Source organism: Sturnus vulgaris, chromosome 3, assembly GCF_052056855.1.
Source record: "Sturnus vulgaris isolate bStuVul1 chromosome 3, bStuVul1.hap1, whole genome shotgun sequence".
Lineage (NCBI taxonomy): Eukaryota > Metazoa > Chordata > Aves > Passeriformes > Sturnidae > Sturnus > Sturnus vulgaris.
The window spans coordinates 51,620,721-51,692,628 of record NC_142245.1 but is presented as its reverse complement, the minus strand read 5'-3'; the positions used below and the strand labels follow the sequence as shown (position 1 = coordinate 51,692,628).

The 71,908-nt window shown below is 40.9% G+C and overlaps 2 protein-coding genes across 3 annotated transcripts; both read left to right on the top strand.

Annotated features, from left to right (window-relative positions):
- Positions 1–30,243: 30,243 nt before the first annotated feature.
- On the top strand, positions 30,244–51,582 carry IFNGR1 (interferon gamma receptor 1). The gene is made up of 7 exons (XM_014879081.2): positions 30,244–30,449; positions 40,171–40,285; positions 40,677–40,849; positions 42,257–42,405; positions 43,087–43,258; positions 44,281–44,396; positions 50,614–51,582. The coding sequence occupies exons 1-7, from the start codon at positions 30,350–30,352 to the stop codon at positions 51,106–51,108; spliced, it is 1,320 nt and encodes a 439-aa protein (XP_014734567.1). The 5' UTR covers positions 30,244–30,349; the 3' UTR covers positions 51,109–51,582.
- Positions 51,583–60,234: 8,652 nt separating this feature from the next.
- Positions 60,235–68,100, top strand: IL22RA2 (interleukin 22 receptor subunit alpha 2). 2 transcript variants are annotated; one of them, XM_014879027.2, is made up of 8 exons: positions 60,293–60,374; positions 61,417–61,517; positions 61,824–62,030; positions 63,006–63,156; positions 63,936–64,114; positions 66,002–66,171; positions 66,616–66,794; positions 67,846–68,100. In XM_014879027.2, exons 3-7 carry the CDS (start codon positions 61,916–61,918, stop codon positions 66,769–66,771), a joined length of 771 nt encoding a protein of 256 aa, XP_014734513.1. In that variant the 5' UTR covers positions 60,293–60,374; positions 61,417–61,517; positions 61,824–61,915; the 3' UTR covers positions 66,772–66,794; positions 67,846–68,100. The 2 variants fall into 2 exon arrangements, with proteins under 2 accessions (XP_088017768.1, XP_014734513.1); XM_088161642.1 differs by lacking the exon at positions 61,417–61,517 and having other exon boundaries at positions 60,235–60,374.
- Positions 68,101–71,908: the final 3,808 nt, after the last annotated feature.

Below are 71,908 nucleotides of genomic sequence, written 5' to 3'. Positions count from 1 at the left end.
ATCGTAAGAATACATAGGAAAAAGTACTGGGATTTCCATTTGTCTGCAATGGCTGTTGAGCTCTTAGGCTGTTGAGCCAAAGTTTATGCACCTTGGACGGAATTTTGTCCCTTAGTTCCATAGAAAAGCAGAGTCACAGTAAAATATTTTAAATGTTTCCAGCTGGGGCTTTTTTGGTGGGTTTAAAAAAAGAAAAAGAGTTTTACAACATTTAAGCCAATTATTTTAACGGCAGATATAAGCTAAAACAATGCACAAATTCTTTGGATACGTCCAGTCAAATCAAGTGTTTCCACAATTATTTTCTGTTAAAATGTGAGCAGAAAGTGTATGGTTCATAATTTTTTAACTGCTTGCTACAGCCCAGCCCTGTCTTTTAACAGGCTGCCATGCACTTCTCTGGTACATAGGGGCAGGTCAGGGCTGTACTAATGAAAAGATGCCATCAGTGAGTATATTACGATTTTCAGAGCACAGTTAGATGAGATAAACTGGGTAATTTTAAGGAGAGGCCTTAGAGATGAGAGTGAATACACCCTGTGAAATTCTTCTAAATTAAAGCATAATCTCTGGGGAAGACCTTTAGAGATGACTGGAAGTGCCATTATTCCCCTCAGCTTGGTGCTTCAAAGGCACTTTTTTTTCTTCTTTTCCCTTCTGTGAGGAACTTGTTCTCAGGCAGCTTGAAATGAAAGCTGGCTGAATTTTTCCTTTTTCAAAGAGTAATTCAAATGAGAACTGATTCTCAGTCATAAAGTTACTGCACAAAAAAATTTTTTCAGGGTTTTTTTTTGATGGAAGAAAATGTAAACTGTTAAATAATGTCTGTTAGATTTCTCTTTTTTTTTTTTTGTCAACTTTTTTTTTTCAATTTAGAATAAAAATGTTTACCTGAAACTGCTTTTTTGAAAAATTCGGCATTTATCGTTTTAGTTTTAGTTCTGTAATGCCAACAGAACCCTAAAACACTGTAAAATTTGACAGAAATGAGAAAAGGGGAAAAAACCACACAATGGAAAACAGCTGACATATTCCACTCAGCTCTGCTGAAAAATATCTATCTTAACACATTTAAGATATTATTGCTCAAAATTTGCACAAGTTTTTTGAAAATGCTTCTTGGTTTTCAAAGGGCAGCAGCCTGTGCAGAAACCCACTGCAGAGCTGCTTAGTACAGTTTGAGGTGGCAGCTCGGCATTAGCAGCATCCTTGACATCAAATGGCTGAAGCACAAGTGCAAAGTTAAATAAAGCCTAAATGTAATGCTAAATAGCTGCATTGACACTTCATTAATTACTAAATTAATGCCTTTAGCAAATAGCCTGTCTGCACACTCAGTGTCTGTTTCCTTCACAGATCTCTCCAGGCAATATTAACAGCTAGAGGAGTAAATACAATTACAATGGGTGCAGATTTGACTGCCCCTGGCAGTACTGATTTAGGTGATGAGGTAAAAATCTTCTAAAGGTGTCGATGAGGGCAGCATTAAGCTCCCCTTCTGTGCGGCAGTGCAATTAGCTGTCATTACATCGGGCTTATGCAGGAGTGAAAAGCTCGTGTTTAGGGTACTGTTTTATTTAAATACATGTCTCTCTGACACAGCAGCCACCAAATCCCTGGTTCCAAAGTGGAGGCTGACGTTAGGTCTTTGTCTCGGCAAGTGCATTCAAGTGCAGCAGCCATTGCGTGGGGAGCCCTGTGCCTGGACAGGAGCAGCTGCAGCACAGGACTGCCGTAGGATCACTTCTTTCTGGAAGCGAGAATTTCACTGAGAGGTTTATGATGTCCATGCTAAAAAGGAAGTTTTAGAACAGAGAAGTGAAAATGGATCAAGCTAATCTGTTTTACTCTGGTGAAGAAATTTTTGCATTCTTTGGAGCAGAGAAGAGGGAAGAAACTCCCAGGCTGTCATTAAAAAAAAAAGTCTCTTGCAGATCCAAAGCTGTGAACCCTGGCAGGAGCTGGAGGGAGAAAATGGGATTTACTGGAAAATCTGCTTATAAGCAAAGAGTGCCATCATCATTATCAAGACAGGATCACAGCCTGTTTGCAGAGGGACCCCCTATCTCAGATAATACACAACTACATGCCTAGTCTGCTCCCTTTATCTTTGAACGCTGCCCAAACCCAAAGCTGGGGCACTTTGGTTGCAGCCTTAGAATTCTTCCCATCAGTATACTACATGCTCACATCCACAGAGCCTGAGGGATGCAGACAAATCCTGGGCCATTTCTAGTCCATGTCTCAGATCCAGGAATTCTCTCCATTGTTGTGGTAGGTCATTTTACCCACATCAAGATTCCTTTTAGCCAACTTTATTCTGGGCTTCAGCTGATTTTAAGAATATATCTATGCCCATAAAGAATAGAAGTTTCACATCAAAAAAAGTCTCTGTTATGGTCCCTCCAGCTTAGCAGATGGGAACCCAAAGGAATGCAGTCACAACATCCCCACAGTAGAGAACTGCCATTTTAGGGACTTGTTCCAATTTCTACTTAATATAGATGTGCTGGCACAACCTTGTGCTGACAGGTGAATACTGGTGGAAAAGCCTGCAATTAGAGCAGCAAAGTTCTGTATCCCCTGGGAGGGCAGCAGGTGCCCCTGCAACTCCAGCAGAGATCTGGGTAGGATCCAGCACGCTTTTTTTTGGTCAGATGTCTACTACAAAATCCAAGTACAAGCCACTCTCATAGCATTTGCTTTTTTAATCTGCCAGATGGGTCACTAAATCTTTGATTCCCAAGAAGACAGACAATCCTTCATGGAGGTGACCATTTGGTTGGACGGACTCAGTTTGAGATCTAGTGATGAGAAGTACTAGACTGGATTTTTTTTTCCTGGTCATCTGGTGATTGTAACAAAGAAGCTTCCCCTTCAGCAGGCTTCTTCCAGGTTGCAGTCTGAAAACACCCCTGTGGAAAGGCAGGGTATTTTGGTGTCCACCCCCCACTGGCATTGTAGGAACCCAGGGCATTGCTGGCCTCTCCCCTGGGGCTGTGGGTGTGCTCACATGGGGGCTCTCCTGTTCTGGGAGGTGTGTGCATCTCATGTGTGCATAGCAGTTCAGGCCGTGGTGCTGTCCCAGGAGCCAGGGTTTGGGTGTCTGGCTCCTGAGGGCAAGTGGCTCAGCCCAGCTGCCCTGCCAGAGCTTGCCGGCTGCCGGCAGAGCCGGGTGCAGTGGGCACTTCCCACCATTCTGGGCTGCCAGCTGAATTCCGTGCCATGCTGTGGTGCCTGCCTGCCCGCCAGCCTGTCTCAAAGCAAGAGCAGTATAATTAAACACGAGATTTAGGGCCTCGCTGGACCGGGGCCTCAGTTATTACAAAGTGCCATATTTCTTGATTATTGACAATAGGAAGGATGTTTATACCATGTATTCATTCAGCAAGGAGCAAATGCATTAAAGACACAACAAAGATAGCAAATGGTTTCTAAGCCTTTGGTAACACTTTATGTGGAAGTAACAGGATAAAAATTATTATTTAACAACCCTAACTCCATCACATACCCTAAAACATATGCTTTAGACATACTTTTTTACATATTATTATCATGGTCAGTGCAGCATGAATAGTCTGTAAACATTTTATTTTTATAATTAGATGATACCATGACTGCTCCAGGGATGTGGAAGATGAATTGCCTACTATAGCTTATAAAAGATATTTTTCTGCATACTGCTTTAGAGGAACTAAGCAGTTAAAACATGTGAGTTGCTGTCTGCCTTTCCAAAAGTGCACAAAATCAGTTTATTGTCAACACATGTCAATATATTTACTTGCACTGAGGAAATGGCTTCTGTTGATTGTTTTCAACCAGGCTGATGCTGTATGCCAGATTTGCAAATCACATGCCACCACTACTCTATTTCTGGCAGAAGAAAATGGAGTAACTGCAATACTGAAAAGTCTGTCTTTCACAGCCACCTGACAGCATTTGCAGACAGAGTTATGAGACTGAAGCTTTTCTTCCAGGGAAGCAATGGAGAAATTCAGGCTGGTCTCTTAGATGACTGAATCTTCTAGTTATAAATTGTTTGAGATGCTTTTATGTTTAGTTTTTGGCAATAAGGAAACGAGCAGCAAGAAAGCATCAAACTCAGCAGAACTTCCAAGCTATATACAAGTAGTAGCTGGTTTAAGTGAATTGCAACTGGTTGGAAGGCATCCCTGGAGGTCATGCTGTCCAGTCCCATGCACAAAGCAGGACTATCAGTAGCCCTGGATCAGGTCAGCCATGGCCATCATGCCACTCTTCAGAAGACTAGATGTAAGTCTACATACAGCTCATCCACTTGGTCTGCAGCCCACCCATGTTTTTATGGATGTTTCCATTTGCCTTGCTTTCATGACATGAAATCCACCAGCACATGGTTTACCCATTGCAAATCCCAAAAGAATTAGCCTTCCAGAAAAACAAAATTTCTTACCTTAAGCTGGAAGGTCAATGGAAGCTCCAAAAGATTTTCCCTATGGCCACCTGATTCAAATTTTCCCATGACTGAAAAGGAGGAGTGTATTTCCTCCATTATCACTCTCATCTCAAACACTCTCTAACTTGTAATTACTTCATCCTAAGAAAAGGTCCAGCACAGATTAATTGCACATGCATCCATGCCATTGGCATATAAGAACCAGGAGCAGAGTGCGCAAAGCAGAGTGGAGCAAATACAAAAAATTTTGTGTACATTATATGAGACTCTCTACACATACTTTACTTCTTTACATCTACAGCATTGTACATGATGTTCAAAGACATTCAACATTTTATTATCCCAAACAGTTTCTATTCTTTCAAATTTAATGGGACTTTTCACTGAGAGGATGGTCCATATTCAGGACTGGAGCTTGTTACAGCAACAGAGTCTGGAAAACAGCATGTGGAATCAGTCAGTACCAGTGTCTAGAAGAAGAATAGGCTCAGCCTTGAATGTTCATGTTGGATATTGTCTGAAAAGTTGCCCGTCATGTTACTGCTTGGAGGCTCTGGCAGTCAGGGATGACACGCTCCGGCTTCCCTATTAGCCCCCCTGTGCCGCCGGGACAAAGGGAACTGCAGGCTCCCAGCCAAGCACATACATTTGCAAACTGCCGCCAGTCAGTTCCCAAGGCCAGGGGCTGGATGCCATTGACAAAGAGATGTGAACCACAGGCATAGCCTGCTCCACTCTCCCTGCCGAGCGAGCGGCGCTTCTCATGGACATCTATGGGGCTGCTCTCTCCCCCTCAGTGCCTGCAAAGGGCTGGCCAGGACCTGCTTCTGATTTTATAGGTTTTAAACCTGTCCCTTCCACCCAGCATAGGAGCCACCAGAGCATTGTACACTCCTTGCCAGGATTCGCTTCAGCCACAGATCAGTGTAGGTACATTTATCTGCCAATGCACACTGCTTTCTTGAATCCACAGCATGGGAGATCAGACCTTAAAAACCCCCGCTGGACTCTCAGTCTGATCTTGGGGGTAGACATGAAGAGAAGCAGCACAGCAATGGAGGAGTTCAGGAAAAATCATACAGCCATGCAAAAGACATACACCTGAGTAAAAGCCTGACTTACTTTTTCTTGATTTTCATTTTGCTGCTTTCCTCCGGCAAAAGCCCATAGGGCTGAAGAGCTGAAGAGGAATGAAGGGGAAATTCTCTGTGAATTGCAGCATCCAGCTGGAGGTGCCCAGTGTCCAGGCTCATGCTCCGGTCATGCTGCTATCCCAAACCATCACAAAACCAAAGAGAGATTTCTTTCGCCAGTATTATCAGCCATGAAACTGCCCTGAGCTGATCCAGACCAAATTCCAGCTCTTAATGAGTCAGCTGGGCCTCAGCACAGCCTGTGTGTTAGGGAAAGCCCTGCCTTTTTCAGGGTGATACCAGCCAATACCTCCCTCTCTGGAGAGAAGCTGCTGGGTCTGCAGAAATGGCACCAGCCCTATGAAAGGCACCCATGATCCTGCCATGCCTCCTGCTCCAGGTTAATTGCCCAATACAAGTGTGGAAAGTGACCTGAAAAATGTTGCTACTGGGACACATGACAGCAAGAGCCAGAGAAAAAAACACATCTCCAAACAGCCAAACAGATGACATTTGCAGTTCCTGCTCATCCATAGAGGGACAAGGGCACAGGAGAAGGGTGATGCCCTGCCTTTAGAGGGTGATCAAGTGTATAGAAAATCCTTTTCTCCAGCACCTTCCTTACAACACATGCTATCCCTGTCTCCTTCACCCTTTGTCCCCATCGCTTCATTTTTCCGATCTCTGTGGCTCGGCTCAACTTCTCTCTGCAATGCTCCAAAGACATGGTGGGGACATTCTTAGTCAGTCTCTCATCAGCACTAACTCCTGGGTGGCTTTTAAATAGCAACTTGCCTGTTAGCTGGGACACATATGCTTGGTCCTCTTGAACTGTGACATTGGACCTAACATTGGCTGGATCCAGAAAATATCTTCTTATTTAGAGACTGAAAATACTAGCCCAGCTTGCAAATTGTGCTATTCATAGCAGAATTTCATCTTTGCCCTGTGACCTTGTCCTGACAGGGTTTTATGTGTGGTTCTACAGATAGTTTTAGCTACACTCATCTGAAACCACATGAGAAACTTTCCCAGACCACAGCTATTTCTGAGCCAAGAACTCTAGACTGTGGTTCTAGCTATGAATGCCTCCACTGCACTAGAGCATTGTTGCCTTTCCCTATCTGGTTATGAAATGGTGGGCTGCAACATTCCTTCTTCCATAATCATCAGTCAGACCACTTCAGCCAAAGCAGCCCCATTTTCATGTGCATAGATGACATTCAGTCTATTGCAGCAGCAATGGAATTATCTCTTCTTTTTCTTGGGTTTTTTTTCCTTCCTTAATACAGAAACTGATTGTGACAATCAAAACCTTCATGCTTCCCAAGCACAAAGACTGAGGACTGGGCTGGCTTGAGGACATTACAAGTTGAAGCAATGCCAGGAATTAAACCCCACAAGGGAAAAATCTGGCAGCTTACTATTGTATGTTTACCTAAAGTAATGTTTATATAAAATACTTATAAAACAGACTGCTCTTTTTTCCAGCAGAATTTCATTCTTTCCACTATGCATCAAACTGGGCACCTGAGAATGCTTTGAAAAGTATACTTGGATATCAGGAATTCACCAGGCTGAAGGATCATTGCTGTGACATCATCATATGCGCCTGACAGATTTTGCAGAGCAGACACAGACCTCACATCATCACCACTCTCAATTTGTTCTCACATTCACATCTTTAGGCTGGGGCAGGGCATAAAGAGAGCAGCTTTCTCTTCATTTGCAAATCCCATTCCCAAGCACTCAGTAGTCAGATTATGGACACATAGCAAACACTGACTTTGTCTTACTCCTCCTTTTTCTCCCTAAGACTCTTTTCAGCAGCAATTTGAATTGTGCAGCCTCCTGGCTACAGTAAATATCACAGGATCCAAAGCATTCTTGACATTTGTCTAGGTTTTAGTCCAGGTCTTCACAACCTTTTCTCCTTGTTTAAAGCTGAAACTGAACTCAAGGCGGTGGTAACAACCATACTTTTCAGCCAGACCCACATCAAATGAGAGAAAGAAGTAAAAATCTTTATTCCATCATGCACTGCATTCAGAGTCCAGAAAAATAAATACTAGGAGAGAAATCCCACAAGGATATGTGCACACACATGTGAATGCAACAAATACGCAAATCCAGATTTTTATGAGCTGTGCTGTCAGCAGGGAGATTGTTTATAGTTGCCAGTAATTTATGGCTTTTAAATGTAATGTTGGAATGCAAATAACTTTCCCCATGCCCTACCCTCAGTTATCTGCTCATGAATAGGGCTGAAAGGAACCCAAATCAGAAACACTACCAGGGAGGACAGGGAGACAGGGAATGACTCAGCCTGTTCTCACTTTCTCCCAGCCTCTGGAGATGTCATCTCACCAACATGGGATCTACTCCCAGCTCAGTGTGAGGACTTACACGGTGCACAGCTGTGTGGGATATGATACTTAAAAACTCTTATCCCATGCAATGAAATGCTCAACTTACCCTGCAGCAAAAATATTTGAAATGGCATTATGCAGAAAAAGCCCAAGCTTCTGGAATTCTGATGGGAAGTAAAGATTTTTCCTTTTCCTGCAGGATAAACATCCATCCTAATGCACCTCTCTTCTCTTTCTGCTACCTTTTCAGATCACTAGGAAGAAGGAGGTATAGAAAACTGTCTTTCTGTGCTTTCAGTGCCATTCAACATCAGACCTGCTGACATCAATTCTATCACTGTTTAGTGGTGGCACTACAATTTGTTATCACTATCAGAAATGTGTTTTCTCTTTATGCAGTTACAGACTGATTTTAAAAACTTCACAAGGGTGCTCTCCCATGCAGATGCTTTTGCCCAGCCTGTCCAAAAGACCAGACTGAAACCAACTGCTTTGCCTGCAGGTCTCTGCCAGGTTTGATTGCAAAGACTCACAGGAGGTCAGTGAGTTACTGAACTGTCATGCTAAAAAAAAAAGGATGTCTGCAGAGCTTTTAATCTCCGTTCTCTGGTGATTTCACTGTTGGGGTTTTTTTGCTCCTCTTTTCCCCCAGAATGTCAGACATTTCTATTCCTTTATATCAATGACAAGTTACAGTTTAGATTCCATAAAACATTTTTGGGACCTACAGGTAAAAAGGCAGGAGCTAGCCTGTAAGATACTTTGCATAAACACAGACCTGAAAAGATCTGCCTCATCTCTCGCACTGGTGAAAAACAGAAAGCAACGAAAAGTTCATGGAATCAGGCAGATATGAACAAAACTGTCAGACTGATCTCAAGCAAAAGCAGAATAGCTCATTAGCAAACATCTGAGTTGTCAGAATATTAGATAAAAAATGAAGAAGAACCCTGGGCCACAAACTGTTTAAAAACAAAAAACCAAGCCACAAAACAAACCATTATGAGTGTTCTTAAATGCTTCAAAACCAAACAGCATTTTGATCTTAATTTAACACCTATGAAAAATCTGGTAAAGGTGTTTTGGTGGGCATCTTTTCCAGCTTCTCCTCACCACTTTGTGGACAAGAAAATCCTGTCTTATTTTGAAGCCGAGGCTTTGCCGCGCTCACATGGTGTCAGAGTGAGGGATTGGAAGGGAGGCAATAACATCCCAAAGGCTGGCAGTGCTGGGAAGGAGGGCTGCAGGGTGAGGGAGCAGTAGTTGGCTGGGGAAGGCCAAGGGGAAAGGCTTCCAGAGACCAAAGAGGGACACACACTCTAAGGTGACCTTGTGAGTTTGTGACTCTGGATGGCAGCCTAGTATTTGTAATGCATGCCAATATACACATGCATAAGGTCGGAGCAACACTCTCGTGCTAGAGCTAGCACGAGTGGCCTTGGTCTGATGAGTTTTGGTTTTGTTGCATGGCAAAAGATATAACACCATTGACTCTTCAATTATTTTTATGTCTAGATAACAAGCCTGGGGTTTTAAGCACTTTAAACAACTTGAGCTGCCACAAGTAAACTATCTATATTGTTGCTTCAATTGCTTCAGATAGATGAGTAGAAAATTAATTTTGCTGGCTTTGTTTAATTGAAAATCTCTGCAGGAGTCATCTTTTCACATAAGACTATCAAGATCATTATTATAATTTAAAAAAAAAAACAAACCTGAAAAGCAAATAAAGCAGATGCTAAAAATTCCAATGTCCAGCAAGTTAGTTTTCATCTGGAAATTGTAAATACTTTCCTACTACTTCAAAATTCCAATTTGTCTGTTAGAGGTAATTTTAATTTTTGTCCATTCTTTCATTTTCCTTAATTTTTTCCCCCACAAGGGCCCCCAGTCTATGAGAAAATACTTCTTTTAAAGTTAAGAATTTCAAAGCTAAATACATGTCTTTTGGGAGAAAGTGCAACATCAGGGAGATGGTGGAAGTGCCAGGGCACTCACCACTGCCAGGGCACACACAGGTTATGGTGGTGACTTAGTCCCTGGGAGATCAACCTCCAAGTCTTCACTCGGTGAGCTTAGCCTTATTGAGATGAATGAGATTTTTGTCCCTGGCCCCATTTAATGCAAGATCACACCCTTAGATTGAATCTTTACCTTACAGTAGTTTGACAGGACAACTTGCTTTCTGAAGGGCTTTTGGCATAGTGCAAAAGTGAACTCTTGGTCCAAAGCAAGTGAAATAATGCTGATATTGAAGCCCTAAGGCACAAGGGCACATTCCCTAGCAAAATGTGGATGCCCTGCACATTAATGGGCTCAGGTGGCTTTCATTCCATCATCCTAAAGCCCAACCTGTTCTTTCTGAGTGGTTCAACACTGAGAAGCACCATGAGATTTCACAAAGAAATTAGTTTTATCCACAACATTTTACAAACTGGCATCCATGTATTGTACAGTGCCGTGTCTCCAAGGGCATCCACAGGTCTGCCCTTTCCCAGAGCACCCTGAGCTGTGTTTCAGTCTCCTCCATTCTCACATGACCATGAGAAGCTAAAAACAGGGTCCTTACCCTTTGAAGACACTTCCTAATTCTTAATTAACTGATGCTCCTTCTGCTTCCAGGAAGGATTCACCTGAAGTGGTTTTCTCCTTGCAAAGAGGAGGGAGCAGCCCATTACTACAGAGCAGCTCAGGAATCCCCCCAGAGGTGCCCCAGGGCAATGTTCTAGGCAGGTGTTGCATATTTAGTTTTAACAGCTCCAGAAAGTTTCTGTGGGGGGAGGACTTAAGAATGCAAATGGCAATTGGTTTCCCTTTATATAAATCTCAAATGCCCCTTAAAATCCTGTAGCAATTTTCAGGTCAGATTAATATCAGCAGTTTAACCAGAAAGTATCACAGAAACACGAGTTAAATACATTTACCAGGAATTTGAAGCAGTTTCACTGCCAACTACTAAAACTCCAGGCTGTACACTGAAAAATCCTTCATGCCACAATAGATATCAGCAGCATACACTAAAATGTACCTGCCCTCTCTCTTCACTTTCCATGTCAGAAAGAGCATATGATCTAATAAAGTTAAAGGGAAGTTTTTATGTACTTAAAGTATCCAACAATTCATTAAATTGTGTTTTATTGAACACTAAGTACTTTCTATCTAGCGAATAAAAAATTAGTGCAACAATTACCTTGAAAAATGCTGTGATGCAGTGCATTTGGAAAATTTTAAGCTGTCACCACTTGCTAAAAAGAGCCAAATGACCACGTTTATAGTATATACAATCCTAAATCGCAGCTAATATAGTTTCTGTAACAGCACTTCTTAGAAAAGAGACTGCACATTTATGGAAGTTTATTGAAGAGTTTATCTTCATTTTGAAAATGTTCACATTGAAAATGTCTGCATTTGTTTGAACCTGTATTTCTTAGGAATATTTCAGATTCTTCAACTCCTCTGCTTCCAGGTTCTTTATGGAATTCTTAAAGTCACAAGTACTGTATAATCCCTCCATGTATGTAATATATAGAAAGAGGGTTTGCTGTAGAAAATGGATTGCATGAAAACTGGGGCTGGATTGAGCATACAGAATGAAAGTAAAGAAACCAAATTAAACATGTCATTTGCCATAGTGGAAACTCTATAGTGTGCATTTGTTCATTTTTAATTATACAGATAGTGGAAATTATGCCATGCAGCAGAGACAATTTAGGCTTCAGATGGAAAGCATAATTCAGGTCAAGTAAGTAGCTGAAGGAAAAAAAAACATATAAATATATATTGCCATTTGCATTCTTAAGACTCAGATCTACAGGAGATAGATTGATTGATATCCTATCCAGCCAGGAGCAAAATATAGCATTTTTCCCAAACAGTAATATGGAAGAGGTATTCAGATTCCTCCAGACACAAAATGAAAGTCTCCATTTTGATGTCCTCCTATACAACACTGCAGGCTGTCCTGTCTTTGGAACACTGCAAAATACCAATGTTCTATTCTGTGAGTAAGTAAGCAAATTTATAGAAATATTCATGGTAGGATCCTCTGGTTTCTTTGAGCATATTCTGCTGGCAAGATCAGTGTCATGACAATCATTAAAACTTTAATGTTGAAAAAAAATTAATGTTGAATCTTTAATGTTGAAAAATAAACGAATCACTCCTAAACATACTGTAATGTTCATCCAAAAAAAGTAAATACATGTGAGGATATAATTATGTGATGATTATTGTTAAACAACCTTTTGGTTTTTGGTGAGTGAAATGACTTTTTAACTATTATTATTTCATAATTCAAGCAGAAATAGAATATATTCTTTATTCAGAATAACAAGGGTTGATGAGAATTTTTTAAGTTAGATTCAAAATAAGTCTTGCAATTAATAGGCTAAAGGCAGTAGCTTCCTTCCTATTCAGCTTTTTACACCACATTTACCCTTCTGACAAATGCTGTTAAGTACCAATTGCCACAGCCTCTCTGGGACTGCCCAGAGAATTGCAGCCTGTGACTGCAGTCTGCTCAGCATCAGTTCTGTATTCTGTTTTGATCCTTTGCTAAACTAACTCAATATGTATTTGTTTGGTGGCTTATGATATTGTTCAGAAGATACCTTTGAAATTATAATGCTAGACACAAAATCAGACATAGCAACTATGGCAGCAGAGCTACTGTAAATGTCTCATTCAATACTTTGGCATGGTCTAAATATCTGGATTGCAAATGGTAGTGTGGAGAAGGGACAGAGGATAGCAGAATATTTCACAAGAAACATGACTATGCTGTTCTTGCCAGGGAAAATCATCCCATCTCTGAAATACACCCAAGATTTCTATATAAAACTGAAATGGATTCATGTCGATTCAAGTAATTTTTAGTGACTGAAACTGTAAGGTAATAATATAATAGACTTCTAATATTGTTCCTTACAGCTATTATGCTTTTTTTTTCCTCTCTGCCAACCAAACAATTGAAAATAATTTATTTTAATGTTCATTTGTTATATTGCATGTTTTCTTGTCAAAGGGCACGCTAAAAACGCATTGTATCAATTTAGACTGTTGTACAGTGTACACTTCTTTGTGTTGGAATCCCTTGTAACCTTTGCCGCATTTGTGAGATTTACTGTATAACAGCAGCAGAAAAAAGAAAGATGGAAGTTTTAAATTAAAGTTCTAAGGTAAAATACACTGTTCACTGCGTACAGCTCACAGTCCGAAGACAATGCTCTTCTCAGTAGTTGCGCTCTGTCAATCTCTGTCCATTTTTGCAATCTTCATTTGAGAAGAGAGCTCGGTTCTTCTCCACTCACATCTCCTTCTCTCCCAAAACTTCCAGCTCCGCGGAAGCGCATGTCTACAGAAACAGGCTAGTATGATCAACCCCATCCCCTCCATGGGACTGTGCACCTCATACGAGCACACACCTCAGCAGCAATGAAATAATTGCCTTGTTTTTCTAACAAATTAATGCTTTTCTTTCACCCTACTTTGCGAAGCATGAAGATATTCCTCGGACATCCAGGAAAACGCACTTTGCCAGTATCCTCTTTCATAAGCCGAGCGCACCAGGCGATGCGGATGCGCGGGGTTGGGATGCTGGCCAGCAGCTCGGAGCCGGGCGGTCAGTGCCGCCGCCGCCGCCGCCGCCGCCGCCGCAGCGCCTCCGGGGGATGCGGGCATGGAGCCCGGCTCTGCCGCCGGCCCCGGCCCGGCCGCTGTCTTACAGTGACTCCAAGTGGATCTGGGGAGATACTGCCGTGCCCGAGAAAGGAAAGGATGCTTTGGGGCAGTTTGATTGCGGCCAAACGACACCGGTGTTATCGGTCTCGCCGTTCTGAAGTTTATATTTATGTGCACGCCTGTGTCCGAGTCCTTACATTCAGGTTATATGTAGAGAGAGATACAGACACAAAGAGGTTCTGAAATCTGATTTTGTAAACTCTTCAGCACATCTCTGTTTGTTGAGATTGTACACCAGGACTGGCTGTGGGAGGTGGCAGGCACAGGTATGCACAGCTGTGGGCTGCCTCATATCCCCTAAATATTCTGTGGCCTCGACAGCAACCAACAGCTGACAATTGTCATGAATTTTCCCCTGTAATTCATCTAGATACTTACTTCCTGAGATTTTCTGAAAGGAATGGCCCATGCACCATCCTGATAAGATGTCAAGGTGGTATCTAAGCCATTTTCTCTTGGATAATTTTTACACCAAGATCTTACAGGAGTGACATCTTTCTAGAAAATGCCCACATTTTAAAGCAGTAAGGAATACCTTTCACAGTCAACTCTGAAGGTAAACGTAGGTACTTCTCCATATAATTTATGAATAAGTTTGTCATAATAAACAAGCAGTGACCAACCTACAGAACTTCAAAAGATTTGCTGTGTTTTAAAAGGTTTCTTTTGGCACTTCCAACCAAGTATTTATATACAGAATGAATTTTTGGAAGCACTCATTACTGTTCACGTAGCATGGTGGGATTTTTCTGTCCTCCTAGCCCCAGGTGAAAAGTATTATTCACCTAGCAAGCACTGTCTCTGTTTACATTTGTAATTGAAGCTGCAGGTATTTGTGTTAGGCAACTGTCTGCTACCCTTTCATAGACCTCCATCCAAATCCAGATCTGCAGACCAGAGTTTTCCAAGGGGAACATACATCTGGCAGCAGGACATCACAGCCAGCTGTGAGCTACCCCTGCCCAGCTGGGGAACCTCTGGAGGCAGAGGCAGTATGCGCCTGGGTGGCAGTGCCACCAAAAGTCTCTCTGAGGGGTGCTCAGGTCATGGGTTACAAAACACTAAGTGGTGCATCTGCTTTCTCTGTCTTTTGCCCTTGTGTAAAATAGGTATGAATAATTTCAAAGGCCTGGAAAACTCTGGTTTGAGAGAGCTTTAGGTGCCCTCTGCACAGGTTTAAAATACACTCCATACAACTTCTCTGTCAGCTGTGCTATTCAGTTCCAGGTTTCTTCAGGTTTTAGCTTATAAACAAGTTTCAGGAAGACTTTTAAGCACAGTTAATATCCACCTCCTGATCTTCCAAGGTACGAGCAAGAGTGTGCCTCCAGGAAATTGCTGGCACCTAATAAAAAGCTTAAATCATTCCGTGGAACCCAGCTTGGCTCATTTCAAACAGAAAACAACTCACAGAGCTGCTACTGCTCCATAGTGAGCAGCCATTATTAAAGGAATTCTCAGGGGCAAACTTGGTTGCGGTTGGTCAGTCATTTAAATATTCCTGTTCGGCTGCCTTCATGCTGTCCAGGACATGAAGCAAATGAAGCCTGGCTGTTACCCAGATGATCCACGATGTTGTGACCAGATGGAACTTCACTTACAACATGTGTAGGTGCCTGCTGGACAATAAACAGGCTTTCGCTGTCTTTTGCTCTGATGAACTCAAGGGGGTTACTGGCAGATTAAAGCAATCACAGGCCCCAAAAGATTTATTATTTTTTTTTAATTTATGCCAGATGAACAGAACAGCAACAACAAAAACAAAAGGTTAAATGGATGTTTATTTTTTGTATTAGTGCTGATTTCTAGTTTTCCCACTTAAGCTGGAATCAGCAGAAAAAGCCAAACTGCTGTATCTTTGCCCATATGTTTGTGTTTGGTTTGTTGGGTTTTTTTAATCTTAAAAATGTTATGATAGCTGCAAACACAGTTTATAGATAAAACAAAAAGTGTTTATAGTCTCATTTCCATTTGAGGAAATGGGTATGTGCACACAATAGTGACAGCCTCCTCCCTGCCATGTGTACTTCTGCACAAGTGGTCATCCTCTCTTCCAAAAGCTTGCAAATTAATTGGACAACTTTCATTAAATACCACGTGAATTCTTACAAATACAATGAAAATTAAAAAAAAAAAAAAGAGATGGAAGAAATAGATTCTAACTGCTGTTGGAAAGAAAGCTGCAATGCAAGCTCTCCTCTTGCTACTCAGCAGAAATTTGAGAAAAGAGAGAGATGTGCACATACACACATACACACATTGGGACTCCTCCAGCTGCAGGAGAGGACTTATTAGACACCAGAGGAGGTGCAGATCCATGGCTAAACACGCTACAATGGCCCTACTGTGCTGTTTCTCAGTCCTTGTGCAAGTCAGAGAATCACAGCATCATTTAGGTTGGAAAAGACCTCTAAGATCAAGTCTAACCTTTGACAGATCACCACCTTGTCAAATAGACCACGACATCCAGTCATTTCTTGAACATCTCCAGAGATGGTGACTCTACCACCTAGCTCCACCTTCCAATGCTTAACAACCCTTTCCAGAGTTGTTCCATCACAAATGCTTCTGATGTCTAACCTGAACCTCCTCTGGTGCAGCTTGAGGCTGTGTTCTCTTGTCCTGTCTGGTTGCCTGAAAGAAGAGGTCAAACCCCAGCTGGTTACACCCTCCTTTCAGGGAGTTGTAGAGAGTGATCATGTTCCCCCTGAGCCTCCTTTTCTCCAGGCCAAACATCCCCAGCTCCCTCAGCTGCTCCTCAGGACTTGTATTCCAGACACTTCACCAGCTCCATTGCCCTTCTCTGGGCTTGCTCCAGCCCCTCAATGTCTTTACTACAGTGAGGGGCACAAAAGCGGGCACAGAACACAAGGTGTGGCCTCACCAATGGCCAGTACAGGGGGACAATCACTGCCCTGGCCCTGCTGGCCACATTATTCCTGATACAGGCCAGTATGCCATTGGCCTTCTTGGCCACCTGGGCACACACCAGATCATGTTCAGACACTTTGAACCAGCACCCCCAGGTCCTATTCTGCTGGGCATCTGCTCTGCCCCCAGCCTGCAGCACTGCCTGGGGTTGTTGTGACCCAAGGGCAGGACCTGGCACTGGGTCTTGTTGAGTCTCATACAGTTGTCCTTGGCCCGCTGATCCAGCCTGTCCAGATCCCTCTGCAGAGCCTTCCTGCCCTCCAGTAGATCAACACTTCCAAACACCTTGGTGTCATCTGTGAACTTACTGGAAGTATACTTTATCCCCTCACCCAGATCATCAATAAAGATATTAAAAATATTAAACAGGACTGGGTATAGAATAGAAGAAGGACTGGGCAGAGATCAAAGCTTATGCAGAAACACCAGTTTCTCTCTGCACCCTCAGCTTTTTTTTGTTGCTTAATTAAGTCTCTGGCTGTCTTCAACCACAGAAAAGTCAGAACCAAAGAGCTTTTAAACTTAATTTCTCCACTCATGACAAAGGATGCAAAGGCTAATCCCACACCCACACTTCAAATGAAACTTTAAAGGTCAGTTGTTTCACTGCCCCTCACTCATCTATAACACCCAGTTCTAGAAGCTGAGCACTAATGGGTTGTATGAGCACACTCAATCTGCTCCTGCAAAAATTAGTCTTACTTAGCTGAAACCACTGTTGAAACTTGCACTAGTATGTCCAATTCTTAATGTAGAGAACACCCATGAGATCTGTTTCAGCAGCTCAGCTGTGTGAGGAGCAATATCCAGATGAGAAGTTGTAATGAACAGTTGGCAATTTTTTCAAATGCTTCTGCTGGCTCTCAAACAATTACGTAACAAGGTCTCTGCAAGAATAGAAATATCTGCTTATTTCAAGAAAGAAGGTGGAAAACAGGCACTGCTCAACATAAATCATGTTATTACCCTGTAGATCTTCACAAAGGATATGTTGATTTCTGGAAATGCCTCATTTGTAATGCAATGATTAAAAACAAATCACAGTTGCCAGAGCAGATGAACTTGGCAGCCCATGCCTTTAGTAATGCCATCCTGATGTTAAATATGTTGGCAGCCTGTATCAATTTAATTTCCATATTTTCCTACTGTTGAACTTTATTCTGCTAATATTAACCCTGACGTTCTTCCTCAAAAAATAAAAAAAATATTCTAAAGAGCTATCACATGTTTGTGAGGTTGAGAAGAGCAATTTTCAAACGTGAATGGTGCATTTGTATTTTTGTTTCCTTAAGCCAGAATGAGAAGCATAAGATGACAGGAAAAGTTTAAGCAATAGGTGTATCTAAAACACCAAGACCTATACAGGCAGACTAAGTTTCTTGCTGCCATGGATAGCTGGTGCCAGAATGGAAATTATGCCATAGAAAGCAAGGTGTGCTGTTGTCAGGGGCTGTGCCAGGGTGTCCTAAGGAAAGCATCTGTGATGGATGCCTGATCATTGAGGAGGAAAAGATTAGTATTTTATACTAGTAAATGCAAACACTTCTAATAAGAAATTATGGAATACAAACTAGTTTCTAAAACCAGATAAATCTTGGCTTAAAAGTGTTTACACATTGAATGTTTAATTCAGAGGGATAAACTACTTCAAACAAGTGGATATCCAGGAATAATGCTCATTTGAAATGCTCTTGCCATTTGGAAGTAGAGAAGATCTTCAAGACAGCATCATCAGCCTTGGAGACGAAAAAGACAGAGGTTAAAGATACATGGGAAAGAGGTATGCAGAGATGAAATTACTTGTCTCGTGTGTGTGTGAGATGCTGCTCCCTTTCTGCAGCACCAGACACTTGAGTCCATTAGAGATGTGCAGGCAGGGCAGTGAGCAGTGAAACCCCTGTGTGTGGCTGTGGTGAGCACATTACACACAACCCATTCATGCCAAACCTGCTTTCTGAAGCTATTTCTGACCAGACTCCAGCACCAGCTCTCGTCTGTCTAATCCTGAGTGAGCAAACCCCCCCTTTCAGTTTTGTGGGATAGAAGCCAATGGTAAGGAAAGTGATGGAGGATGTCAGTCAGGCTTTGAGAAGCTTCTGAACTTTGGAGGACTGAACTTGTAGGCCAACACAAGATATAGAGATTTTAGTGATCTGTGGGTAAAGGTATGTCTGCTGTTTCTGCAAAGCTAGCATGAGGACTAGGTCTCCCAAGCTACAGTCCCACAGTCCTGGGCAGCTCCCAGCAGAAAAAAAGTACAAAGCTACACTTTGTACTATATGAAAGCAAGTTGCTTCATCCAGGACTGTATAAACAGCATCATCAAGTATTTTGCCATTACCACAGCACCCCTCTTGTCTCAAGAGGCAACTGAAATGGTTTTAAGAACTGGGGAAACCCCCACCCCCCCCACACGCAAGACCCCAAGAACAAACAGCAAGATTTTCTCCAGCTCTTTATTTATATACAACTGTAGCAGGATTGTTTGGCCTAGAATGTGGTCAAAGGACAATGCCCTATTTGCAAGGATTGAGATGGGGAATCATGTGCTGCTTTTAGTGTTGAATTATGCTAAAACCAGTCTGGGCCCCCAACCCCAAATAAACATACTGGTAGTGAGGCAACTGGAGACCTGCAACTGGCAAGCAATCACTTTATACTATCAAAGTCCAGTCTACTCTCATATGGTTGGGTTCTTCTAACACATTTCTCCTTGTAGTAGGTGGGGTTTCCTCCCTTGGGTAGGGGACACCCCCCAAGGAGACCCCTCAAGGCTGAATGAAAGAGATTAAGCCCTTGGTTGTTGGTATGGGTGAGTTACATCAATCTCTCCTTTAATGACTATTTCTTTTTGCTAGCTTTAATATAATTGTTTCGATATAGTGCACTATCCTATCCTATCTTATCCTATCCTATCCAGTATGAGTAATTTTAACTTTTAGTAGCAAATAATTCTGATTAAGATATATTTTTTAATCATTTATTATAAGAAATAATTAATTTTCATAGAAATACATCTGATTTGCCATCATTAAGCCTGCAGGACAAAGCTGTACAAAGATCACACCTCTACAATTCCTTAAACTTAAGCCATTGACAAAGTCTGGGGCTAAGATTGGATGTAGTTGCACCTAGACTTTTCTCTAAGAAAGTGTTTAAAAAGCAAAGGGGTTTCTGCACATCGTGACTCAACAGGAAGGCTTCTGTAATAAACTTCATTTAAGGTCTAGCACTCTCCCCACAACAAGTTAAAACCAAAGCAAACCAAAATAAAGAAGTTATGAGGCATTATTGCAAATAAACATGTTTTTGTCAGGAAAATAACGTGCTCTGTCATCAGTTCTCCTTTCTACAAGAAGCCTAGAAATCTCTAAGGGTTTTTGTGTCTTCTGCATGTCCTGTGGTATGTAATCTCAGTTTATTTAGGAACTGGGGTTCTCTTCTATATTTGCAGTTCTGCAGACAACACAGAAAAAGGATTTCAAAACTCCTTGAGGGAAGTGGTAGTTGAAATCTTCCCTATCATGTAACACTCTTGCATAACCTGAGCCTTCAGCATTCTTTACCAACCACAGTTGGTAATTTTTGCAGACTCTTATATACTCTTGTATAATTGAATTGAAGAGACAATCATGATCACCTACTCCACCTTTGTACAGTGTGACCACTTCTTAATTCCAGCATTACATTTCTTAGTTTCTGGATTCATCCTAGAACTTCTGTTAGGCTATGGTATATTTTCAAGAAAGTTTCTTGATCTTGATTTAATATTAAGTGCTAAAGATCCTGTCTGTTTTCTGCATCATTTGTTCTGACAGGATGTACTGTTAATAAATATGTATTCTATGCTTGTCTGTTGTTCTTCCATTTATGCATTCCAGAGTTAGGTTAGCTCTCTGATATTCAGCTTCCCATTGGGAGCTCATAAGTAGAAGCACCCTAAGTAAAAGTCCAGCAAAAGTCCATCAAGACTATCCTCATGGTGACTATCAAGACTATCCTCATGGTGGCACTTAGGATAGGTTATGTAGAAGCTCAGATTAGGGAGTGCACTCATTTAGATACAAGGCACATACAGATAGACCGTCTTCTTGATAACACAACCTACATCTGGCCATGTACCTCCCCAGTAAATTCAAAAGTTAAGTTTCCCCCACTGATCCATTTACTGATACCGTGTGATGTTAAACAGGTAAAATGTGTGATAACAATGCTTTTTTTTCCCCACCACAAGCAACTTGATATTTACCTTGCCAACTGTACTTGATTTGAAGGAAAAGCAAAAACAATTTGATATTGTTGCTTTAAACAGCATTCTGGACATATTCCTCACAAGCACACTGTACTTCTGAAGTCAAGGTTGGACACAGAGGTATTGGGTTTATGGATTTTTCTTTTTTTCCTATAAAATAAAAGTATAAGGACATCAGGAATTTTTATGGAAGTAGCACAAGGTCCACTTGAGTGAGTGAACATATGCCCCAAACAATTAGTTCAATGACAAAACTTCTCGATTTTCCTAAATGCAAACTGCATCCAGCTGAGGCCTCAGCCTCCTCTTGCTTTTACTCTGAATGGAACCAGTGGTAACTAAATATAAGGAGAAGCTAGCAAGTCAAAAGATCAGACCTGCAAAGCTCATTTTGATCTGTGAGTGCTTATTGGTGGGATGGATCCAAACATACATTTGCCACCAGAAGACCATATAGATGGGATCTTATCAGTCCTTCAGTCCCTGTTTTGAGAATAGAAACTATTTCTTGAGAATGTTTGACTTCATTAAAAAAATTACACTGCAGACTGCAGGCAGTCAACTTAATGTAAAGCCTTTGTGTTAGATTTAACAGTTCTTCAGTGCTTAACTTGCAGATTCTACAGTGTTAAAAAATGCACATTTAGTGAAGTAGCAACATACATTTCTCTATGTGTGTTTTAATTCGAAATTCAAGGATACCCAGCTGTAGGCAGAAATGTAATTTAGTCTGTGGATTTTTTCACTGCCTCTCAAACACAGATTTGATTTCTTCCATATTTACTGTATGGCATACGTGTTAACAATAGCACCCCTTAATTCCTCTCATTAGAAGAGAAAACTGAGGAAGTTCTGGAAGATGTCACCTGTAAAAGTCATTTGACAAGGCCAGCAGCAGGACCAGAAATAGAACTCTGGCTCCTAAATCATGGCTTCCATATTTCCCTTCTTCGTGCTACCTCCTTTACTCCCTAAATCAGACTATTCCTTTTCTATTTAGATGCATTATAAATGCTACAACACTGGAACTCCAGCTTTTAGTACTTCCTCAATCCACATGAAGTATTGTATCACATACAAATAGTTCTCCAGTTTGATCTGACATGTCCTTCTGCAATGATAACATTGCAAAGCGATGAATATGAGCATTTTGGCTGCAAACCAGGTCACTCAGTCACGTGTTCAGACAGGAAAAGAAGATTAGTAACTATGTCTATATTAATTTTCCTCTGTGTTAGTCTGTATAGTAGGTTCAATCACTAAATTTTACCTGCTTGCCTTCCTTTTCCAACAAAAAACGTCAAGACCACAGCTCTTTGGGCATCAATAGCAACTACTCATTTAAATACAGAAGCCACTGAATCATCTACTTTACGATAGGGGATTAAATGTAATAATCTACTTTTTATGCTTTGAAACCTCAATAGCTAACGTTTGCTTTTGAGCAGAAAGCTTAGTACCTCTAAGTTCCAGCACAAAGAACAGCATTCAGTTTCTTGACTCAATTTTGCCAGCCAAGTCACTGATTTTTCAGAATTGCAGGAACAGGATGAGCAAGTGCCTGTTTATAATTCCAGACTCTTGAGGGAAAAATAGCCATTTCCTCTGGAGTGAAAATAATACAGAGTTGGCAATGAACACAATCCTCTGGTGCTTCTGGCTCCCTTTTAGACCCACCACACATTTCTGTAACCTGCAGCTTTATTTATGTGTTACCAACCTAAGACAATCTCCTTCCAGCCACAGCAGGCACAGCACAAAAACCTCAGGATCCCCCCTGCAGAACTCTGAGGCATGCAGTGCATTGCCAATATATCAAGGTTCAGATTGCAGCACAAGATGTGGTGAAATATCTCAGCACATGGTAGGCAGCCATAGAAAGAAAAATCAAAAATGACAGAAGCATTTTTTTTGGCTTCCACCCAGACACCAAAAAAGGTAATGGAAAGTACAGGGACTCTTTTGTAGCCTAAAATTGCTGACAAACTTCAACCTTAGCCCAACATCACTGGCAAAGACAATCCTGTGAAAAGCAATACTTTTATGTCATGGCTTAACAGCTGAGTACAGTTTCATTACATGTCTCAATATTTATTAAATTTTGCTCAAAATGCATAGCATTAGGAGAAAAATTATGAACATTTAAAAAAACCCCATGTTTTTTCATACCCTATTATTGATGTTTTGAGACCAATATGAAAATGAAGATTTTATCCTCGATCTATAAAGTAAAAGTAAAGTTCATATTTACTTTATATTATCAAGACTCATGGTGTATTGAAAAGCTATCTTGGATCTTCATTGTTTATCGCATATCTGCTATTATTTATCGAGCACACTGTTTCTGCTTTTGATTCTAACTTAGAGAAACATTCAGGGATTTTGGTTTCCTTTATAAGCAAAAAATTGAGCCATGGTTTATTTTCTAACAGAACGTGAACAAAGTAAGAAGCAAACAAGAAGAAGAAATATATTTTCTGATACAGTCAAGCTTTCTCCAAAGCACTGCTCTTCCTAAAATGTTCCTGTTCTTTGTTTTATTGCCTATTGATTATTTTCTCTGTTCATTGTTTTGCAGTTTTCTACTTTTCCTTCCTGTTCTGCACCTGCTTCTGAGTATTGTTTTCTGCCACATGTCCCTCACTATCATGTTCACAAAGTTCATCTGATTCACACAGTGGCCTCTGTTCGAGCAGTAGCTCTGGCTGTTTCTGTTGTAAAAGGTGTGCATGCCCTTTGTGCACAACTGCAGTCCTGTCTGCCAGCTGCAGTGAAGTTTTGCAGTCTCAGCAATTAAAATACCTTCTCTCTCAGTTCTGCCCAGCTTCCCAGTGAAGTTCAGAGGCATGACATTCTGCACGAACCAAAAAAAGTGAAGGAAAAAAACCTCAACAGATTGCAAATAGCAAAAATGCAACTTTCATCCTTTTTCTCCTAATGCTTTGCATTTTGAGCAAAATTCAATGAATGTTGAGACATGTAATGAAACTCTTCTCATCTGGTCAGCCATGACATAAAAGTACTGCTTTTCACAGGATTGTCTTTGTCAGTGATGTTGGGCTAAGGCTGAAGTTTGTCAGCAATTTTAGGCTGCAAAAGAGTCCCTGTACTTTCCATTACCTTTTTTGGTGTCTGGGTGGAAGCCAAAAAATGCTTCCGTAATTTTCGATCTTTTGTTTTCTATGGCAGCCTACTATGCATTTCTTATTTAAGATATCAGAAAAGTATTTTTTCTCCTGGTTGACCTCCATAAAAACAAACACCTTCGATGAGAACAAAGATTGGCGTATGATTTTCTGATGGGATTGTGGGCAGTTTTGTCTTACTCCTTCACTGTATAGGTTCAAATATTTGCCAAAATGTTGGTGTCCTGTTTTCGTTTGGGAAGAGGGTGGTCAGGAAACCAAATTGTGAAATGGTCCATGTGTGCAGTCAGCAGCTCTCCAACATGGTTTTCAAGGCTCTTATTTGATTTATAGAAAGTTTTTCCCCAAATAAAATGCACTGGAATGCAAAAGTTGCAGTTTCACCTATCACACCCTGGTGGTGTTATATCTACAGTATGCATACACCCCTCTGTTATGTCTGGTTTCTGTTCTCTCTCCTGGAAAACTGATTATTGGCCCTGTGACTGAACAGCAATAGTTTTGAGAAAAAGCAATAAAAAACTGTACCTGTGTAGCCTGGACAAAACATACCTGCATGGCCCTGGCAGCTTTACACATTTTAGAAGAGTGATTTTATCTTTGCACATCATTTCAGAGATCCTCTTGCTGTCACAAATGGGTTCTCCTGGTATGCAAGACGCTGATCCCCACACAGAGCTGAGGTGTTCGATGTATTCACAGCTCTGTGCAGAAAGTGGTGCTGGGTGGCAAATCCACAAAATCAGCACACTGACTTTCAAAAACTTTCACTATTTATTAAATTTTAGCAAACAAAGGCATTAATATTAATTTGCCACGAGTTACCTAGTTCTCTTATTAATTAATATTCTATCTTTATTGGTTGAATGGATTTCTTTGCTTCTTATGGTGATTAGTGAGCATGCTCAGGCTTTCTCTTCTCTTGAGTCAGTGGGTTTTTTGGGTCGGTGGTTCGTGAGTCGGTGGTCGTGATCTCTCCCTGCCAGGATTGCCTTTTACACACTTAGAGAAGATTCAGCACAGTTGCTGAGTTGGCTCTGTTAATTTCTTCCTTGTTTTGTGAGTTTGTAACGACCCACCCTTAGGAAAAGGAGTTCTGCCAAATGTCCCTGTGGCCTGTAAATTCTGTATTCTTTGTGTCCGCTATCAGTTGTACATCCTTCTTCTCAAGCTTTGTTAACCTCCACCTAGGACTGAGATCACTGAAGCATGTCAAGCCCTAAACTTTAATGAAACAATTCTACCAACAAGTAATTTAACTTTCTAAAACCCAGACACCGCTCCATTTCCCGACATGTGTATGATGTTTAACTCCTTGTCTTTATATGGCTCTCCTCCCAATAACAGAAAAAAAAAACAGGTAAAAAAATCAGGAAAGCAAAATCACACAAACTACTAACTGCTTGGTTAGCTGACTGTTCAGTAGCAATATGTTTTATTTATGTTCTGCAGTATGCTAAATAACTTTGTTACAGATCAGTCTCAGGTACAATTCCATAATCTAAACCATTCTTGACATTTTTCTTTTTAACAACTAGTTTCTTAGTTGATATTATGAGATATTATTTATTCATCTTATGATGTCAGAATTATGCCAGTCTGCATGCAGCTCTGCAGGACATTTTGTTTCAGTACGCTTACAAAGGAAACACATGTCCAGGAGAAATAAGAAAGACTTCTTATTAAATCAAGTGCTTTTTCTCGTCTTTTAACAGATTTTATTTCTCTTTTGGCACTATTTCAAAGTATTATCAGAATAATTTTTTTCTCTTATGCGGATGTAGTTTGTTTTTTGTCCTACAACTTTTAAAATTAAAGGTTTGGAGGCTATCAATAATGCACTTGACAAGAAAAACAAACTCTAAAGTACAATACTCTTAGGAGCTCATATTTATATACATTCTTCAGTTCACTAGTAATCCACACAGATTAGCAGAACCCTTTTCACTGCTATAGCAGGTAGTCTTCTTTAATAATTATTTATAATATAAACAAACTTTATTACACCTAACGAGATTTTTATTCCCATTAATCCTAGTCTGAAACTGTTTCAAGGCCTAATGTCATTAAAATTGGAAATTTTCTTGTAATTTTCAGCCTTAATTCAGGCAGGAACAATTTATATTTCATTATTTTGTTTAAACTTTATCTCTTGGTTTAAAAAGATGAACAAATTTGCAGAGGAGACATTTCCATTTCAGCCTTTTCTTTTACCAGACTAGACAAGACAAGCACTTTTAGCCTCTCCTCAGAACACCCACTTTCAACTGTTGATCAGAATAGCTCCTTTCAGCCCCTGTTCCTGACTGCAACATCCTCTTGGGACAGACATGGGCAGTCCAGTGCAGTGCTGCACAAAGTATCTATCTGCTTCCTCAAGTGCTGGAGTTGCTATTTCCCTCTCTGTACTGGATTCAATATATTTTAATTTATTAGCCTGCTGGCTGATAAACAGCATCTGATAACGTTTCTCATAGTCTATTAATTATCACAGAGTTCAATTGTGGCAAGTTTCCCAACACAATAAATCATCGGATAGAATAAAGACAAGTATTTGCTCTGGCTTCAGCTGAAGTGATGGTTTCCTGGCCCACCACTAATTTATCAAATATCCTTTTAATGTTTTCAAACAACAGAAGCATGATTCAAACAAATTATATCTAATAAATGGCCACGGTAACAAGAAAATGTTGATAAATTTGGAAAGGTGGGTGTCTCTGTAAGTCTATGCCATCTGAGTTTTCTCCGAGACTATCTCTTATCTTCCTGCAAAAGCCCAGCAGTGTCCTGCTCAGGAATAACCCCTTTCCCTGTGGGATCCTGAACTGAGCCCTTCTCCATCTCAACTCCACCCAAGGGTAACGGCTTAACATTGTGCTCAAATCAGTAACCGAAGATCCTTATTTTCCTGTTCCTATTCAAATGCAGGACACCTATCACAATGGCTGCTTAATTCTCTTCGGATGTTTGTGAAAAAGAATGAAAGCTTGGCCGGTATCAGTACACACACTGGCACTCTAATATATTGTTCTCTCTATATGATTTCACCTTCTTCTGCTACTCATTCCAGTTACTGTTTATTTGGCCTCCTCCCTTTGCAGATACTTGCTTCAGCAAATATTCACATAACAAAACTTTCCATGAACAGCAGAATTAATGAAGCCTGGTTTCCTAGGGATTTATGTTGTTGATTCCCAAGTTCCATACTCACACTGTGTCCCCCACGATACCTTCACTATGCAAAACCAGCACTTTAAATGGCCAGTGTAAGTCATATACCTGCTGCTTGGCTCAGCACTCTACATCCATTGCAAACTCAATCAGATATCAAGATCTTATAGTTGCCAAGGAGAATACATTACATTCCCTTGTCTGACTGGAAAATATTTCTTAAAATACTTTAAAATTAAAATAGAAGAGGCTCCAATGGACTTCTGTTTCTTGGAACTATGAATTTAGAAAGAATGGGTAGCCAAGGAAAATAAAAATGGGCATGCATTTGAAATGACTGCTGGAGAGTTAGGAATGATGGTCCTGGAAGGCCAAATGTATATTTTTACTGTAAGAGAATATTGAGAACATGTAGTAATATTCTCTATATGAGAATATTTAAACTTCCTGACAGATTAATGGCATGTATAGAAGTTAAATTATCACAAATGAGCACTTTTAAATTTTATTTATTTTGGAGCTGTGTATGTGTTTGATTACTTTCACCTTTGGAAGGTGAGCACAGATAGTACTTTTAATCACTGGGGGAACTTCTGGTTAGACATAACTTCTCTGTGTCCGTGATTTCTCTTTATGACAACATTTAAAGAAAATGTGGTGCAATGACTGTGGTATTGAATCAAAGGAGCAGGCATTTCAGTCTAAGTGAGGTGAAAATCCTGTATCTACTTCTTCAAGGACAGCAAAATTACAAGGAAAGCTACTGCACATGCACATGCACATGAAGAAGGCACAGTAACCCTGTGACACAACTAAGTGACAGCTAAGAAAACAAACAAGCAAACAAACAACCAAGCAAAAGGATGTGGAAATTTGTCCCACGATGTGTGAAGTTGTTTATCTTGTAAGGACCTTTTCTGACAAAAAGGCACATGACCAGCACTTGGGCTGAGTGTGAAGAGCAAAGGAGGAAGTTACATGACAGTTGACATATTAGCCAATTTATTTTTTTTCTAGTGTGTAACACTTCAAGACAGTGATGAATTTGAGCAAGTTGGCAATGTTTTGGTGGTGATAGACTACATTGACTGCACAGTGAGAACATCCCCTGCCAGGACCTGTGTACAGGGTTTTGGTGGTACAGGTATGCCAGGAACAGCTCTCATAAGTGCTACTATATTTACTTTCTCCATACAGAGCTGGCTTGAATTTTATTCACTGATTTCCCTTCTCATGTTTTTTCAAGTCTCTCAAGTATTGTTATAAAGCACCCACAATCTTATCTTATCTGTTTATGTGGCAGCCACATTAGGTACACTGTCAGCCTTTGAAACAACTGTCAGAACACCTAAATTCTATCCAGGGCTAGTGATGCCTTGTTCTTACTTAATTTTGCATAAAATAATAATTTCAATCACAGAATCATGTAGGTTGAAAAAAACCATCACCTTATATCTATCACCAAATCCACTGTTATTGAAACATTGCTAAGTCCACCACTAAACCCTGCCTCTAAGTGTAACATATGCACTTCTTTAATCCAGGGATAGTGGCTCAACCGCTTCCCTGGGAAGCTGTGTTGTAATGTTTGGCAACCACACTGATGCAGAAATTTTTCCTAATATCTGATCTAAACTTCCTCTGTCACAGTGTGAGGCCTTTCTTCTCGTCCTCTCATTATGTACCAGAAAAATGTGCTAGAAAATAACATGCAGTAGCATTCAGGAAGTTAAAATCCAAGAGCCAGTGAGTGCTCAGTACTTCAGTCAAGGCAGTTAAGTGCTTGTTGATTGTGAAGAGCTTGCTACTACACTGCATTAAGCACAAAGGTAAGTCTGTGAGGGTCATTTGGTAGCAAAGTCAATATAGTTTCACAATCCATTTTCTTCAACCTCAGCACAGCTGGGAGGAGATGTTAGCTCTCTACTCCACACTGATCCTACACCCCACAGTACCACCTTATTACCTCTGCGAACACCACGATTTCTGGGGCTGTAACAGTGGAGTGGTTTCTTCAGCATCTATTGCTAGCTTGTGACCTCCTCTCTTCTCCCCTTGCTAATCATTCCTTCCCCCACAGCGAATTGTGCTGTCTCCTGAGTTTTGCCACTGTAGATAGCAGATACCAAGAGAATCAATTTTTCCACACCTTTCCCTAGGGAGTGAACTAATGCTTGGGACAGGAAATAAAGGAGAGGGAGCAGCTGAACTTTTTCAAAGAGAGGTATGGGAAAGGGGAAGCATAACGGCTCTGGCCAGTAGCTCTGTTTCCTCTTTCCTGTCTCCTTGAAAGCCTGAGAAGACGTGTGGATGTCAACGATCCTACAAGGTGCTTCCATTTTACATCTGGAAAAAGCATTATTTGCAAAATTACTTACAAGAGCTTAAATAGCTGCAACATCCTCATCACAGCTGCAGAGGCATGCAGCAGAAAGAGGGTTGTTCTGCGTCCTCCTTCTCATCTGGCCCAGGGTGGCCTTGACTTTGAAGGGTTAAGGTGCAGAATTACCTGGCATTGGGACACTGGATGGGAGACACAGGAACCGTAAGGTGGCAAAAACTGCAGTCTCCATCCTGCTCAGCAGACTTCAATTTTTTGAAATGCATATACATTTAGGTTATTTCCAAGAAAGAATAAAGCCTCCCAGCATAAGTTATGACTCCTCTACGTGTATGAGTTCCGTGTGCTGTTTCTGAAACACTCCAAAGAGTGAACATTTCGTGGTTTTTTAAGAAATTGGGAGAGAGCGCAAGTCGCAACAAGACGAGCTGGACGGCGCTTTCCAAGCGGCTGGGGCTGACAGGCATGGCCCAGCACCAGCACTTCAAATACAGCATTAACAAAGCCGGAGCGGGCACGGCGGAGCACAACATCCTCCCCATAGCCGGGGCCGGGGCCGGGGCCGGGGCCGGGGCCGGGGCCGGGGCCGGGGCCGGGGCCAACCCGCAGCTCCGCCCTCCACCCCTTCCCCCGGCGCCCCCGGGAAGCTGCCCGGCTGTGACCTCGCCGCCGCCGCCCGCCCCCGCACTACCATTGCCGGGCATCCCGCCCCTTCCCGGCCGGCGCAGGCGCCGCAGCGGAGCAGGGCGGGCTGCAGGCGCCTGTGCGGGGTGCGGCGGGGCTGTGTGCGGGGCGTCCTGTTCGCTCCCCGCTCGGGTGCCCGCCGGGCGCCATGTGGCCGCCGCTGTCCCTGTCCCTGTCCCTGCTGGCTCTCGCGGCGCTGCTGGCGCCCCGCTGGGGCGCGGCTTCCCAGGGGGAGCAGCCGCCCGCAGGTAACGGGCGGGGCGAGGCGGGGGGATGGGGCAGCCCGGGCAGGCCGACTGACCGACCGGCCGATGGGCAGCACGGGTCGCCTGAGGGGCGGCGGCACCGGCCGGAACCCTCCGTGACCGAGCGCCGCCGGTGGGGCCGCGGGCCCCGCGTGGGTGCCGCCGGCCGCTGCGGGCGCAGGGAGCCGTCGGGGCCGTGCGAGCGGCCGGGCAGGGCGGAGAGGAGCCCCTGCTCTCCGCTGCTGTGCTGTGCCCGGCTGCGGTGTGCTGTGCCGCCGAGGCCCCGGCCGGGCTCTCTGGGGAGCGCGGTGCAGCCCGGCCCGGCGGCCGTGTCGTGGCGCAGCGCGGTGACATCAGCCTTCGTTTCGGATGTTCGCGCATTTTGGCACCCAAAGCGAGAGCGGCGTGCGCGTCGGACAGGCCTGCTCCTCTCTGCTTTGTGGCTTCCTATGTCCAAAGAAGTAGAGAAACTGGGAATTGCGGTGCGAAAATGGGGAGCGCAGGAATGGGGAGTGTAAAGAAGGTATTGGGATCGCGGCCTGGAACTCGCACGTTTTGGCCAAGCGCTCCTGGGAAGGAGGAGTGGCTTGCCAGCGGAGAACAGCATAGTGGCTGTTTGCACGGAGTTTTGACATGTAAATTAGAAAATAAATAGTGAGGCTTACTAGTTTCATTTTAAACTGGAAAAGTTAATTAAAAACAGAGATTGCTATCTAATATTCAAAAGGGAACATGCATTTAATTTTTATTGATACTGCTGAGAGCGGGCCCACGCTCCTTGGGTTCTGCAGATGGATATTTTCTGTAATTCAGATCCAAGCCCAGGTGAAATGACTGAGCGTGATTGCCCCTGAGCATGGGCCACACCATGCTTTGGAAGTCTGCTTAGCTTTGTCTGATTTGGAGTAGCAGTGGCAATCTGCTTGCATTCTTGTCCCTTAATAGTTTGCGTTTTGATTATCCAGTTTGTTTGACTTGGTGTCTGATTGTAACTGGCAAACTTTGCAGGGAAACTTACCTTTTCTCCACATTGGATCAGTAAGGTATCTTGATATGTTAAATATCGTCCAACAATTGTTTAACACAATAATTGTTTAACAATCTCTTGATTGTTAAATATTTCTCCAACCTAATGTCTTTCAAGTGCGTGCTTTAACTGCTAGTAAAAGATACCACTTCTACATTGTATTAAACATTTTTAGGGTAAAAAACACAATGCCAGTAAGTCGTGTCAAACAAACCTGCTATAATGCAGCCTAGTCCACCACAACAGTTATTTCTGTAAACATAGAGAGCTGTGGTGTAGATGATGTAGCAAGCTGCCTAGAAGCAGAAAGCTCACTTTCCTGCATGTGAGTGCAGCAAACTCTCAGCTGAAAGGAGCAGAATGTATTTTTGTATAGGTTTTGAAAACTCAAGCAGAATTTTCTTGGTGACTTGCACTCAGCTTGCTCACATAGTTTTTACTATAAGTAAAAACTTTCTTTTTCATGAGCAAAAGCATCATGAAGGGAATTCTAACTGACAATTCTGTGTATTAGTTGAATAAAAATGCTGGTTTTATACGTAATGACTAATAGCATGTCCTCACTTATTATGATATTGATGTAAGTGGGTTATCTGGTCCAACCTTCCTGCTCAGTCACGGTCATCCTAGAGTACATGGCACAGGATTGCATCCAGATGATGATTCTTGATTATTTCCAGTGAGGGAGATTCCACAGCCTCTCTGGACAATCTATTCCAGTGCTTGGTTACGCACATAGTAAAGAAGTTCTTCCTCATATTCAGGTGGAACTTTCTGTGTGTTAGTTTCTCCCCATTGCCTCTTGTTCTATTGCTTGGCGCCAGTGAGAAATGATCTTCTTGGCTCTTATCAGATACTTGTAGATATTGATGAGGTGCCCTCTTGGTCATCTCCTTTTGAGACTGAACAGGCCTAGCTCCCTCACCCTTTCCACATAATGGAGATGCCCCAATTTCTTGATCAGTTTTGTAGATCTCTGTTGGACCTGCTCCATGAACTCCATGTCTCTCTTGTATTGAGGAGCCTAGAATTTCCATGGCGACAGTTATATGATTTTTTTTTCCTTGAGTCTTACAGGACTTTCAGTGTGCCGGTAGTATAATACATATGTCAAGTCTGAGTGTGTAATGAGGAAATGTTCAGTCATCTTCATCTTTCATTGTAGGACACTGTTTTTCTTAGAAAAGGAATGAAGCCAGACAGCCCAGCAGCTGGAACACCACCTGCATTTCTTTAAGCTGGGTGCCTAACCTGCCTGCATTGATAGGCCTCTGACTCCACAGTGGAGCTGGGCACGTGTTGATGGGAACTCTCAGTCTGTATTTTGGTATTGTGGAAGACAAGGTCTGTGGTCAAGGTAAAGAAGATTTAGAGGCTGTGGTGGCGGTTCAGGTGCTTACTGCACATTGTAAGCCACATTTCCAAGGACATGTGTAGTTCACTTAGGCAGATGACTTCCTGTTTTGTTTATGGTTCAGATTATTGACATTCATAGCAATTGACTGTCAAGCTGCAAACAAAAACAAATTAGATAGCAGAAAGTGCTGAATTTAGGTATCATCTATTACAACACTTCCCATCTATACCAAAAGGGATGGACATTCATAAAATAGATAAAACAATATCTAGCTTGTATTATTACATCCGCTTTTTAAAGTGTCCATCTTGTGCAACTTGCAGTGGTTTTTCTCAAGATGGTAATCTCAATCTACTACTCCTCATAGTACAGTTTACAACCTTGTGGAGCTTTTTATCATAAACAATGATTTTAAAAACTCCATAGAGCAATGTTAAACCTCTGAGCCCTTAGAAGATAAAATTCTGTTGTAGATAGAAGCTGTAAAAATGCTCTATCTACTATGTATAATGTTTATTCATGATACTTGGGAAATCATTTAAGTTAATTTGAGTAAATATTTAAAAAATTAATAGCTTTAAATTTTATGCCAGTCATAGTACTCATTTAATTTGTGAACTAATTCCTTTGTGAATTTGAGGTCTTTTGAGAACTTCTGGTAGAACCTTTTGCATAAATTGCTGTTACATGCGTTAATTTAAGCTTGCTTGCAGTAAATCTTTTAAGGAAGTGTAACATCCAGGTTTGGGAGTGGCATTACCAGAGAAGTGCACATCCTGGCTTTCTTTTGGAGGGATAAATGAAAGTGGGCGAAGGCAAGCACATGCAAGCATTTTCACGTACACCACATGGCTGCTGCCACTTAAAAGAAAGCCAATCAGGTAGCAGGTACAAAATTTCTTCATCACCTTGTTCCTTGGTGCTTGCCAGTCTCCCAAGCTCCTAACCAAGCACAGCCAACAGGCAGTTCCCCTCCTGCCAGCAGTCTGATAGGAGCAGGAGCTGTTTGGTGCCTGGCCTGCCAGAAGTGCACAGAGAGGGGTCTGTGTTAACCCAGGTGTGCTGCCTTGAAGGGGAACATGGCAGAAGGCAGAACCACTGCTCTGGCAGACTTCCCATTCCTCCCTAAGGTACATGCTTGGTGCTCCTGCAGCTTGTGGTGAGCAGTGACCACTTGCTGTTCAGTTTTGATCCTGTGGTGCTGGGCAGTCCTCCTAACTCTCGTCTAGCCCCCAGGTGTCTGAACTCTGCTTTTAGTGCAGGCCAATTTTGTTTTATATAGAACAGATTGAAGTGATTAGGAGGACCCTTTTGACACCAGACAGCTGTGATTAGGAGGACCCTTTTGACACCAGACAGCTGCTTGTTCACTCCATTCCAGCAGGACTGAGGAGAGAATCAGAAGGGTAAAAGCTGGAGAACTCATGGATTGAGATAAAGATAGTTTAGGTGGGAAAGCAAAAGCCACACACACAAGCAAAGCAAAACAATAATTCACTGCTTGCCATGGGCAGACAGGTGTTCAACCATTTCCAGGAGAGCAGGGCCCTGTCATGGGGAAGGGTTACTTGGAAAGACAAACACCATCAGTCCAAATGTCCCACACTTCCTCCTTCTCCCTCTCACTTTATGTCCTGAATGTGGTACAGTACAGAAAGCAGCAATACCCTGGCCACCTGCCAGCCCGTGTGTTTTGCCATGGCTGTTAACAGAATGTTCCTAGGCACACTGCTGTGAGGTGATAAGCAGTACAGCAAGCAGTGAAAGCAATGAGCCCTGGGCTCAGATACACAGTCAGGAAAGTGAGCCCCAGAGCAAGCACAGGAGCCTGCTCATTACTAGCTAAACAGTACTAACAATTGTAAATTCAGTCTAGTGCATACCAGTCAAGTCTGTTCTTATCTCAAACCCTTTGAATCCCAAGTTGGGCAAAAAAAAAAAAAATTAAGGAAATTCGGCTTTCAGAGATAGACTAAACTCTTTATGTGCTATTTTTTATCCTTAGCATTGACTTGCTGCCTTCTGAATCCGTCTTTGAGAGTATTGATTTCCTTTTTGCCACCTTTTTTTCTGTTTTTTTTTTTTCAATGCATATAGCTGCAGAATACTGGAGAAGCATTCAAAGATAGTGCAAGTTTATCTAATCTTTTTCCCCTTTTCTTAATTTTCATGGGTGATGAAAGCTATGGAGTGTGACATTTTTGCATTTGTGAAGTCATCAGAACTGCTACCTTTTCTGGGTGCAGTTAAAGTGGGTTATGTGAGCTCAGGTTCCCCATGGGCCATTTATGGGTTAGATTCAATGATCCTTGTGGGTCCCTTCCAACTCAGAATATTCTGGGAATCTATGAGCTGAAGCAACTATAAGTAGAACACAGGGCTGGTACAAAAAAGGCACACTTCTCCCAGTCAGGGGGCCAGAAGGCACCAACTGGTTACTATTGCAGCTGTCTTTAAATGATGAGTCAACCATGATTCTACAGCGAAGTTCAAACTATTGTCCCTCTTGGCCTGTTGAAGTGGCTTGTAAGTATTCTCCTATGATGTGTCACTTGGGGATTATAAGAATTTGGTTTTTTTTAAAGGAAATACAAAAAAGGAACAAACTTTCAAAATACGTTATGTTATTTTTTTCACAATTTGCATTTTCAAGCTTTCTGGTTGTGCTTTCAGTCTGTATTTTGGTGCCTACATGATGATTAAAAGTCACATAGGACTTGAATGAACTTTTATGGCTTCTAGGGCTGCTGTAGTCTCAGGTAGCTGTAGCATAAACTCTGCATTGTGGATTCATCAGGACCAGTTCTGTTTCGTGCAGTATTGCACTTCAGCTGAACTCCACTTGCATAAGCAGTGCTGACGAATCCCTCTGTGTATACGGTAATGCAAGAATGAGGGGAAGAATTTCAGTCTTGCACAAGATACAAGTATCAGCTTGAAAGCTGTCTCATTTTTACATCTCGGAAATGTCCAGTTCATTGAATTAATTTTTGCTCTAGGCAATGCATTGCCAAGGCTCAGTGAACAGGTAGGACATCTACATATGTACAAAACATTAAGTCCCTCTGTATATGCTTTAAAAATAGATTTTATTTACTATATGGCTGCTTCAAACTTGTGTTTCATTAGTACTTTCCATAGGTAGTATTGCTCCGGAACACTTATATAGTCAACAAGAATGTCAGGTTTAAACCTGGTAAAGAAATCTTTCTTTATGTCTATATGGTTTACATATGTCTGACCCTGCTGAGATTCGTGAGAAATGTGCAGTGGTTGTTTTTGACTCAGGGAAGTGAATGTATAAAACAAGCTGGACTTGTTCTTCACGGATTACATTTGTCTTGTAGGTTAAAACAAGAATTTTCTGCCTTGCTGATGTACACTTTTGAAGCAGAACTGCATCATATATTGTGTGCAAGCAGTGGATTAGTTCTAATCTTTATCTGTCTTAGTCTAAGAAGACACAGCTAGGCATACTTGTGTATGTTACTCTGAAAAAACCCCGCCAAACCAGCCCAACCCAACATCCCCCTTACTTCTTAGCAACCTGAAATCAAACAGCAGCAGATACTTGCAGTAAAACAAGTCTTTCAGTGGAGTTTGGCTTTTAATTTTCTCCTACGTGTATTTCCTTCCTGTCTGCCATGCAAGTTTGCTGAAGATGTAAATGTCTACTACATCTTAAATACATTGGCTAAGATGATTGCATGTTGAGAGGGTGTTTGATTATGTATATTCACATTCATGTTCCACAGTAGTCACACCTGATGACATCTTTGCCATCAGTATGGCAGCAATAATTTGGGTTGTTTACATGTGGACAAATAAGTAGATTTCTGTCCAATTTATAAACTGATGCAGGTGTGAATTTGCTGAGATAAACTCTGTGGCTGTATTCCCACGTCTGTTCTCTGTTTAATGCTAAACTTCCTGTGGTCATGCTTATCTTTACTTTTATCCTTGTCTTAGTACTACCTTTGCTTTCCAAAATTTCAGTTCTTTATCCTCAAAATACAGGCATGTTTGATTTCTTCTGGCACGCTTAAAAAAGGTGTATCTGATTGGCCTACCTTTGCCTCCCTGGTTTAGGGCAAATTTGGGAGGAAACTTCCAAAGGAGTTCTTCCTTGTACTGGTTTGGAAAAATATTTCCGTGGAGAAAAGTGGAAAAAACTGTTTATTTAACAAGCAAAGTATTCACAAGCGTAAAAAAATGAATAATATTAAACAATAAAACGTCTTGCTGTTCTGAAGAGACAGCAACTTCAGAGAGAGTCCTTGTCATGGAGTGTAGCTCGGCTCGCTCAGTCCCTCCTGCGCTGGGAAATGCCGTGTCCCGGCCGGTGGGCCACAGGTGTGAGCTGCTGGTGTTCTTGCGAGTTTTTGGTCTAGAGCAGGGCTGATCAGTTCCAATAAAAAGAAAAGCCACAGTCTGGGGAACTTCTTTGCCTCAGCTAGCTAAAAGAAACTAACCAAAAAGCAAAGGAGAGCTCTCTCCTGCTGTCCCTGCTGCAGAGAACACAATCTGTGAGAAGGAAAGCTGAAGCTCTTATCTTTATGTTTTTGAATACAACCACCTCAGATATTCAACTGCTTCTCCTTCTCCCCCTCTTCACTCTCAGATCTAGTTTTAAAGTGCAAAACTTATTTCTGGGCTAAATAAAAAAATGGGGATACAATTCATCATCATAAAGTCACCCCAGGACAATTCCTTTATTCTGTGGGTGTAGAGCTGTTTCCTGAAGTTCCTTTTATGCTGTTATACAGTGCACGTACACATTTAAATTTCTGTGAAAAAATTGTTCTTGCTGTTCTCTGTTAGCTTCTCAGCAGCCAGTATTACTGTCTTATAAGGCAAGGTGAACTGCAGATAGGAATCACTTTGAACTGGATGCAAACTAGAACTTGATGAGTTTTCCCTGTCGTGCATTACGACATGAATTGCTGATCAGTTTTCTTCTCTCTTTCCATTCTTGCTGTCTCCCTGTTTGAATTTGCACTTTGAGTGTTGCTGCATTTATGTTTATTATAAATTAAAAGAAGTTTTATGTTTAACGATTACCTTCGTGGCACTAACTGCTATTGTCATCTTCCACTTGTGCCTGCAGGACAACATGGAACGTGGTGAAACATGTTTAGAAAAATGAAAGCTTCATTATGGGTTAAGTTAAACAGTGTTCACATAAAGTAGTGTGGCCTTTTAACTGGCAGTATGCAGAAATGGCATCTATAAAGATTAGACATTAGCACTTTGAAAATCTGCAGTGTCCTCTGTGGTCTGCACTCTTGATACTGAAGTGAAACGGGACTGTGGTGTCCCCAGACACTGTCTCTGGACTGTCTGGAGAAGAAATGATTAGAAATCAGATGGCCAGCCTGAGTAAAGAAGGAAGACCATTTGTTTAGCTCCCTCTGCAAGGCCTTGCATGCCTTGAGAGGGTAGATAGCACCTCCCAGTTCAGTATCATTGGGAGATTTGCCCGAGGTGCATTCAGCTCCTGCATCCAGCTCATTGGTAAAAATACTGAACAGGACAGGCCCTAGAACAGAGACCTAGGGAACACTGCTGGTCCCCAGCAGGTGCAGCCCCATTCACAGCAACCCTTCGAGCTCTGCCCTTCAGCCAGTTCTTCACTCAGTGTGCTGTGAGCCTGCGTGTGCCAGCTTGTTTAGATTAACACAGTGAGAGTATCAAAAGCTGTGCTAAAATCCAGAAAAAGTACATCCACTGCCTTCCCTTTACCTACTAGGCATGTAATAAATCAGTTAAACAGAGCTTTTACTTTGTGGACGAACCCGTGTTGATTGTTCCTGGTGATTGTATTGTTTTTTTCAATGTCTTTCGAGAACACCTGACATGATCTTCTCCATCATTTTTCCAGGTGCTGAGGTTAGGCTAACAGGGCTGGTTTCCTGGGTCTTTCCTCATGCCCTTATTGGAATAGTGGCTGGCTTCTAGTCAGCAGGGATCTCCCCAAACCTTAGGCAGATGATGGAGAGGTCATACTGTAACATTTGCTACCTCCTTCAGTGCTCTGGATTCAACCCCTTTTGTTAAGCAGTTTCTTTTGCGTAATAGTACACTAAAGTTAAAATTTTGTAAGGCTAGCTACACTGTGGCTTAAAACTGCATATTTGAAGTAATGTTTGTGTGCTTTGGCCCATCAGTGTGCTTGACACCTCTTCTGTCAACCTACCTTTTTTTTTGTCTTGTGGTTGTGAATTTGATGATGCTTTTTTTCCAATAGCTGAAATGCCACTCTTGTATGTATTAAAACATAAACCACAGAAATTTGCAGAGTTATCTATATTGCATCTTGTCAAACCTCTGTGGTCAGTAGCATATCTCAGCCTCTGTGTATTACTTTCAGTAATGTGTTATATTTGTGGTCTTGGTCTCAGGATGTGAAAATGGTTTACTTTCCCATCAGAGCAGGTCAAATATGAGTTCCCTCAACATTTTGTAAAAGCCACATTGAGAGTACTAAGGATGCCAAACCAGACACTGAGAAGCTGAATTCTAATAGTTAAATTTGGTTGAGTGACCTTCGTTCCTCTTCTCTTTCTGAGTATCATGTGGCAGCCTTCAACAGTTACGGGATCCTGTAATTTTCCTTCCCCTGCAGCTGCTCCATTGATTATCCCTGTTGTGGTTGCTGCTTGAAATAGATACTTACTGCATGTGGCAGACTGTCAGTGTTGCTTCTTATTTTTGGATTGCTTTACTACAATACCTCTGATATTGTTTGTTAAGTGTACTTCAAATGCGTTCCTTCAAATGGAACATTATAGCTGCAATGTTCAAATTCCTCACAAATGTTTGTAGTTTATTTTGGTCATCACATCTTACTGAAAATACTGCTGGAGTGATACAAGTATCACTGTTAGAAATTCATAGGGAATCCCTAGGCTTTCCCTAGGAGGCCTGTTGTATTTTGGCCTTGATACTCCAGCTCTAGTACCATCTCCCAGCCCATCCACTCCAATTCAATTTCTGAACAGCAAGAGAAATCTACAGGAACTGGGCTAATCTCCTCTAACTTGAGTAAAGTCTTACAACCTGTCTTGCTGTTATATCTGTAAAAGACCAACACAGGGCTATAATCATCAGTGCATATGGACCTGATACAGACAAAAGCTGTCTCTGCAGAAGTGAATAATACATCAGCTTACAGGGCTCATAGGTGTTTGTACTGGTGACAGACTAGCTCATTTGGGGGAAGCATTTGCGATTTTTATGTCTAGCATGTTGTCTTTTCCAAATAATTTAGAAGTATATTTGGCTGTTCTTGTGTTTGTGAAGGTCTGTTTATCAAAGTGCAAGTGTTCTCTTCATTCTAGTGCCTTCACCAACAGAGATTGTAGTAACATCTGAAAATTTCAGAACAGTTTTGCATTGGCAATACCCACCTGTGCCTGAAACTCCTCGTTTTATCGTGGAAATCAAGCCTTACAAGTAAGTTCTTATTATTTTGTTATTTCCTGTATCTGATATTCTCTAGAAGCATATAAAAGCAGTTAGTCCATGGTAAATTCTTTTGTATCTATGTGGTGAAGTCACATAGGGTGGAGGTTGCCCAAGGCAAAATTTGTCAAGTAATAGGATGGTTGAGATTGGCAGGGATCTCTGAAGGTCATCTGGTCCAAACCTCTTGTTTGAGCAGGTCATCCATGATTATGTCCAGTTGGCTTTTGAATATCCCTGGGCGAGGAGACTCCACAGCTTCCCTGGGCAATCTGTGCCCTCACAGGTCCTGGCCACCCTTACAGTTTGTTGTTACAGGCAGTGTGTTGTACAGAACTGTGTAGTTGAAATTTTATTAACTATTACTTGATCTGTTTTACAGTCCAGGTGAATATAAGAACGTCTCAACCTGTGTGAACACTTCAGCTCATTTTTGTGATGTCTCAGAGGAAATATGTGACCCTTATATATCTTACTGGTTTCAAGTTAAAGCTGTTGTTGGGTCACAACAGTCTGAATATGTTGAGGCAAATGAGTTTATTTTGCAAAGGCATGGTAAGTTGTATCTAAACTAAACCTTGTAATTTTTTCAAAAATTTAGAGAGTTAGTAATTATTCCTTTTGCTCTGATATTACATTGGATTTGGGAATATCTTAAAGCCGGGAGTCCAGGATGAAATGAAGTGTGATGATTGCTTAGTAGAAACTTCATGGTGCTTGTTAGCTCTGACTCTGTGGTGTCTTGAGTATTTGTTATAAAATGTCTAAAGGCACGAAGGTGATGCTGATGGTGCAGTCTGAATCCTTCCCATATTCCAGACTGCACATTAGGGTAGGAAGCTGTCACCAGACAACATGGACCTTTAGGCATCACTGAAGTTGCAATGTCTTGCTTGACACTAGAATGCCATATACTGATAGCTTCAGGTGTCTAGGTATTACCTAGAAGCTGTAACTGGATAACTAAGTTACTAGTTCTTCATGGAAATCTTTCGCACTGCTTTGGAAAAGATCAGTCTTTAACATCAGTACTGTAAAAGTATGTTTTGTGTCTGCAATCCAGTGTGGAAGGCCCTGGCATTGCATGGGCAGTGCATGGAAATGCAACAGAGTCAGGAAAGACTGCGACACTCCTTACCGTGCTTGCTTCATTCCCAACATACAGCTTTCAGGGAGCACCTGGCCCATGAGATTCTGTCTGACTTGGGCTACGCTTTAGCTAGGACTGGATTTCTGCGTTGCTGGAGCTGATGGATTCCCTCTTTGCTTTCTGCTATGATTCCATTCCCACTCAGTCCAATGACTTGAAATAGTGGCTGGTTTCTAGAGTTTGACAAAAGGACACAAGTCATGTTAGTAACGCTCAGTGTGACAGTTCCCAGAAAATTGGTAGCCATGTATGGAGAAGAGAGACAAAATACTTTTCCCATTGAACAAGAAACTTGTGTTTAGTCAGACCATTAGACATGAAAAGTTTACGTAGGCCATTGCCATGGGAAATCCGAAGTTTCCAAATGGTACTCGTGGTGAGATTTGTTTAGCTTTTCATATAGCCTTTGTTTCAGTGCAGTATTGTTTTTAACTTAGGTGATTTATGGCGGGATCTAGTCAGCAGGATCTTATGTTTGGTTGTTGTTCATGTATCTGTTTAATTGCTGTTAGTTTTATCTGTTCTCAGCTGAATTTTTATGGCCTTATGTATGTAGGAAAGTTAAATTGCTTAACATTGAAATTCTTCATTGGCAATCTGTTTCCATTTTAGAAACTGATTAGTTAATGTATCCAAATCCCTGCATTACTTCTAAGCAACAGAGAGGTCTTACCGCAGCAATGAATATTAACAGCATGGAAATAAATATGTAATTATCCTCAAAACTCTGATGAATTTTGGAAAGCTAACTATAAATACCATATTGTATGTTAAAAACTTTGGCCTAATACCAGTGGTGTAATGTGTTGCAGGAAAAATAGGACCACCAAAACTGAATCTCTCAAGACATGGTGATAAAATCCTGGTAGATATTTACCATCCTCTATTCCCTCTTTCTTGTATTGAAGACATTTATTCAAAGCTTCAGTACTTGGTGAATGTTCGAGATAGTAAAAATGAGGTAGGTTCCAAAAATAATATCTAAAATTAAAAACACTTATTTGCTTTAAATGCCTTTATAAGGGTTTTATGCTGATGACATATGGAGCTAACAGGTACCAAGGAAACAGTTGAACACCTAAAATGTGGAGCACATTACAATGAGATATGTGAATGAAAGATCTGTATTTTAGTTGTCCAAATGACTGCTTACAAAAAATTAGATTATTGTATTAGCTGTACACAAGATAAGTGTTACTTGATCACATGCTGCTGTTTCTGCATACGTGCCAAAACATTGATAACTTGTGCCCCTCTCACTTGAGTAAAGAGTCACTTCATTTAAGAGAATTACCTTTCAGAGTACTTACACCAGTTTATTTAGCAATTGTGGAGAGTGAAGGTGAGGAAAATTACAACAGGTGTGTTTACTTAGTAAGCTTTTCATATGCATCCAGGTACAAGTTTTATAAATGTGAATCTCTACTATGCACAGCAGAAATTTTAGCTGCAAAATACCATGCACTGATCAAATACAGCATCTTAAGGTAGCCACTAAGCTGATGGTCACACAGCTTTTGCAATGTGTATGGGTGAGGTAGGAAACACATCTAATAGTATTTTAACATTTTTGGAGGTGGTGGAAAGTAGACTGTAACATTGCTCTAGTGAGTCAAATGATATATCTTCCATTTTTTTTCAGACTGAAGAACTCTATGAGGACAACTGTACAATGCATAAGTGTAGCCTCAAAATCCCAGTTCCTACTGAGAGTTCCACTTACTGTGTTTCAGCAAAAGGAATTTTTGAAGATCTGATGGTTGGCACTCCATCAGACGAAAGTTGCACTTCTGTTCTTTTCAACCAGGCATTGAGTAAGAGGATTCTAATGCTATATTAAGAACATACTGAATCTGGAGACAGATATGATCTAACAAGTATTTGATGCTTGGGATGCCTTTGGGAGACTAGAGAAAGTAGGAAAAGCTTAGTCATTCTTTTCCAAATGCACTTTGACAGTTCTGATCTTTACAAATCATATATTATTACAAGTGACCCTGAATTTTTTGGGGTGTTTTCCCTGTGTTGCTGGTATCACAAAACCTATTTTTATTGCACATGAACACTGGTGTAATTTCAAAAAATCACAAATGGATCGTTCTCTGAGCTATGTGGTTTTCGTAGGCATTGTCTCTTTTAGCAACTGGATTCTTGCTCAGCCTCATCACTGAGGATGATGTGTACAGACTTTTAACTGGAAGGAAGTATAAACTTATGGTCATTAAAATAAGATATTAATGTCTTTTTCCTAATTAAAGAGAATAAGAGGCAGATAGTGACCCAGATTTATATCTCTGAACTTCTTCCAAACATTGTGGTTGTACTTCATCATGGCCGGTAATTTCAGCAGAAGCAGTTTTCTTGAATGCACAGGAGCAGCTGGATGAGGGAGGGCATTAAGGAGAGTCAAACTAGTGGAGTCTTACTAGTAATTGTTAACTATTCTGTGTTTTGGAAGATTTCATTTTTTACTTTTATTGTACATAAACTCTGTATAGTTATGTCAGTTAATATGCTATCACACAGAAAGTGTATAAATCTCATCATCCCCATCTGTAATCTCTAAAAACATAAAAATTGTTGCAAAATTCATTTGTTTCTGTAAAAATGTGAATATGTTTATATAAATTAAAAAGCTTCTGTTATTCTGATTTTTATTTGCTCCATAAAAGTGTTATGGATTAAGTTGTCCTGAGTGAAAAAAGGCCGTAGATTGACAAAATCACACATTACAGCTAAGCATTCTGAGCTATTACGATTTCTGAAATTATTCTAAATGATACAGCAGTGGTTTGTTTTTCCAAAATTCCTAGTAGATTTTGCTTTAACTTCTTAGGTACACATCTTATCATCATTCTGTGTGTTGTTATTGGGATCTTGACTGTAATACCGACAGTATATTGTGGCTGCAAGAAACTAAGGAAAAATAACATACAGCTGCCTAAGTCTTTGGTAAGTTCTATATCTACTGTATCTGTATGCCAGTCTCTTGGGTTTGTTTGGTTGGGGTTTTTTTGGCTTTTTTATCATGGTCTCATAGCTATCTAGAATTTATGCCAGTCTAATATTGTGATAGCCTTTGCAACCAGATGCCTCTTATTTTTTTAGAGCTAGACTTCAGTCTCTCTAACTGAAGTAGCAGTAGTTGGTCTAGTTTGAGAACTTGGTTGTTAGAAACTCTCTGTGTGCTTACCAAGGCAGGTTTGTGTTCACTCTAGTAGCAGAGACACAAAACCACAGAATCACTGGCGTGAGAAGACACTTTTCTACCCAAAGCCTTTTGTTCAAGCGCAAGAGCAGGTTAGTTGTGAGCGTGTCCAGATGGCTTTTGAATACTTGAAAGAAAATATACTCCATAGCTACTGTGGGCAATCTATTCCAATGTTAAACCACCCTCACAGTATTTCTTACATTCAGAAAAAATTACTTGTGTTTCAGTTTGTGCCCATTTCCTTTTTCTCACAGCACAGGAGCTGTGAGATTCCTTCATTAAACAGTAGTATTGGAATTCTGCTAATTTCTACCATTTTCTTAGTAATGTCTAGCGTTAGGGTAGAGAGCAATAGTTCTGTAGGAAGAGGAGGTGGAAGTCTGTTCTCACCCTGAGCAGTTACACGGAAGAGAGGTCAACAGCTGTTCATTCTTAAAAACTTCCTGTAGCCATCCCTAGGAAACAGAGTGGATATTCCTTAAAGAGCAGCAGCACTTGTTGGTTTCGTGTCAGGGAAAAGTGGAGTATCTAAGAGCTACTGCTGTAATGTTCTGGTGTCAGTCGCAAGGTTGAACTACCACAACTTCAAAGAGCTGCCACCTGAGGCAGTAGTAAATAGAAATCACAGCAAGATTATCTTCTCAGTGAATTGAGGAAGTCTCATTTATAAAGAGTGGACAACGATCTTCAATTTCATGTTCTTCAGTTCCAAAATCCTTGAAAATGACCTCTCCATGGTCAAAGCCCAAGATACCTCTGGAATCTGCATTCTTTAAAATAGAATAGCAGGAGATGAGGTTCGTCTGACTAAATGGAAATATCCAAGCCAGAGGTGGTCCTTTTGTAGTAAAGCAGTGATCTAGTCCAACAACTTGTGTAGTACAAGATGATTAATTTTGTTCTGAAATTATATGCATTTCTGGTCAGACAAAATGCTTTCTGAAATTCTTGGTTTTTTTCCATGGACTCTGATGGAGCCAGGGGACTAGTTTAGAAGTAGCCATTCACACTGCAGGCTTTAAAAAATCGGATGAGAGAAATCTCTCTGACGTCTGCAGCTAGGCCCCGATATCAAAACACAGAGGCCTTTAGGGACGCTGGAGACCTTTTCATCTTCACACCAGAGAGTGCTTGTCTAATTATGTAACTTCGTGTCCTTTGTACACACAACAGTAATTTCTGTGAGCAAAAGATGGCTCATGCAGGATTAGAGTGCTGTGCTCAATGGATCCATAGTTACTTTGACTTTCTGGTACCACTGTGATATCCCATCTAAAGGATGAAGAAGCAGAATATCACAAATTGAATGTGTGCTCCTTAACACTTGTGAGCTTCCTGATTCATATTCCAACTTCACGCTTGAGCTTGCCTTGTAGAAACTCATGTGTGTGCCCATACTCTCATTTTACTGGGCTAGATGTTACTTTGTGGTTCCTAGGTTCCAATATGGTTTACATGCTACATCATATTGTATTGCTAAGGAGCTGAATGAAGCCTATAACTATTTATAAATATTGTTAGCTAGGTGGTCAGGCACTGAGACAAGCTCCCCTGAGAAGTGGTCACTGCCCAAATCCTGTTCAAGATGCTCTGAGATGTGTGGTTTAACTCCCAGGTTGCCGTGAGTGGTGTCGGGAGGTGGACTGATTCTTGTGGGTCCCTTCCAAATCAGGATATTCTCTATTTCTGTCCATTTCCAGTGAAGTCTCTAATGACAAATATAAGTTGTAGAGCTCATAGGGGTACTTTCAATACAGGTAATAGGAATACTATGGGAATGTAAAATAAGTTATCAATAACTTAAGCATATTTTTTTTATGGCTGATCATTTAAAGTAATGAACAAACAATTTAAATAATTACTATGAACGATAAGTTTAATCATGTGACATCTCTATATACTTAATGGCACTTGGAGCCTGTCACTGACCTTTCAGTATATACTAGGCATTTCTTTCTGTACAGGTTATGATCATTGTGCTTTACCTGAGCTTGTCTGAAAATAAAGCATCTAGGGAGTTTTTCCATCTGTTAAAAGGCTGGACAAGATTTCCTACCTTAGGACTTCTGTTTTTCAGTGATCTCCTTCCTGGCAGCTTTAAGTAGATGCTAAAACAACATTTGAGTGACTTCCAGCAACTTGGGATTTCGCAAGAGAAGGAAAAATAAGAAAGAGTAATCATCAAACAGCTACTTTTTCAAGTCTTATATACTCAGAGAAAAGAAAAAAAATTCATTGCCAAGTAGAGCTCCAGAGCTTTTATACTGTCTTTTCTACGGTGTTTGTGACTCCCAGGAATTGCATATCAGTCATGTCTTGGTCCTGCTTCCACAGTGCAGCTGTCATTCGGTATAGGCAATGAGTGATTGTCTTCATCAGAAAACATGTCTGTTTAAATGTTTAAATATCATTATAAACAGTAGGAACTGTTCCTACCAGGAACATGCATATGTGAAATGGGATAGATTCCTTTACAAGACTTCGTGTTAGTCATCAAGGAATCAAGGGAATCTGATGTTTCAGCAGTTCAGCTGTAGTTAAAACTTCCTTTTATTTATCTCACAAAAAGTATTACAGAAGGCTGTCTCTTTCCACCCATCTTCAGTCTTCAGTCATTGCAATTTGTCCTGTGGTTATTCCTATACTAGATTTTTGTTCTAAGATTTGTCATAAGGGCTTACCCACTTTTAAAGGAACCTGACCATAATTTTCTGATATGCTGTGGGCATCTCTCTCTGCTTTAACGTCCCTGTCATTTTCTTCAGTGTCTCTTATCTTTGAATGGTGGCAAGTATTTTTGTGAGTAGAAAGCATCTGCTCTATAATAGAAAAGTAAAAGTTGAGTCTTACTTAAGCCTAGATTTCTTTTATTTGCTGATGATTTTTCTGATTCTGACAGGAATGACGAGGCTGTATTCTGTCTTTGTAGAACACTTAAGGATATTCACAAAACATTTGGGAATTTTCTTTGCAGCTCTGTTTTGGTTCATTTTTTTAGTTATACAACATATATTTTTGATGTGGCGAAAGTAATTGTTCCTATAAATATTAACTGACACTTGCAACACATAATTGTCATCTTACAAGAGAGAAGCTTCTTCATTACTTTCGTGAAAACTTTTTATTCCCCTGTGAGCATCTATAGAGGGCAGTAACATAGTCTTCTCTTTATAAATTTACATAGCATTAATATTTTGTGGAACCATGCAAAGACCACAAAGATTTGATTTAAAATGGAATTCTCAAACACTCCTTCATGAAATGTGTACCTGAAAATAATTTGGAATTCCTAGGTGGACACCTCATTAGAAAAGGAAGTTAGGCAGGAATTTGTTAATTACCTTAACTGTTGTGGATTCCTTGTGATATGTTATTTATCTGTGTCCTTGAGCCTTTCAGCAAAGTGTTTCCCAAGTCTGCTGAGACCTGAAAGCTCAAGGGCTGTTACTGGAGACAGGCGGTTAATGTGAATACTTACACATGCCACGAAATACTGCCAGTACCCATCTTAAGATCACTGGCTGTCAGTTTGCTAGTATTAGGTAACGTGAATAAAAGAAAAATATTAACTTACCTATAGTAAATACTTTTCTTCATATAGCAACCATATCTTAATTACACTTGTTGCTTAATATCTTTTGAAAGTTACTGTAATAAGCATTCAGTTACTGTAATAAGATGTGATTCTTATCTTTGAAGCTAGAAACAATTGCATGAGTTGCTAAGTTGTCTTGTAGTCATGACTCAGTGACTCTTAAAAAACCTTTGGTACCAGGAAACACACGGGAGTTTTTTCTTCTGATCGCTTCCTTCTTTCATGAATGGGAATAGGAGTGTCTTGGTCAGAAACTTGTCAAGAGAAAAATGACTTTCCTTTTTTGAGGAGTCTTGGATGTAGTTGTACAGAGAATATGTACTTTATTTTTAAGTATTGCCAGCACTCGCTGTGAAATGCTGGAGCTGTGTAGAATGCAAGGTGATCCCTTAACACATTTTAGGACTGTGATTTTTTTAGAGCTGTGTGAAAATCCTAAAAGGACAGAAACAAGAACTCACTGGGTTTTGTTTTTAACTTCAGTTTAGCGTGTACTGACTGGTATGAGGAGAGATGGAAAGCTAAAAATGCAGCTTTTGACCATGGTTTCTGTAATCGTTTGTTGTAATTCACATTCCTCAAGTATTCTACCTTACACAGAGAATTACCTTCTCTTGTCACTTGCTGTGTGATTATTGTCAGATTTAACTGAGTCAGATTTTTGGTAAACCCCCCACCCAAAAAAACTACACGTGCTGGTCCCTTCGAGATCACTCTTGTATAGCCTAAGTACCCAGTATTTTGGATATATAGCCAATATACCTATATAAAGAGATTCTCAAAAAATACTTTAAGGTGTTCTTAACATTTTCAGTATCTACCCATTATTGATTATAATCTATTACTTGGAACTAACTTTTAAGCATCTGCTTCTTATGAATGAGTGGTTTCCATGAATTCTCATGGAAATTACTCTGAATGTTCTTTATGTACTGTTTTGTTTTCATAATAGAAAATAAAGATCCAGAGACGCTGATGGTTGAGTGGCATTCAGGTTGTCAGGAGCCACCTGAATGTACTTCTCAATGGCAACCCTTGATTCCCCAGGGAATTGCCTCACTTAGGTGATATTCACACAGCTGTTTGTAAAACTGCTTTTCAGGGAGTGTTTGCTTGACTTGTGGTGGTGTTTGTTGTTTGGCTGGTTGGTTTTCCTAAATTGTAATGCTTTTATTGATCCAGCCTTAACCACAGAGTAGCATCAATAGGTATCAGGGCTACTGAGGGATAAGATAATGGGGTGAAGTGAGAGATGAAGGCAATTTCTAATTAAGTCAGCACACTCTGAAGGTATGAATATAAAGCTGCAGTCCTACAACCATTAAATCAGGGAAGACTCTTGAAAAGCACAGTCAGACTGAATCATCTGGTTTTGATGGCCCACTCAGTTTTAGACTAGTACAGACTAATGTAAGACTTCGTGCCTATTTGTAATTTTTCTTGATGTTATTTTACTTTGTATTTTCTCCTCCTGTATCCATCTCTTTCTTGCAGATTTGCCTCCATGTGAATTTTCAGGCAAATTTTTTTTTTGCAAAGTATCTGAATTAACAGTGATTGTGTATTTTATTCAGAAATTCATGGATCTATACTACTTGATATTGTGTGATACCATACACAGTGAATTATGAAATTTGTGAAAGGTCACTATTAACTCTTTCTCCCTAGGCGTTCTGTTATCTTTAGGGAACGCCATCAAATAGCTGTAAATCTACTCTACTTTGTTTTTCATGTGTGTGTACTCTTGAAAGATATTAAAAAACCAAAACACCTAAAGAATCTAAGCAGCCTGAAGGCATATTATAATTGTTTAAAACAAGCTGTGGTCTGGCTATTGAAAGAATTCAACCCATGAAGGGATTTCAAAGTGAAACATTAAAGTTTGTTGCAGCATTGAGGAACTGCTCAGCAGCTCTGTGAAATAAGTTGGGAGACTTCAGCATAGATGTGGTTACTGGCTATGTTGTTCGTTTCCCTCCTACTTGAGGCAGGTGCCAGAAATTATCACAGCCACTGTAAGTTGTACACATTAGCTATAGAGTATGAAGTTTTTCCCCAGCTGAAGAGTATTACGTCTTCTTTTGCCCTTTTCCTCTGTCTTGGAAACTTCAAAATATAGCGCGTGACATGGAACGGATAGATCGTTGCAAATATGCTTGCCTAAAGAAAGCATTTTTGAGATCTTGCATACAAGTGTTACTGGAACAGTTAAACTCATGGACATAGGCAAATGACTGTGCCAGATTTTAATTTTGCAGTTATTGGTTATAATGATGTTAAATTTGTTATTATCAATTTACATATTTTTCCAACTTTTTAACTCAAAGTTGTTGTCTTTTTTTTTTTTTTTTTCTCCATTTAAGGTCAATGTGATGAGAAACCTGAACACAGGTGCCTTACTGGTACCAAAATCAGAGGGGAAGTATTTTTGCGTACCCTCAGGCCACTCGGAGTTGCCAGTGAATGGTGAAGTAACCTTGCTGGAGATAGAGCCAGAAGAACAAACTGTTAGTCCTGTGAATTCCTGTGATGGCGAATCTTCTGTCCCTTCCCCAGAGGTGGCACCAGCCAAAGCAGAGGAGGTGCCTGTGCAGGAAAGCACAGAGGAGGTCTCTGTTGATGCTGATGAACAAAATTGCAAAGTAAAAGAGAGTTATTTCATTTCTGAAGGTAGCCAAATGGATATATGCAGTACATCTTCAGGGTCAGAGATTTCTACCGTAGAAACACAGCGAACAGTCATTCCAAGCACCTGCTTCAAGTTTTCTGGCTATGACAAGCCTCATGTTCCATTAGATGTGTTGATGATAGATGTTGGTGAAGAACAGCCTGTGAATGCTTACAGGCCAACTGAGTAGCCAGGATAACTGAAGTGCTTAACCACAACTCAGAGCAGCATTACTAAAGTCCAGGTTAAATTGTGAACATCTACAAGTTGTACTTGTTCTGATCAGTACACAATTGAAAATAGTACCTGAAAATGGCATAAAAAGTGTGGGGAAACTTCATAATAACCACTTTTTGAAATAATGAGTTATATCATATATAAAATTATTTCCTGTTTGAAATAGTGCCATGTTTTTTAACAATACTCTATAGAAAACATACCATCCACTATAAAGCAGCAGCTGTACCATTATTCACTTCTGCTTCAAATCCTGTTCTAAATTAGTTTTATGTACATAGTGCTTAAGAAATCCTTCAGTTGATTATGATTGATGTGCAAGAAATGTTTGAGAGTTTTTGCCGTTATTGGAAGTATCCTCTTACTTACCTTTTCTTTTGAAAACTGTTTTTATATTAAATTAAATGTTGCCATTTCTTTTAAGTAAGACTGCCTATAAGCTCTTCCTGTATATCTGAGGAATTTCATTCCATGTCTAAGAAGTAAGAAGTAATGGCCATAAACTAAGAACACAAGAAGTTCACCTCAGCATGAGGAAGAACTTCTTTGCCTTGAGGGTGGATGGCAGAGCACTGGAAGAGGCTGCCTAAGGAGATCATGGAGTCTCCCTCTCTGGAGACATTCAAAACCCACCTGAACTCATTCCTGTGTCACCTGCTCTAGGTGACCCTACCTTGCCAGGGAGTTGGACTAGATGATTTCCAGAGGTTCCTTGCAACCCTAACAATTCTGTGAAAGTATCAGTTATTTGTAGTCTTTGCTGTTAACTTCAGTACAGCTGCACCCATTTGGATCACTTCACCTAGTGGCGTGAGTAACCTTGTCACATTCTGGCAGAATATATTAGCAAGATGACTGATCATCACTGAAAAAAAAAAGTCCAATGGGTGGTTTCACAAATGCCTTAGGAAATGTCCTCAAAATTCAAAAGCCTGGCTTCTTCTGGGACATTTTTATCCTAATTTTTAGAAAAATATGTTATTTAAATAGAAATTATTAGAACTTCTTCCAAGCATGTTTTCTAGAAGGATGAAAATCACTGCTGTTTCTCCCCTTTTAATAACATGACTCAGGAACAACACAAAATCACCCTCTAAAAATACATCTCAAGACAATAGAAAAATCGTGTGATTAAGTTGTACTTCATAAGTTTTATTGTCTTCTGACAGCCTTCTGAATTTTATATCATAGAGATGGTAGTTTTGAAAACTGAGGAATGAGAATTTTATATTTTTATATTTAATTTTTTTCATATTAAAATTATGGAATCCATTTATTTTCCTCAAATCAAGGTTTGATAGGTATTTTCTGTTTGTAGGAGATGTTTAAAGCAATTATTAATGAAGTTTAGTTCAGGGAAAAAAGAACCCTTTATGGGTAGAAGTTGGTCCACTTAGACAAAATTGTGGGTTTATTTTAAAAGAAATTTTTATATGATTATCAGAACTGTTAGCATGTTAAAGAGGTAGTTTTAAAGTAAAACCAGTGTCATAGTACTTCTGTCCTTAAATTTCTCAGTGACATGAGTCACTTAAGGTGAAGTTAGTTTATACAGAAGTTTCAGGAGTGCTTCTGTTTGTATCGATCAGATGTTGACCACAATGGTACAAAAGATTTAAAGACAACAGCTATTTTTCCCATCTCTACTCCCAGGAAGGTAGCAGATTGGTTAGCAGGGTTTTGATAATTTTAGGAAACGTCAAATGAAGCAGATGAATTTTGTAGTTATGATGTCATGGAAAGCCCAATTAGCAAATTTTAACTGGTTGTGATTTGTTTCTGCATTATATTCAAACATGGTGAGACTCCCTAGCAGCTTTTTCGATGTTGTGTTCTGGGTTGAATTCCCAGAAGGCAGTGCTTAGTGACTTACTGCGTAGAATGCAGTACGTCTCCCCGTGGCAGAGGTGCAGAAAATTACACTCTTGGTGTTAGGAGAAGACTTTTTGAAAATCAGCATTAATTGCACTTGAAACTTCAACTAAACTGACTTTCCAGGTCACTGCAGCTCCTAGCAGGCTGTCTACTAAGTAGATAAGCAGCTGAGTCTTGTGCAGAGATTGGAGCTGATGTAATTTCTTTCTGAGTTTAGAGGTTTTTTGATTAATATAAATTGCAATAAATACCTCAGGAATTTATAAATGTCATAGAAGTGTTTAAGTTAAACTTGGCTCTGAAGGGATAAAGGGAGCATTAGAAACTGAAGTTAGTCTTGCTTTGTGGGAACAAGTTTCTGACCAGGCAGTTTGCTGAGTATTTTCTTTGCAACTGCTCAGAGTATTTAACCTTACATTTGGTAGTTTGTTTTCCTTCTGTCAGTTTTTTGTCAGAAAAAATAGATAAAATGTTGACGTTGTCCGAGAACATCAGGAATTACTCTGGCAATTGTTGGATTTGATGTATCTGCCTCAAAACCAAGATTCTGTTAGAAGCATGTAATTTTTTTTTTCATTATTGCGTTCTTAACAGTGCATCAGGAAACCCTGCTGCTGTTAGAACTAAGACTCAGCATCTTAGATTTGTGTGATCTAAGTGTTTTATTGTTCTGGAAGATTTTTCTTTCCTGACACACTGGAAGGGGAATGCAGGTGGACACATTTAAAACCAAGTGACTATCTCAGGTTCTTTTCTCTTACCCCTGCAATACAATTATATTGTGCATTCTTCTGAATCTTTCAAATCACATGGAGTCAAATGTGAGTAAAGGGACCCAATCAAGAGCTAAGATATCATTAAGAGTGATGATCAATAGGATATGTTAAGATCAATAAGAAATGACGCAAAAATATATCATAACACCTGGGGAAAATCTGGCATGGCAGATGTACAGGAAAGGCAGTGTTATTTTAGAAGCTGAAAATCAAGAACAGCAGTATGAGTGCTTTGTGATGTATCACATATGTATACAACAGGCCTGCTCTTGAAGTGAAACAAGGTTAAATGTACTTCTTAATCAGAATTTCTGAACTATTAATACAAAAGCCCCTGAACTACCACCATCCCTGCAGTTTGTCTTCTGTGTGCTGCGTACTTAAATAGTGGCACAGGGATAGTTTAGATATTTAAATTGCTCAGGCCACTTTACAGCTTTTGTAATTATGAAATAAAGAAGCTTAGGGGTGCACAGAGCACAGGATTCTTTACTAGCTGTGACTAGCTGAAAATGTGAGGCCACAGTAAGAGAAGGATCTGTTCCTGAGTCAGTAAGCTCTGTTACCACCAGTCCTGTTTTTAGCAGTTGCCCATAGTGGTGTTGAGAGCCTAAGAATCGGGCAGTTCATGGTGGTGATCTCTGTTTGGATGCAGTCCACCATCTTGCAGTCTGATGATTTATTGGGTTGGGAATGGAAATGGCTTTCCAGCTGCAGCTAGTTAGCCTTGCTTTTGCAGTTCTGTATTATCAAATATCTGAGCAATGTTGCCGGGAACCTGTCAGGTAGTATTTATCTATATACTTTTGTCCAGTTGAGTTAGTTTAATTGATTAATATTCTTGTGATGAAGTAGTTTGCTTGAGCTTCTGAATATTCATACATAGCACCTAGATCCAGAATATGAAAGTGCCTAACATTTATACATTGAAAATAATTTAATATTCATGCCTTTTATAGGCCTATCAGCTATGCAGTATGACACACTTATAAGGTTTTGCCACTTCAAACCTTTTCAGCTGATTATTACTCTTGTCCTGGCTCCTTAGCACTGCTCCCTTCCTCTCGCTCAAAGATGATTTGGATGATAATGTAAGACTCCCAAAACATTATATCCTGTGAAAAAGAACTTCACAAAACTTTGGCCTCATACCTGCCAACATTTCTAAGAACTTCTTTAGTTCTTGTTCTTGAGTGGGCATTATAATCTTTATTATTAGATCTGCAATTAACTATGAAGTATTGTGACAGTACTGTGTGCTGGCAGAGGAACATCAAATCAATCAAATTTTGTGTTGTTTTCTGCAGAAGTGAATTATGTAGTTTAAAAAAAAATAAATTGTCAAACCAACTGATATCTGTGGAAACAAGACAGCATGTAGCATCCCAGTTGCCTGGAACAGACTTGCATATTTTTATGTAATCCTTCACTAGAAGATTGCAGAAAAAGAAACTTGCACGAGAACCTGTTTTTCTCAGGGTTAGGAATAACCAGTTGCTCTGAAGTAGTTCCATGTAATCAGCTGAGTATTAATAAGTAAGAGATGTTGTGCTTGGCTCAAATTAATAATTTCAGCACGTCTTAAAAAAACCAAAAACACAAAAGCAAAAACACCCAACCAAAATGACAAATCAAGTACAAAGCACCTTTTATCTCAGGAAAAGGTGATCCGTGTAGATTCGTTTAGTGTGATTATTTTATAGTTCAGTCCTTTAACTATGAAGTTCTTGTTTATTAATGCTCTTTCTATATTATCTAAACAGATGCAGGGCTGAAATCTATAATGAAATTCCTGTAAATAGTGTACATACTAAACGTTTAAATATGTAAATAAAAAAAAATCTAAGAAGAAAAACGTGTGTCCTTGCCTCTTTTATGACTTAGCTTTTGAAGCTCTCGGTTCATGTTATTTCTGTGGTGTATGCCTGGTCATTATTGAGAATCCAAACACTGTTTGGGGGAGATGTGTGTGGCCCATCTGTGTGTGTGGCTGTGTGCAGCCAGTTCCTGGATCCTGCTGACCATCTTCATCCTCAGCATTGCAACTTCTCTTCTGCCCTTTGGTGTTGATGCAGCCTGCAGTAACTTAGCAGTCCTATTGCTTCAGCCTGGGGATGTTTCCTTATGTTCTATTGAAAAATTATAGACAAGGATCAAATAGTCAAACTATTTGAATGGAATAATTGCTACAGAGCGAGGAAAGCTGGCCTTCCTTGAAACTTGTTGCTGATCATTAGATGTTTAAATGCTCACAGAAGTCTATTTGTGTGATGTTTTATTTTTTGCCGTCCAGACACAGCTTGAAAGAGGAAAAGCATTACAAGCAGAGCAAACGGTGAGCAAGCAAGCCAAGAGGTTCTGCCCGCCAGCTTGCTATGTGTCCTGAAAAATTAATCCTGCAGTTGTCAAATCCTTGTAATGTGCACAGTACAGCACTAAGATTATTGACTCTGATACAGCTTTTTTTCTGTGTGCCAACATCGCTTGAATAATCTCAAAAACTTGTATCCCTTCAAAAATACCCTTTCAAAGAGAGTAAATAGAGTCCTTTCAGACTGAAAATAGAGAACGAAAAGAACAAAAATAAATACACTTTGTTTTCTTTCTGGGCATGACTTTTTTGTGTTATGTTTTGTGGCATATTTTGCAAGTTTATAGCAGCTCAGTTAATTGTAGGAAGGGTGGAGGGCTTGTGCAGTTCTAGTCTAGAAGCCAGGAACTGTATGTGGTGTAGTGTGCTTTCTGCTGCCAGGTTTGGTAGAGTTAAGGCCTGTGGTATGTGATGAAGTGTGAGTTAAGTTATAACAAGGAAGGAGGGCTTGCAAAAGCTTGCCTGAATGGCTAGGGGGCAGTGCTAGCAAGGAGGTAGAGAGCATCTTTGCCATTTCTTAGTCCCTTCTTCGGTATGGCATAATCTCAGGTATCACTCTGGCCTTATATCGGCTTTGTTTAATACAGTACCAGTTCGTACTCGCCCCCCAAATATGAATAGAAATTGCAATAAAGTACTTTGAATTTGGATGGTGAATTACGAAGAATTGCTGGTGAATATTGAACAATTGTCAATTACTTCAGGGTGTGCAGCAAAGCTAGCAATTTTATTTGAGATACACCAAACTTCCTTTAAGACAAAGAATATGGAACAAAGCGCTTTTTGTCTTTAGGAATCACCAGGTGATCTTAGTGGTTAAACAGTCATGTTGCAGTAGGCTCGAAACTAACACCTCTCAGGTGTGAAAACCAGTTAAGTGTGAAGGGTCCTGTCCTGAAAAGCTTAGCACACCAATTACAGAATGCTCAGAGACTATCTACGCAAGATCTTCAACACTGTATTTATTAAGGAAAACAAAAAAGGCTTGTGAAACAACAGTGACTATACTATACATCAGGTATTTGAAGATGATGGTGGTAAATGGTTGTTTTAAGAATGGACTTTCTGCTCTAGAGTTTGCACTCCTTGAATGATGGAGAATGATACTGAGAATTCAAAACACAATCACAGAACTCCACCACAGGTTAGAAAGTGTGATGCTTGTAAATTTCTCCTTGCAGAAGAAATGAGTGAAAGGCAGTTTCTCTTTTTTTCTTCCTTGTATTTATTTTTTCCCTTGGCCAGGGAAACCCCTTGAGCTTGCATCTTTCCAGGTTTTATTGCCCAAAGTAGCTACCAAAAGTGTTTTCTCCTGCAGCTCAATTTTTTATGACAAATGTGGAGGCAGGCATCCCAGTTCTCTGTGTCTTTTCCCAAGTGCAGGCCTGCCAGCCCGTTGCCCTTCTTGTGTGATGTGCTGAGTCAGCCCCATGTGGTCTGGACAGGACTTTGTGATCAGATGCAGAGGCTTTGAACCACTCTGTACAACAGGAAAGTCAGTGTGTGGGTCATATCCTACCCACACTACCAGTATTTCAGGAGTTACCTCAGCTGCCTCTGGTGGCAGGGTGTCAGAGAGCATTGGCACTATCAAAATTGAGCCTTTCTTTACTTTAGTAGGTGGACCAAGGAAGCATGAGCAATGTTTGTGATGTACCTCTCCAGTTTTATCTGTGAGTTCTGTTGGCTGAGGGAGCACTTGGCACCTTTACTCTGCTATGAAGATTACCTAAGAAAAATCGACAAATTCTGGAATGTTGATTTCACATATCTCCAAGTTGGTAGTTTTTTGTCTGCAGATGATTTGGTGAGGGATCCACAACCTGAAAAGTGTGTCTTAGTGGGCTTAAACAAGCTACAGCACTCCTTAGTGGTAGGAAAAAAATATAATTCTATGGCTTTGCAAGTAAGAAAAATTGACAATTTTAAGGGAACTTGTTATCTAAGTAAAAGACTTGGAGCTATTTTGGGGTTTGATGTTAATTTCAGTTCCTAATGAATGTTACTGTTGGTTACTAGCTTCCTGGTCAATTCAGTGTGTTGCACATTTTAAAATAAATACTGCATGTGCAAATGATGACTTGCTTTTTTTGAGCCTACAGCAGATCTTCATCTTTGATATGGTCAAAAGTCTCACTATGTAGATGGAGCTACAGCACTGGAATTTCTAAATGCAATCTTTAAAATGTTGACCCAAGCTCTTTAATGGTGAGATAAGAAGTTTGTACCTGTGGGCAGGGAAGGCACACACTGTGCAGTGAAAGTCTGTGTTGCTTCCTCAGAAACTTCTGTGTAACAACTCATGTGATGCAATGTCTCTTCTCTACAGAGCAGGGAAGAAAAATCCAAAAAGCCCCTCCTGCCTGACTGTAGGGGTTTTCCTTCCTTTAATTTTAGGTTTTGTTTGTAGTGTAGTGATTCACTTTCCCAGTCCCCACTGAGCCAATGTAGCATTTGCAGAAATGGCAGACTTTTTTCTGAAGCTCCCAGTAAAATCACAAAAAACGTCTGTCATAAATTGCAGCAGAGGAATCCCACTAGGATATGCAGGAGGAAACTCACATTAAAAGTGGTTAACTGTGGGATAAAATTGTCACTAGCCCTGTGCTGAAGCTGGACTGGATGACCTCCTGAGCCCTCTCCCAAGACAGGTTTTCCTCTGAGTCCACACTGGCTGTTTAGAAAAGACTGAAAACTGTGGCTCCAATTGCAAATAGTCTTTAGGTCCTAGAGTAGCATGAACCACTCGCTTTTTCTATTTTTATGTGCAATGCCACGCATTGAGAGAGAATTGCCTTGCCTCTGCCGGTTACTAGAAGTATTCTCTGTATGCTTGGGGTATGCTTTCTTCTTCCTCCCACATCCTCATCCAGGCATGTAAGCAAAACCCACTCTCACATCCGCTGCAAATACCAGGCTCGCATCTGAAAAGCTAAAGGTCGTGCTACAGTAGCAGTTTCAGGGTTATATTTTCACCTCTTAGGTATGGGAAACAACTCATTCAAGGGCAAAAGAAAAAAAAAAGAGAAACAAGGAGGTGGTCCTTTCAAATTAAATGAGTCAAGCAGCTTTCAACAAAATGTACTTGACTTTTACCTCTGTGTAGCAATAATCTGTCCTCAAGAGAAAGAAAGCTGTTTACCCAGCATTCAGATAGGTTTCTGTTCCAGCAATGGAAAAAAATCTCATACTGATGGTTTTCTACGTTGGTTCACAAAAAGATCAGTTCTACTGTTTCACAATGGTTGGTATCAGAAAGATGCTGCAGTGTAAGCTAGGATGAGCTAGTAGCATAACTACTTATGTGGATTCTGCTGGGCTCAGTAATAAATTTTAGCTTTCAATTTCTTCATAAAGTACTGTTCAGAATACCCTTAATATTGTTTATAAATGTTCTCATATTTTAAATAGCATTGCAGTGTGCATCATCCTGTGTTCCTCAATAGTTTACATTCTGAAATGCACTATATTCACTAAATACATGTTCTGTGAGACTCCAGACATACATGTATGTACATGCCTGCATGTGTGTGTGTGTGTAGCTGGTCCTTCTTAGACTGCAGTCGTTTTTATCACACAAAGCACTGAAGCAGCGTGACTGAGGCTGATGAGTAGCACAGTATTACAGGTGCTAATAACCTCCTATTGGAACAGCGGCTATTTCAAGGACAACAGAAATTATGTGAAGAGTTACCAATTACTGCAGAATGCTGAGCCCAGCTGCAGATAAAACACGGGGAGTGCAGTGCACAGGAAACACTGGGTTTCCCCATGTGACAGACATTTCTTGCCCTGTTTCACCACATTGTACAGCAGCCTTTTCCGAGCAAAACGCACTGGCAGGCTGGCTCTCAGCTCTGCTTTCTTGGGAGGAACCACCATCAAAAAGAACTTTGACAAAGGTTCACGCTTCAGCTCCAGGCAATGGGCTGCTTCCCAGGATATGAGAAGGTGTGTACAATTCAAGTAAACAAATACATGACCTGTGACGAAACACTGATGACTTCCCAGTCTAGTGATTAGTTTGTAAAAGTTCCCTATTCCCGTACTTGAGCTCATATAACGTGATGAAATATTAATTGAATTTGGTGTGGGGAACTATTTAAAGGTCACTGGATTTTGAAGGTGTGTTTGGGAAATGGATAGATAAAAAATCTGCAGCCGGAGATAGACTTTCTGACTTCTGCCTTCATTTTGGTGGGTTTTTTTCTTCATTTTTTCTCAGTTCTTTAATTCCCTTAATCGGTTTGACTAATTCATTATTTAAAGCTATACAGTTAGCATTTCACTATATATGATGTAGGTTTGGTGCTAGAATAATGAGGTATAGGTGCTCAGCTGAACTGAGACCCTTTGCCCATCTATCTGACCAAGGTCAGCTTCTTGACTAGATGTTGTTCAGTTTGTTCAGTATAACTGGTGGCCTTTAAATAAGTTCATCTGAACCAGAACTTGAACTTTTTTTTGACCTGACAAGTCTTCTGTTTCCACGTCCCAAAGTAAAGAAGATTTCATGACAATTTTTTGTTTGCAGACAGATAGCCTTCACAGCCATTACTCCTTTTGTGGAAATCGTTACACAGGGCTGCGCTAATCTTATAAAATTACCATTTTCCTCCTCTTGCTTATCATCATGAGTTTGCAAAAAGAGATTGCGTCCTGACTTTTGCTTAGTTGCACTAGTGCACAAGCAGTGAAGTACCAGTGGGTGTCAGCATCGGGGAGCTTTTGGTAAGGGAAGAGTGAGGGGCAAGGCCAGGCAGTAACACCACGTTCACCTCCAGCAACCGAATTGTCTAAGCTTTCCATACATCCAGGAGCACAAAACTCATCTCCCACCAGGCAGACGTGCATGTGGCACTAAAGCACTTGCAAGCACAAAGTGAAATTTTTCCGCCGGGGAGCCTCAGCATCCCTAGCCCTGGGGTCAAGCTTGTAGGGATGGACATTTTGGGCAGGCAGGATCCAGGGGATAACACCGACAAATGCCAATATTTGTGCAGGCAGTGTTGCAGCACACCTGCACCAGTTGGGGCATATGATTCCAGGCAGTCTGAAAGTCCAGCTCAGAGTGGCACTTTGGCCCCATGGGCTGGGCTTACCTTCCTAATCCCTGTCTGGAGGCTGTCAGTCCTGCAACTTCCCCAGCCTCCCAGCATCGCATCTCCCGTGCAGCCAGCATGGGGTGAACGTGCGACCCAACAGCCAGAAGTGATTTCACAGCCCCTCATTCTTCCAGTGACAGCCCCCTAGATGATGTCCTGCCACCAGCACACCTGCAAACTCCATCTCTTGCTTTTGGCCCTGAGGCAGTCCATCAAGCCAGAGCACATCTCATGGGTAGGTCTTTTATATTTTTTGGAACAAAATTTCTTGTATTCTTCAGCTCTGAGCGGCTAGTGAGCTGAAAGTAAATAAATAAATAAATATTAAAAGTCTTAGCATGGCAAGCAAGAAAGCTTCTGTGACAAATTTATGGGATAAAGCAATATTGGCAGACATCAACTGGGAATTAGCATCTTGAAAAAAAAAGGACTTTTTTCATAATGGCTTGGTTCATAATTAGTTCCAAACTCTGCATGACCACAGCTGCCAAGAAAGTACAATTGCTCAGGTTTAATTTAGAGCTACTCATATGTTTTCCAGCTAAATTAAAGCAAAGCCAAACCGGGGAATTTAGGAAACCACTGAAAATAAGGGGAACTCTGGAGTGCTTAACAATTACTTCCGCATAAGACATGCCCAAGAGGAAGAGAGGTGCTTTTCGGTCATGGAGCTCTCTCCTCAGAATGAGGAGGATCATGCTTTCCTTCCTCTGCTTACTGATGCACCTGCTTCAGGATGAGACCACTTGTAAGTAAGGGCTTTTTGCTCTTTTCCTGTACGGGAGGGGGATGGGGGGGTGGGAGGACAGGGCTCATTATTGAGTTTTTGGATGAGCCAAGAAATCTCTGGATCCTTTTGTGGGTTTCAAAAGCCAGTCACTTTCAAATTAGTTTGGTTTTTTGTCTTTCCTACTTCTGAAGTGCAGATAGAATGAACATGTTGCCCATTAGACTTTTTTCATGGATGAATTACCAGTTTCAGTTCAGGCAGTACAATCTGATCTGATTCTGTGCTATGCCAGGGTAAAAGCTGCTGTCATCTGGGTTGCAAAACCCACAAAAAGATTGGAATTTGAATGATTCGTAGGGGTTGTTAACTGAATCAGTTAAAAGTAGTATTGCAGTTTGAAAATAGATGGTCTTGAAAATTGTCAGACAGCTTTTCCAGTGCTACAGACAGGAAAAGCAGTGAATTTCAGGTGGTTCTTTATTAGGCAGGAGCTGGTAAATATGACTGTGGCAACAGTTAAAAGAGCCATAATCTGTTCAGGTTAAAGCTGAGTTGTGGAGTAAAGAGGGAAAGAGCACTTGACTTTTAAGTATTGATGGGGCTGCTTAATGCAGACTCTGGATAGACATTTGGATAGATCCGAAGATGTGCATGAGGCATCTTTCACAGCAGCAAACTCACTAAAGAAAACAACAAAAAAGAAAAAATTAAAGAGAAAAACAAAATAACAGCAAACAAACAAACAGCAAAAAACCCCACCTCCAAACACTCAGACCACATAAAAGTATTCCTTTCATAATTTGAAATACGTTTCTTCTGTAACCACTTGATTTCGTGACTTGGAAAGTTTTGAATATGAGATCCAGGAGATTTAATTTCCCTGTGGTCTGCTAGTCATGAAACTCAAGAGTCTGTAGCAATACCCTCTGATTCCAGTATGGAGGAGTGTGTCTGTGACAAACACATTATGTTATCCTTCCTTTTTGTCTGCAGCGCTTTTAGTTTTGGAAAACCAAGACCTGCAAGATTCGATTAAGCCACAGAAGGTAGAGTTCCATTCGTTAAATTTCAACACCACTTTGCATTGGCAGCCTGGGTGGGCCAGAGAGGCCAGAGATGCACTCTACTTTGTGCAGTATAAAGTGTAAGTATCGGGGCCTCCTGCTGTGCTGGGCACATCAAAATGATCTCTCAGGTGACAGGATGCTCTCATTCCTGGGGAATAGCCGTGTCCTGCTTGGCTGTCAGCTCTCAGTTGTTTCTGCACTTATCAATCCCATAAGGTACAGTCAAGCAGCACTAGGCAGGCAAGGAGTAAGTGCCTCCAGCACTGTGCTCTGCACTCTCATTGCACCAAGGATTCGAAGCAAAATGTGGTTTGTAGGGGACCTCTGAAAGTCACTGGGTCCAGCCACCTGCCTCAAGCAGGTCAAGTTCTTCTGCAATAGAACATTCAGGCATTTCAGTGGCCTACCTTGCCCACGGCACTGCCTCAGGGTGCCTTGCATGACTGAGACATTAGGGGCTGGTCTTCAGGGTCTGCTCCCATCCCTGGCACACTGGTGAGTGCCTGAAATGATTATTGCCCTTGAGAAACTCTTTGGTGAAACCTGGCATTTTACCCATCACTGAACACACTGGCTAAGCTGAAGCTTGCCCACCTCTCCCATGGAGCAACTAAGAGGAGGCTTCTTACAGGGCTGGTGACACATGTCTCTGCTTCAGATTTCTTTCAGAAAAGACACAAACCTGTAGCTCCCAAACACCCATGGAATCAACTTTCCCTGTTATCAAACTGAAGGCAGTTAATTTCCATGGCAGGACACTTGTCAGTGCCACGAGAGTAAAACAGATAGCTAAGAATCTGCATGGATAATGGCAGTGATCCCAAAAGTTTACATCCTTCCTCCTCTTTCTCCATAGGTATGGGCAGTCCACCTGGCAAAACAAAGATGAGTGCTGGGGGATTTCAAGTCGTGTCTGTGACCTAACACATGAGACCTCTGACATCCAGGAGCCTTACTACAGCAGAGTGAGAGCAGCCTTGGCTGGTGTCTATTCCAACTGGAGCCTCAGCTGCAGATTCACTCCTTGGCGAGAAAGTAAGTGCAAACATACGTGTCCCCCAGTGTTGGAAAGGATAAGGATTTGACAGGAAGGTCTCACAGATATGTATGTATAACTGAAAGATCTTTGAATGTAGAATCTGAAGAAGGAATAGAAATGATAGCAAGTTTTGATATAGAAGAAAACTGCTGAGCCAGTCTTACTGAGTAACCAGAAGGCAAAGAGCAAGTGAGTTGGAAAGGGTTTTTAGGACTTAGAGCAAAGGATAAATCCACCTCAAACAGAAGATATTTTTACCAAGCAAAAAGATTTTCACAGGCAAACAAGAAAGCCAGTGTTGAAAGTAGAGAAAAGATCTCAAAATTTTCTACTGCAAGAAAACTGAAAAACAACTTCTAGCTTAAACTGTAACATACTAACCTTTTGTGATTGGAAATAGTAACATGAATATGGTAATATTAGTGGTTAGGATAGGCTATAGGTAATAGTAAAAGTATTGATTGGTTGTCATGTATTAAGATGCTCTGTAATGAAAAGTATATAATTCATTGTAACCAGAACTAGAGGGGCTTCAGGACACAGGACTTGCCTGTAGCCAGCATCTGTAGGCTCACCCACAACCCACAACTGCTGTAACCTCAGCTATGCAATAAACAGCATTTTAAGAGCTGGCTGAAGTCTCCATCAGGCTCTTACACCCTAGGAAGGAATTTGATCTTTGGTGGCATGGAACACATCATTTCTGCTCACAACTTGCAAACATGAGTAATCCTTTTCTAGCCACAAAGCTGTACATAAAGAAGTGAGTCAATGGCTCTCAGGTGAAGTGCTATGTCAAAGTAATTCTCCACACACCTGAAAGCCGAGTGATTATGCCTAAATAGCCATTTACCAGGAGACCAAACGATCCCTTTAATTCAACCTTTTCCTCTAGGCATGGAAATACACAAATTATTTTCAGGCATTTTTGAAGCTGCTGGAAGGACAGGACTCAAGACAATAAAAAAGGAAGCATTTTTTCTTTGGGAGGAGAAGAAAGAAGAGAGCTGCATGGTGTGTGGTCACTATTCTTCTCAAATTTATGTGTTATCCTGACTGCAGAAAAGGACATAGAAAGGACATGTGCAAAGGTTTTGGTTAGCACTGTCATTATAGTGCCACCATATGCTAGAAATGGAGGTCTGCCCAAACGCTGAACAGTAGCAGTCTACCCACCAGTAATTCACCATGAATTGACCTGTTTTCCCTCACTGGCCAACGCAAAATCAAGTTGTCAGTGTGGGTCACTTCACAGCCCCCAAGTGCAAACTGCCTTGAGCCTCCTGTGCAGATGAAACCACAAGCTTTGGCATAAAGCACGACCTTGCAGCAAAACCAGAACATCTCACCCTGTGCCACGCCCCTCCACCTAGAGAGGTTCACGTGGCAGCTGCTGCCCTGTGTCCCCACATTTCTGGTGCTGCACACACAGCTATGCAGGCACTACCTGGAAGCCTTAGCTGTGTTTAACCAAGGCAACTGCCAAGTATTTGAAAGTGATGAGGTAAACTGCATCCTTGGCATAGCTGAAGCGGTTTAAATTGATGTTTTGTGCAGTCCAAGCACAAAGACAAATACGAGGGAAAATCAGGGCAATTTCGGAATTTTCTTGACCAGGCAGCCCTTAACATCAGCTCTAAGGGATTTCAAAAGGTTTGGCTCAAAGATAGATTTACAAACACAGGAAATATTACCTCCAAAATAAAAATAACCAAACCCAATAAACACCAAGAAACAAGAATTTACAAAGTGTCACTTGAGGAGTAAATACAGCATAATATATTGTTGATAGCATCAGCATTTGTTGAATGGATTCAAATTGCATTCTAGGAAATATTATTAATAAACTATAATTGTGTTTATAGCTTTGTTTTTTTCCATAGCTATGATAGGACCTCCAATGGTAACTGTGGTTCATAGCAACAAATCCATAATAGTAAAGCTCCAGGCTCCACGTTCTCCTTATAAAAGGAAAAGAGGCAGCAACATACCAATGACAAATTATTATGATCTGCTGTATCAAGTCTTCATAATTAACAACTTTCTAGATGAGGTAAGCATATATTCAGATATTAACCCTTTACAATTGAAAAGCCAGAAAACTGTGGGCACACCATACTTGTTTTACTGTTGAAACAATCTTCTGGGATTGTGAGAGCAGCAATGACTGTGCAAGTGTTTGAAAACAAAGTAGGCTTATTTTTCAGGAGTTGCATTTGATTGCATTGAGTTGTAATGCCTCCTTTTATTATTTTCCATCAATTTAATACTTCATAATCTATGACTTAGATTAAAAAATTGGGACAGGAGAGGAATGGCAGGGGAGGGAATTTTCTTAAAAAAGCATAAATATTAAACAGCGTAAACATTAATGCTGTTGAGTTTGTGTAAGTCCATCTGCTGTTCTGCATCCTCTGTTCTCATCAAACTTTACTCACAGACACACTTGCTAGGGAAATGTGCTTGACTGGTTCTTTTTTCTCCACTCTGTGTGAAGCAACACAGGGCCCTGGTGTATGAAGGGAAAGAGAAGGTTATTAAAATACAAGATTTGAGGCCTGGAGTCAGCTACTGCATCGTGGCTAAAATGTACGTGCCAATGCTGGACCACAGCAGTGCCTACAGCAGCAGGCAATGCACCGTGCTGCAGTGACAGGGCTGGCACCTCTGAGACAGGTAAGTCACTGGCTGAAACTGGACGTGACTCTGGAAGTTAAGATCTATCCCCTCACCAAAGGCAGATACTCTCCAAAAGTACAGAAAAAAGTTTGTCATAGAAACTGCTGTCCCATGTGACGATATTGGCTGAAATACTTGTAAGATCTCAGATGCACACCAGATAAGAATGATAATAGCCAAGGTGATTACAGGAATGGGATAGATAATTATTTGCATGCTGTCACTGTCCTCGGAAGTATCTGCTTCTTCCCTTTCTTTAAACAGTTGTACATAGTATAGTTACACATAGCATGGCTTTCAAAAATTTTTTTCTGTCAAGTAATAATTAGAAAAAATGAGTGACTCCCAACTTTATTAACATGCAATTCTCCTGCAAGCTCTGCCAGCCTTTTCTGATCAGGAATTGATCTGATGGTTTAATTAAAATTAACCTGTCCCCTTTTCATGGCCACTCTTCAATGTAGTGTTTTTAAAAATAAATCAGTTCCCATGGGCCAAAATGCAAGAATTATAGGTGATCTGAAAAATCTAGTTTTTTACTTACATAAATCACTAGACTATTGTCACATATCATATGACTAGCCAAAAGATTTGCTGTCAATCCTGCCTTGCAGGTGCAAAGGCAAGGAGAGTACAAAGACCGAACCCAAAATTTTGGCCTTAGCAAGCTCAGATTTCGGGTAACAGAGGAAAACTGGAAAAGCATCAGCTTTAACCTGGGCTTCTGTTCTCAATCTTGTACCCTAAAACCACAGAAGTTTTTCTTTCTTCTGCTTCATATGATACATAGCATTGGTGTCTCATGGTTTTGGTCAGTGGGTTTAGGCTAAGGAGGGAGTCACTTTCTCGGGGATTTCCTGTCTTTTTTTTTTTTTTTTCGCTTACCGTAAAGAGCTGGAAACTCAGGTTAGAGCTGGACTTGCAAACAACTTGCAGAGGAACAGGACAGGTGCAGGTGAATGGCATGTATTGAATGTCAGTTCAGTTTAATACCACACAGCTTAAATGCACATGCGAGCACCAATCCTCTTTCTCTTCCCCACTACAGGGATAATGGCAGAAGATGCCTTCCATCACAGATCCAGCTGTAAATCAACATCTGCTGTCTATGTCTGGAATGCACACTTGGATACTTTTTAAACTAACCTTTGCTGCATTAAATTATTTGATTCATCACGATCATCTTATGCTACATGAAGGTCAAGGATTCTTTGTATGTCCTGTATTACAATTTATGATGGTATGTATTTGCATTTTCAAAGGAAACAGACTTGCAATATAAGAATAAAACCATGAAAAAAGACTTTGTGGAAATATCCTTAAGATTGCCTCTGGAGTTTTGTATTTTAAGTCTTGAGATTAAGATACAATCTATAAAATAGAAGGTTTAGATATTTTATGTTTTCTACAACGATTATAACAGAAAACGAAAAAAGCATCCTTTCTTTAAAATGAGAAATGTGCAACACAGGAGTAATTCCATGTTCACAGTGTCTTCATAGTACCCCCAACGTTATATTTCTGACAGTGAAACCAGTATGTGATTAGCGAGGAATGCATGTAAACTATAACAGGAAAGATCCTCTCTTCCATTCAGTGAAAGACAGTTAAAGGAAAGAGACCCTCATCAAGTTTGCTGATGAAACAGAACTGTGGGGAGCAGCTGATAAACCAGAAGGCTGCACTGTCATCCAGTGGGACCTTGATAGGCTGGAAAATTGGGTGGAGAGAAACTTAATGAGGTTCAACAAGGCCAAGTGTAGGGTCCTGCACTTGGGGACGAATAATCCCAAGTAGCAGCACAGGCTGGGACTAGAGAGCAGCTTGGCAGAGAAGAACCTGGGAATCTTGTTGGATGACCATGAGCTGGCAGTGCCCTTGTGGCCAGTGGTATCCTGGGATGCATTGGGAAGGCGTGGCCAGCAGGTCAAGGGAGATGGTCCTGACCATCTACTCAGCCCTATTGAGGCCACACCTGGAGTGCTGTGTCCATTTCTGGGCTCCTCAGTACAAGAAAAACATGATGTGACTGGAGAGGGTCCAGTGGGGAACCACAAAGATGATGAGGGTTCTGGAGCCTCTCTTTTGTAAGAAGCATCTGAGCGAGTTTGGTCTGTTAGTCTAGAGGAGAGAAGACAGAAGGGATCTCATGAATGCATGTAAATATCTCAAAGGTGGGTGCCAAGAGGATGGTGCCAGACTGTTTTCACTCGTGCCCAGTGACAGGATGAGGAGCAATGGCCATTGGCTAAAACACAAGAACTTTCCCCTCAATCTGAGGGAAAGCTCCTTACATTGAGGGTGGCAAAGCACTGAAAGAGGTTGCCCAGTGGGGTCATGGAGTTTTCCTCTCTGGAGACATTCTAACTCACCAGGACACGTTCCTGTGTCACCTCTAGGTAGCCCTGCCTGGCCGGGGGGGTTGGACTGAATGATTTGCACAGGTCCTTTTCAAACCTAAGAATTCTGTGACCTCTATTTTAGCCATTTCACAGTAAATAGTGGCTGAATGCTGACCATTACCTGTGAATTCTAATAATTTTAGTCCTTAATCATACAAAGGAAAAAATTGCTTGTGCAAGTCTGAGCAGTGACTCACTAAGCCACACCAGGAGGGAGAGGTGAAATAACTTTTGCAGATCTGCAAGGTCTGTAAGTAATGAGAATCTTAGTGGAGGTGAGAGTGGCCCAGATACAAAAGGGCAAGCCCTGTCAAAAATGGAGGTCCCAGCTACGTAATCACTGTCCACTTTTCCCTTAATTCATGTACACAAAGACGGATCAATTCAGTTTAAGTAACAGACTTTGAGTTCTCTCAAGTCACATCCAAAGCATTTTTCATGGTCTGTCACTAGCACCTCCCCTGGAGGCATCTGAGTTGAGACCTGCATCAAGATGCTGGCAGTAGGCATTTGAGAAGAGGCTGTGTTTAAGGAAGTTAATGCTGGTCACTCTTGCCTTTAATAAAATGAAAGAGATCATTACGTAAGAAATATTTCCACCACCTGATTCTTTTACATGATATTTTTGAATAACTTGGTTTGCAGACATCCAGCCATATCCACATCTAGACCATAAAACCAGGTTTCTTTCACCACATTTCCCTTTTTGCTCCTTTCTCAATTCTTCCAGTTGCTTTGCCCACTCATATCCCACAGTTTCTTTATTTAGGTAAGATTTGTTTGAGAAGCAAGCCTTTGAATCTCTCTCCAATACCTGGTGCCAAGACAAGTGTGAGATCCTGCTGCCCCTCTTGCACTGGCCAGAAAAACTGTCCAGGCAAACAATTAAGAAATAGCCTGCCTTATATTTCAGCAGTGGGTTATCACAGCCTTCATTCACTTTTGGGTTATCACAGCCTGAAAACAGTATCTGTAGTAATTAAAGTTCTTTCTCAAATTCACTTAGTTCCTTAGAGCAGCTCACGTTGTCATTGTTACACAAAGATAAAGCTTTATCAGAGAACAGATTCTGACAATTCCAGATACTGTACCCTATGTCAGATGCAGAGGATAAATTTGTTTTATAGAAAACATTGAAAAAAAAAAAAAAAAGGGAAAAAGAGAGAGAGAGAACAAAGAAGAGGTAGAGCCATAGGAGTATCTGAAGCATTCAGACCTATCTAAGAATAGCTAGGTAGCAGCTGCCATGCTACAGGTCTATGAAGACATTTGAAATCTGAAAGTTTTTCAATTTGATAAAATTATGTATACTGGAAAAAGCAATTGAAGATCTGAAGAAGTCTTGCACAGTTGTGTGCTAAGTTGTGGGCTAACCAGATTTCACTTCCTCAGTAACAACACAGGCTTACAGAAAGCAGTGCAAGAGTTGCGGGAACCCACTTCCATTCTGACAGTACCATGATTTATTACTGCCAACTCCATGATGTTCTGCAAAAGCAAATTTTCCCTTTCCATTTGAAATGCAAATTTTCTTTCAGTGCTGTTCTGACATATAATTTTACTGGGGAAGGGTTTGGTGGAATGACTGCTGCTGTATTTTTTTCTCCCCTAAGGCTGAGTGATCTGCACTCACAGCTTCTAGATAGACTTGGTAATGCTGTAACTTTAAAAAAACACTAATCGTGTCTTAGGCTGCATGCTGCACTGCTGCTTACAACTCCACCAGGCTGGAACTGAGGAAGCATTCTCAGTTATAACTGGGACTTTCCTGCTGACAAGACAGTCTGGAAATACCTGGAAGAGCGAGTTCTAGTCCTCCTTTCTCTTTCTCCTCATGGGCACAAGCAAACCATCTGCTGCAGGTCCACATCTCTAGAGCTGCCCAGGCTGGCACACAGCTCCACAGGGGGTTGTGCCTGTGCACACCATTCAGTTCAGGATGCTTTCACGTTGTTGGCTTGGCTCCTTCTCACAAAAAGTTTGCAAGACACAACTGAAAATACTTGTCTCTTGTTTTTCTCACTTACACAGCAGGCATTTTCTAACCAAGTGCCAGCTTCTGTTTCAGGAAAGAGAGAAATGCTGACTTCTAGGGCCGTGGCACTGGGAGGGAAAGATCAAGTAGTGTAACAAAAGCAGGACTTGAGATATATCACTATTCTGTGATATTGCCACCTTGCTGAGGGATGTCTGCAGTCACAGCCTGTCACAATGGCCTCATCTGGCCAAGCCTCTCTGTCACAGCTGAGGGTCCTGCCAGTGAGAAACAGATATTATTTCTTTTAGAGTCTGCAGCTGTGGATTTTGTTGTGAAGGGGCACCCATCCCACAATGGCCTACCCTTCTGTCTTTCATGACTTTGCTTGAGCATATTTGATCTGCCAGAGAGAATAAGAGTTTATCTCCTACTATAAATGGATTTAACTCCCCATTCCAGTGGCACTCAGAAGAGCAATATTCATCTACCAGAAATTCAAGAACAGGCCTCCAGAAAAGCTGATAGAGCAACAGCAATGAACCAGATGCTCCAGCCTTATAAATTAGGAGAAGATTATGCATAGCCAGCTGTACCATATAAATGCCCAGTTTTATAGGATGCCATGGTCCTTGGTGTTTATCATATGGTGCAGCATCTGGCCAGTTCCATTCATACCTCCCCTGTAACTGCTTTAATCAGACGTGGACCTGGGGTTTACACACTTGCCTGGC

Coding starts and splice junctions, on each gene's coding strand:
- IFNGR1 (XM_014879081.2), top strand. CDS start 30,350: ATGTGGCCGCCGCTGTCCCTGTCCCTGTCCCTGCTGGCTCTCGCGGCG. Junction 42,406..43,086: donor TTCGAGATAGTAAAAATGAG/GTAGGTTCCAAA, acceptor ATTTTTTTTCAG/ACTGAAGAACTCTATGAGGA. Junction 44,397..50,613: donor TACAGCTGCCTAAGTCTTTG/GTAAGTTCTATA, acceptor TCTCCATTTAAG/GTCAATGTGATGAGAAACCT.
- IL22RA2 (XM_088161642.1), top strand. CDS start 61,916: ATGCCCAAGAGGAAGAGAGGTGCTTTTCGGTCATGGAGCTCTCTCCTC. Junction 62,031..63,005: donor GCTTCAGGATGAGACCACTT/GTAAGTAAGGGC, acceptor TTTTGTCTGCAG/CGCTTTTAGTTTTGGAAAAC. Junction 66,172..66,615: donor TTAACAACTTTCTAGATGAG/GTAAGCATATAT, acceptor CTCTGTGTGAAG/CAACACAGGGCCCTGGTGTA.